Below are 51,101 nucleotides of genomic sequence, written 5' to 3' on the forward strand. Positions count from 1 at the left end.
TAATGTGACGGTGACAAGGATGACTTGTCCTAGTTGCTGGATTTACCAGTAGATCCGGTCTGTGTTGAATGGTGATGTAAGGTTCTAATATCATCTCCTGTACCAATGGGAACCATGGTTGGGTAGGCCAATCGGGTACTATTAAGATACCAGACGCAGAGTCTTGTCTTATCTTACTTAGTACCCGACTGATGAGGCAGAAGGGAGGGAATGCATAAAAGAACAATTTCCCCCAATGCAGCGAAAAAGCATCTGTAGCTGCTGCCCCAGGGTCTGGTTCCCATGATACATATTTTGGCACTTGGTGGTTAAGCCTGGATGCGAATAGATCGACATCTGGTGCTCCGTATCGTGCTGTAATTTCAGCAAAAACTTTTTTGTCCAACATCCATTCGATGTTCTCATTGAATTTGCGTGACCTGGTGTCTGCCACTAAGTTTTGTCTACCTGGTAAGTAGGTAGCTGATATCCAAATTCCTCGGTGGATACACCATTGCCAGATCTTGTTTGCCAGATTGTCACATGATGTCGATTTGTTTCCACCCATGTGGTTGATGAATGCTACCACAGTGGTGTTATCAATTTGTAATCTTATATGCTGGTGAGATAACCCTAAGCAATATGACTTAAGGCCGTGAAAAGCTCCCAACATTTCTAAGTAATTTATGCCCAAAGTGTGTAGCAATGATGACTCCTGTTCATTCCATCTCCCACTACAGCTGGTGATGGAATCCATGGCACCCCATCCGAGAGCACTAGCATCCGTTTGTAGTGTGATAGACGGATTGCTGATAATGATTGGATTGGAACAATGCCTAATGTTTTCTTTCCACCATTGTAGTTCTAGTATGGCTTCTTTTGGTAGTTCCATAGGTCTATCAAAATGACCTCCATTGTATTTTAGAGCTCTTATTTTTGCCCTTTGTAAATTCTGATAATACAAGGGTCCGAATTGTGCAGCTGGAAAGGCTGCTATTATCTTGCCAATCATTCTCGCCACCTGTCTAATAGATGGTTTTCTTGTGTCAATGATTTTGCCGCAATCCTCCTCGAAGGCTATTGCTTTGTCTTGTGGCAAAGCCACTGACATAAGAACTGAGTTAATGGTAAATCCCAAGAAATCCATTGTTGTTGAAGGTTTCAATTTTGATTTAATTGGATGGATAATGAATCCTAGGCTTTCAAATAATTGTTTAGTGGCTGTTATTGTTAATTCTGCTTGTTTTACCCTTTTGCCCAATATCAGTATATCATCCAAGTAAGCCATCACAATGTGTTTATGTTCACGTAGGAAAGCTAAGGCTGGTTTTAATATTTTGGTAAATAACCTAGGTGCAGAAGTAAGACCATTTGGTAGTGCTCTGTATTGCCAGTGTTGATCCATCCAATTAAATTTCAAATAACGTCTGTGGTCACCTGTTATGGGTACTGAATAGTAAGCATCTTTTAAATCAATGCTTGCCATATAGTAACCTTTGGAGATTAATAGTTTAGCAGTAGCAAAGGTTTCCATTTTGAAATGAATATATTTTACAAAATCATTCAAAATACTCAAATCTATGATGATGCGGCAACCACCATCTTTCTTATGTTTAATAAAAATGTTGGACACGAATTCTAAAGGTTCGTGTTGGGTTTGTTCAATTATCCCCAATTTATGTAGTCTCTGCAGTTCAGCATGTGCTTTTGCTTCGCCGTTAAGCCTGAACACTCTGTTCGGTACATGCTGGACTGGAGGATTACGTGGTTGTAAGAACTCTATCGTATATCCCTGGATACTGCTTAGGATATAAGTATCTGATGTCAACTTATACCATGCATCCAGAAAAAAGTGTAATCTGCCACCAACACCCATGCTATCGTTAATAAGTAAGGGACCAGACCCACCTACCTCTATGGTTACCAGTGGTCTTATTTCTTCCCTTGTCCCCGAGGACGTTGAGGCCCCGGTGTCTTGATTTGTGTTGTAGATGGGTGCATCTTCCACGAGGGCCGGCCTGGGCCATGTCCTAAAAAAGACCGCTGTTGAATTGGTCTTGCCCTCGACTGTTCTCCGGAGTAGTCCTTGCGACCCATGAGTGCATAGGGGTGGTACTTCTGGGAGTAGCGTTTGGTAGCTTTTATAATTCCCAGGGCTTTGGATTCTTCGTCCAAATCTTTTACCTGTTTTGGTAGGTCCCCTCCAAACAGGTAAGTCTTTTCGGTGGTTGTTTCTGTTCTGCATAATCCCGCAAATTTTGGGTCTAGTACCGGCTGTATACTCTTCTTTCTGATATTATTCAGTTCATATTGGGTATTGCAGAAGAGGGCGAGGGCATCTTTCTGGTGTTGACTCATATCTTCCTCATCCAGGGTTCGTGTGAATGCCGTTATCCCTGCGGTGAGGGTTTTCAGTACTTTTTGTAGTAAGACATCCCTGGTCCTGATGCTTGCTCCTACATGCTTCCAAATACATGCGTTCACGGTTGGGACATTAAGGGATTTACAGTTTCCAGGTTGCAAGTGACGCCCCATGGTGTCAATTAGGGCTTGTCCCTGTAGCTGGTTCAGGGACATGCAATTAACACTTGCCGCTAACCTGGCTGGTAAATCATACCCTGTGAGTTCTGGCTTCGCGAACTGAGCCACCATTTCAAGTAAGTTGCCACTTACCCCTTGTACTGAGTTGTCCATCAGTTCCTGTTCAGGGTCAGTCCAAATCTGCCCCGCTATGCTGTCCTGGGAGGCAATAGACGCTGGATACAGCCCTGAATAAGGTACTGCAGAGGGGCTGAATGTCTGCCCAGTAGAGCCAGACCCCCTCTGGAGTATTGCCTCCATCAGCCGCTCCATTTTCGTCCAGTGCTCTCGGGCACCTGGCTCTTGCGGCTTGTCCTGGACCAGCTGCCGCTCCAACGCGGTACAGAGCTTTCGAGCGCTGCCCGCTCGCGGTCGCTGGTCCCGCAGCTCAAACGCGTTCCAGTGATCTCGGTCACTGGTCGCTTGCTGCTCCTCCAATTCCTTCAGCCCCACAGGCCCCTGAGCGTAGGTGGCGTGGGGCTGTTCGAAATCCGAGTCGTCCGAAAGAACGGCTCGGTCGGTTTTGCGTTTAGCCTTTCCACCCACCGGTGGTGAGGCTAACTTCGGCACAGGTGCTCCCGACAATGGAGACAGCCCTGCCGTCTGCCGCCGCTGGCTGCCCGTTCCTGCACGGCTCTCCCCCGCCAGCTTTTTTGCAGCTTTGGTCCATCTTCTGTCCATCCTAGAGGTAAGAAAAACGTAGATCTCTTACCTGTCTTCGCTGGTTGTATACACCAGCCCTTTAGGAGGAACGTCCTTCCTCCATCGAAATGACTCGTGCAATGCGTGTAGCGTAATGACACGCATGCGTCCTAGCGGGGCTTCTTCACGTAGTCACTCACGTGACTCCGAAGTAAAATCTAAGTTTGGGTTCTATTACCACAGTCTAAGGTCCCAAGAGAAGTCAATGGATGAAAGAGCCAGTCAACCTTCTCCATTCAATAGTCATTGCTAAATTTATATTATAGTTACAAACCCATCTAAGATAGTGAATCTCTGGGATTGTCTGCTCAAGAGGATGGTCATCGCCGGATCGTTAGGTAAGTTTAAATTGGAGCCAGATACATATTTGAAAGATCCAAGGAATTGCAAGTCACGGGAACAGGCACAAAAGAGGCGTTGAGATTGCATAGATCCGCCAAGATTGAATGATCAGGCAGGCTTGCATTGCCTGATGACCAATTCCTGCGGACCAGTTTATTGTGTTCTAGGGACGACAGATGGCACAATGGGCTAAGTGTTCGGGCTGGCAACCGGAAGGTAGCCGGTTCGAATCCCGCTTGGAGTGCATACTGTCGTTGTCGTTGTGTCCTTGGGCAAGACACTTCACCCACCTTTGCCTGTGTGTGAATGTGTGTGAATGTGTGTGAGTGATTGGTGGTGGTCGGAGGGGCCGTAGGCGCAGATTGGCTGCCACGCTTCCGTCAGTCTGCCCCAGGGCAGCTGTGGCTACAGAAGTAGCTTACCACCACCGGGTGTGACTGAGGAGTGAATGAATAATGCGATGTAAAGCGCCTTGAGTATTAGAAAGGCGCTATATAAATCCCATCCATTATTATTATTATTAGTGTTCATGGAGCCAGTACTAAAATAATAAGACTTTAGAGATACAGTGCGGAAATAGGCCGAAAGGCCCACCAATTCCACACCGACCAATGATCATCCCGTACAATTTAATTTTTTTCCCAAAGCCAATTAACCTACAAACCTGCACGTCTTTGTAGTGTGGGAGGAAACGGGAGCACCCGGAGAAAACCCACGCTGTCACAGGGTGAACGTACAAACTCTGTACAGACAGCACCCGTAGTCAGGAACGAACCCGTATCTCTGGCGCTGTAAGCAGCAACTCAACTGCTGTGGCACTGCGCCGCACTTTACAGGTGTATAGTTCCCCGAAAGTGGCAGTTCAGATGTACAAGGTGGTTTAGTTTAGGTTAGAAATGCAGCGCGGAAACAGGCCCTTCAGGTCACTGAGTCCGCACTGACCAGCGATCCCCGCATATTAACACTATCCTACACACACTAGGGACAATTTTTACATTTACCAAGCCAATTAACCTACATACCTGTACGCCTTTCGAGTGTGTGAGAAAACCAAAGATCGCAGAGAAAATCTAGGCATGTCACGGGGAGAACGTACAAACTCCGTGCAGACAACACCCGTAGTCGGGATCGAACCCGGGTTTCCGGCGCTGCATTCGCTGTAAGGCAACAACCATACCGATGCGTCACCGCGCCACCCTGATGAAGGCACTTAACTAATTTGCTTTTATTGGGAAGGGCATTGGGAAGGGCATCGTTTCCCAGCCCCGCACATCCGTTTTTTTCCTTCTCCCCAAAATTGACAAACACAACTGCCCTGGCAGACCAATTGTTTCTGCCTGCTCCTGTCCCACGGGAATCATTTCCACGTACCTCAACTCCATCCTATCCCCACTGGTCCAATCTCTCCTGATCTATGTCCAAGATACCTCGCATGCACTTCATCTCTTCAATGACTTCCGCTTTCCGAGCCCCCACTCCCTCATCTTGACTATCAACATTCAGTCACTCAACACCTACGTCCCCCACAAGGAATGCCTTAAAGCCCTCCAATTCTTCCTCGACCGCAGAACAATCTAATTTCCCTCTACTAGCACTCTACCCCGCCTAGCGGAGCTGGCCCTCACCCTGAACAACTTCCCCTTCAACTCCTCCCACTTCTTCCAAGTCCAAGGCATAGCCATGGGTACCCGCATGGGCCCCAGCTATGCCTGCCCCTTTGTAGGGAAGTTAAACAATCCCTGTTCAGGGCAAACGGCCCAATCCCCAAACTCTATCCCCGTTACATTGATGACTGCATCGGTGCTACCTCCTGCACCCATGCAGAACTCATGGACTTCAACTTCACCACCAATTTTCATCCTGCACTCAAATTTACTTGGACCATCTCCGACACCTCCCTCCCATTTTCTGATCCCACAGTCTCCATCACAAGAAATAGACTATTGACTGACGTCTATTACAATTCCACTGACTCCAACAACTATCTCGACTACACTTCTTCCCACCCTGCTTCTTGCAAAGACTCTATCCCCTACTCCCAATTCCTTCATCTACGCCGCATCTGCACACAAGATGAGGTGTTCCATACTAGAACATCCAAGATGTCCTCATAGATTAGGGAACAGGGGTTCCCGTCTCCCATCATAGATGAAGCACTCACTAATGTCTCCTCGGTACCCCGCAGCTCCGCCCTTGCTCCCCCTTCCCCTAGTCACAACAGAGACAGAGTCCCCCTAGTCCTTACCTTCCACCCTATCAGCCGTCGCATACAACACATAACCCTCCGAAATTTCCGCCACCTCCAATGGGACCACTAGCCACGTGTTCCCATCTGCACCCCTTTCCGTCTTCCACAGAGACTATTCCCTCCGCAACTCACTGGTTAACTCATTCCTTCCCACCCAAACCACCCCCTCCCCAGGTACCTTCCCCTGCAACTACAAAAGATGCAACACCTGCCACTATACCTCCTCTGTCGACACTGTCCAGGGACAGTCCTTTCAGGTTAGTCAGAAGTTCATTTGCACCTCCTCCAACCTCATCTACTGTATCCGTTGTTCAAGATTTGGACTCATATATCGGCAAGCTCAAACGCAGACTGGGCGATCGTTTCGCGGAACACCTTCGCTCAGCCCGCGTGAACCAACCTGATCTCCCGGTTGCTGGACACTTTAATTCTCCTTCCCATTCCTACGCAGACCTTTCTGTCCTCGGTCTCATCCATTATCAGAGTGAGGCTAAACGCTAAACGCAAATTGGAGGGACAGCATCTCTTATTTTGCTTGGGCAGCTTACAGCGAGTGGTATGAATTTTGATTTCTCTCACTTCAGGTAGCCCCGGCATTCCCTCTCTCGTTATCCCTCCCCCACCCAAGTCGCACTAGCTTCTCATTTTCACCCTACAAACAGCTAACAATGGCCTGTTTCCTTTATCATTGTTACTTTTTTGCATACCTTTCATTCATTGTTCTTTATCTCTCCACATCACCGTCTATTTCTCTTATTTCCCTTATCCCTAACCAGTCTGAAGAAGGGTCTCGACCGAAACGTCATCCATTCCTTCTCTCCAGAGATGCTGCCTGTCCCGCGAGTTACTCCAGCTTACTGTGTCTATCATTGAATACAAAAGTTGGGACATCATGAAATAACTGGTCAAATTGTTGGTGAGACCACACTTGGAGTACTGAGTGCAGTTCTGCTCTGTTTTTGTGCTGCATTACTCTATAATTCCATCTCTGTTGGAAAAGATGCAGAAGAGGCTCACTAAGGTGTTACTGGGACTTTAGGACTTGAGTTATTATTTTTATTAGTCTTAAAAAATTCTTGTATTTGTCATGATTCCATTTCTTAAAAAATATTTATCTTATAAAAATTAAATGTTTCCATTCCAAACCTTAACCATACTGATCCATCGTCGTTCTGTCGCTAAAAATTTATTTTATCCTTAACTGACATATAGTTGATTTGTTTATTTTCTATCTCCCCATTTTATCTCCCCATACAGTTAATATCAGCTTTTCTTGATCGAATGGCTTTTTATCAATCTATATTTTGTCTTTCATTCAGTCTTGTTTTTCAGACTATTTTTACACAACCTTAATTGTGCCATGCTTATTGCTTCTCAATTGGTCTACTTTGTCTACCTAATTATCTGAACCAGATCATCTAGTGTATAGGAAAGAACTGGTTTACACCGAAGAATGACACAAAATGCTGGAGTAACTCAGCGGGACAGGCAGCATCTCTGGAGAAAATGAATGGGCAAATGTTCGGGTCGAGACCCTTCGTCAGACCACTACCCTATTCCTCATTCAAGGTGAAACATTTCAACAGAGAAAGCATTCTTAGATTCATTGCAAAAACACATTTCATTTTGCACTACACACAGTTGTCCCAACTTGTTCTTCTCCATGAACAGCTGTATTCAACTCTTTATAACAAGGTCTGTGCGTCTAATTATGTTTTTTTGGTTGTCCTTCCACTAACTGGCTCTATCAGAAGAAGACCAGGAAATGTTAATCAGCAAAGAAAAGATAAGTCTCAGATGACCCACTTGTGTTAGAGCTAATGTGTAACTTTGATCTTCCACAGCATTCATGATATCTACATTATATCAGCACAAACCAATGGAGACCAAATCCATGTGATGAAATGAATTGCAGAATACTGGTATATACTGAAGATAGACACAAAGTGCTGGAGTAACTCTGTGGGCCAGGCAGCATCTCTGGAGAAAAAGGATGGGTGACATTTCAGGTCGGGACCCTTCTTCAGATGTTACCCATCCATTTTCTCCAGAGATGCTGCCTGACCCGCTTAGTGTCACCAGCACTTTATGTTGATCTTCAAGAGCAAATCCTTAATGACCAAACAAAATGTAAAACATTTCCAGTGTGTGATTGTGGTCAGATTCATGGAGGATATATCAATTATGTTCCTAATATTGAAATGTGATATGGAGTCACAAGAGACTCCAGATGTAGGAATCTTGAAGAGGAATTCAATGGGTTAGGCAGCATCTGTGGGGGGAAATGGACAAACAACATTTCGATAAGGAGCATCTGATGAGGTATTCCATCCCAAAATATCATCTGTCCGTTTCCCTCCAAAGATGCTACCTGACCTGTTAGTTCTGCCAGCAGTTCATTTTTTTACTTATCACGCTAATATACTCCATTGCTTTGATGTACTAATCTACTAACTAAATATACTAACTAACCAAACACTAACCAACTAACTAAATATATTTTTAGTATTATCCATACAAAAGAAGGAATATAATATGCTCTCAGTAATATAGCCAATAGCTCACTTATGTTAACGTTATTTTTTTATTTAAATCCTCTTTCTAATTTCTTTGGAGCACAAAGATTATAAGGTCATAAGTAATAGAAGCAGAATTAGGCCATTCGAGTCTATTCTGCCATTCAATCATGGCTGATCTATCTCTCCCTCCTAACCCCATTCTCCTGCCTTCTCCCCATAACTCCTGTCACCCGTAATAATCAATAATCTATCTATCTCTGCCTTACACATATCCATTGACTTGGCCTCCACAGCCAAGTTCCCACCAAAACCTCTACCATATTACGGACATCTAAAGTGTTTCTGAATTATTTGCCCATCTGATGCTGATGCATTTGGATTCTTAGAGTTCACTTTTAACCTTTATACTGATAGAATGAACCAGCTAGCTTGGGCTATCAATGGTGAATGGACTGCCAAGGTTATATTGATCTAACTACATTTAGATCAAACCAATCAGCACCGGACACCAACATGGACTTTTGAATGCCGATTACCTGGTTAATATTGGCCAATATTGTGCTGTGCCAGTCAGCAACTTGTTCCATTTGAGGGGATCATATTCATGCAGGAGATAATTTTCAGTGCAGGAAAGTACCCAGAAGATGTGCTGCCTTATAATTGTCCGGTCTAGGCGTATGCTATCGAGTTGAGTCCTTTCAGTTTATTTTAGTTTAGTTCAGAGATACAGAGTGGAAACAAGTCCTTCGTTCCACTGAGTCCAAACCAACCAGCAATCACCCCGTACACTAGTTCTATCCTACAAAACAGGGAACATTTACAGAAGTCAATTAATCTACAACCCTGTACATTGAAACATGGAAGCATTAAATAAAAATAAATTTAAAATATTGAAAATAAAATTAAAATTAAAGTTAAATTAAATATTTGGGACCAATTTCGATTCTTTGCTGACCAATTAATGGTGACAGCCAGAGATTGGGAACAAGTGCCTTGAACCATTAATGATTATTGACAACCCTTATTTATGACAGATATGTTATAGTCTAAATATTTAATAAAATTCGTCACCGACAAACAGCAATAATTCCTATCTCTGCGCATCGTGCCTCACTATTGCTTGGCAGTAAGTAAAAGCACATATCTGGACTGAATTGCATCTTCCTTCTGCAGAACCCTTTCTCAGCGATTCATGAGATTCTGAATACATCACGCATCTCATGAATAAATGCCCAGCCGTCACCCAACAATCTTGCTTTCTAACAAAATTTCAATCATGAAATAAACAGCATCCCCAGCAAGTCGAGTCTTTACTGGCATTTGTATTATTTCTTAAGTGTACATTTTGCAGCTTATTGAATAATTGAGTAATGTTGTCTGCAGAACGGTTTTATCACTTACTGAGACCTGTTAACTAAATTCCTGACCTTTCATGCCCAAATAAGATTGTTCATGGCCATTAACAATTTATCCTGGACACACTAGGGTAATTCAGGGCGTAAAATGAAATGTTTGCCTTTAGAATTGCTGCCATCCTCTTAAATCATGGAATAATTGATAGAGTTTACAGTGAAGAGAAAGACAGCAATGATTAATTACAAAACCACTGAGACATGTTCAGCTTCAGAAATGCAAGGATATGAATTGGAGCTTTGAAACAAATGCAACCATGCCAGATAATAAAACGTCACTTTGTTCAAAAGCTAATGACGACAGAAATTGGGATATTTTATGTATTTGTGTTTTATTTTAATATATTATTTGTTGCAGAGTAACTTTTCTTTGAAACGCTAACACATTGAAGAAATAAATTGTTATTGCACTTCACCTAATGTATTTTGGATGGGACATCTGCCCTGGTGGAAGGATGAAAATAATCCCACATGGTGGTTTTACAATAGACCAAAGGAATTCTCCTGCTCTGCTGGCTAACATTTATCTCTCAACCCACATCATCAAAACACGGTGTTTTACTACGCTCTCATTGTAACTGCAATGTTTTCGACATTACTACAGTGGCAACGATTCAATAATTCCTCATTCAGTGTGAAGCTACTTTGGCTGCCCTGAAGTTGCGAGACTACAAGAATGCAGGGGCAGCGGCAGTGTTGCTGCCCTAAAGCACCAAAGACCCGGTTTCGATCCTGAATATGAATGCTGACTTTAGCATTCAGGCATTCTCCCTGTGACCACGTGGGTTTTCTCCGGGTACTCCGCTTTCCTCCCACATTCCAAAGAAATACAGATTTGTAGATTAATTGGCTTTGGTGAGTTGTAAAATTGTCCCTAGTATGTGTAGGTTAGTGAATGGGTGATCGCTGGTCAGTGCAGACTCGGTGGGCCGAAGTACCTGTTTCCCTGTTATATCTCTAAAGCCTATAGTCTAAAGTCTAAAATCCAAGTCCTTACTTCCCTTTTGTTAATGCTTTGTTATTAAGTGAAAATTAAGAAAATGTGAGCCGAGGTGTAGATTGGATCTGTCATCTCATGTGCTGCAATTGGTATCAGGACTCCTGGGTAAGGAAGTGGGAAGAGAGCCAAGTTTTCCTTCTCCCGATTACGGTTTATTGACTGCTGTCAGAGCATGTGCATTTACAGGTGAGGAAAGAAGTAGACCCAGCTGTGGGGCCTCCACCCTTGTAGTCAAGGCATTCTGTTGAACTCGGGCAGCCCAAAGGAAGGAAATTGAAAAGCAGCCGCCAGATGTGGATTTACACTGTATGAGTCAGCTGCAGAGGCAGGAAGTTTTAAGGAAAGAGTTAAGCAGAAATTAGACAATAATATACCGTTCTCTTCAGAGACCCTCCTATATAACACAAGAATGCGTCTTGTTGGAGATTTAAACTGTTCTGTACAAGATGGAATCTAAGAACTGAGCATATAAAAATAAATATCTGCAAAAAAACTGTGATCTCAAATTTCTCTGTTAATCATAAATGGGAGGGCTGTCTGAATGTCTTAAGAGCACACAACTTTCACTTGAGTAGTTATTAATTTTCAGTTGTGATTCAGAAAGCGGTTTTTTCAACAGCCCAATTAATGGGCAAAAAGCCTGTCAGTATTCTTATTTTCCACTAAAGTTACAATGCCCTGCCTGCCTCAATAGTTATCCTGCAATTGAAAATAGACACAAAAAGCTGGAGTAAGCTGGAGCGGGACAGGCAGCATCTCTGGAGAGAAGGAATGGGTGATATTTTGGGTCGAGACCCTTCCACAGTCTGAGTTACTCCAGCTTTCTGTATCCACCTTCAGTTTAAACCAGCATCTGCAGTTCCTTTCCTCATCTGGACATGTACATCTGTTTGGTGCCAAAGCGTAGATCAATGCAACTATACTTTAGAAGCTTTTGATTAATGGCATATCAAGTCAAGTTGAGTTTATTGTCGCATGCAATAAAAATCTTCCTTGCAGCTGCATGACAGTTCTGTAGACTGTGAGTTTCCAATCTGAAGAAAGGTTCTGACCTGAAACGTCACCTATTCCCTTTCTCCAGAGATGCTGCCTGACCCAGGCCGGCACGGTGGCACAACGGAAGAGTTGCTGCCGTACAGCGCCAGAGACCCGGGTTCGACCTTGAATACGGGTGCTGTCTATATGGAGTTTGTACTTTCTCTTGTGACCGCGTTGGTTTTACCCAAGTGCTTCGGTTTCCTCCCACATTCCTAAGATGCACGTTTGTAAGTTAATTGGTTTTGATAAAGATTGTAATTGTCCCTAGTATGTAGGATAGTCCTAGTGTGCGGGGAATGCTGGTTGGCGTGGATTTTGTGGGCTGAAGTGCCTGTTTCCATCCTGTATTTCTAAACTAAAATTGGTCAAATCTCTCTCTCTCTCTCCCCATCTCTCTCTCCCCCCTCTCCCTCCCCCCTCTCCCTTTCCCCCCTCTCTCTTTCCTACCTCTCTCTCTCCCCCCCCCCCCACCTCTCTCCTCTACCTCCCTCTCTCTCTCCCCCCCTCTTTCTCTCCGTCTCTCCTGTTAATACCATGAATTATAATGATAGCATTGCAGATGTTTTGAGTTCTGCAGTGCCATTGTGTATAACTCAATTGATTCATGCTTCTACCCATCATTTTCGAAGACGATTTTGTCCGATGCAGACTCAAAGTTTTCCTCGCCGAGAAAGCAGTGCTACTTCAATGTCCATTGAAAGGAAAATAGTCAAAAAAGGTAATTGATGGTTGAGGAAAGACTTACTTGCATGCTTCATATGGTGTTCTTTGCCATGGTCTGCAGCCTACATATGACATTGAGCTGCTAATCACCTGAATTACATTCTCTCTCACTGCCCAAGGAGACACAGCTGGTGTATTGGCCACCACAGACACTTTCATTTGGAGATTTAACTGCTAATTTACTTTGATTTATTGGATGTGAAGTGCAATTAAGAGTATTACTACTGGCAAAACATAGGTATTAAATGAGATATTTGGGTAGATTCCATTGTTGGCTAAATTTCACGTGGTTATTTATTGGATGGAAATCTGGAATGGTAAATAACATGTTAATAAGGTCATAAAGAATAGGAGTAGAATTAGGCCATTTGGCCCATTAATAGTGTGCTGATCATTCTAGTTCATCTTACTGATATGTTTATTCAATGTTCCAACTGCATCTTAAACCAGGTGAAGAAGAGCAAAGAATGGGATTTTAAAATCATGAAGTAAGTTCAATTACAAACTTCATTGGGGTATTTAAAGGGAAGTTGCTACTTAAGGAGAAAAATACCTTCGAACCTTAACAAAATAGTTCACCTCTGAACATGACCTTTGATCAATTTGTAAGGGGAAGGGCGCCAGGCAAAAAGATAACAGCGTTTCCATTCTAATATATTGTTCACTTCCAAATCGCAAAGTAAAACGTGCTCAAGGAGCTTCAATTGAAGGAAAGGAGACTGAGGCTTATCAAGATATATCAAGGCAAACAACCAAACATTTAGTTAAAAGATAGGTTTATGGTGTCTTAAAGGGGGGGAGGCAGATCGAGAGGCAGAAAGGTTTGGGGAAATAATTCCAGAGCTTGGGCGTGGCAGCTGATGGCATGGCTGTCAGTGAAGATGTGGTTACATTCAGTGATCCACAGGAGTCCAGAATTGAGGGTTTGCAGATATCTGCAGGATTAAATGGCTGGAAAAGATTACAAAATTAGATAAGGAAGCCTTAAAAGGGCTGAGTAATCAATGAGGAGTTCTGGTAAAGAGCGGTGATGGAGCAGAGTGTGTCTGACTCTTTGTGGACCACCCCACCTTAGGTGGTCATGTATTGTCTTTCCTCTGACTGGATAGGGCACAACACAAGCTTTTCACTGTACCTCGGTGCACGTAACTATAAACTAAATTAAGCTGAGGTGGACCCTACTTGGGTGGAGTAGATGTGGGTAGGTTTATCATTGTCTGTCATTTCCCACCTCCAAAATATTAGATAGCCATCAGAAGTGAATTAGTTTAGAGATATAGCGTGGAAACAAGCCCTTTGGCCACAGAGTCTGTGCCGACCAGCAATTACCCATACACTAGTTCTATCCTACAAACAAGCCATTTAACCTACAAACCTGCTCGTCTTTGGAATGTGAGAGGGAAAGGGAGCATACGGTGAAAACCCAGGTGGTCACAGGGAGAACATGCAGATTCAACACAAACACCCATAGTCAGGATCGAACCTGGGTCTGCTGTGAAACATCAACTTAATTACTGCACCACTGTGCTTCCCTTTGATATCAGACGTGAAATATCTTGTTCAGGTTTCAAAGCGTTTGGCTTTTAAGACCACCTGCCAAATGCACTACGCGAATAAAGTGCCTGAAATATAAAATCAAAGCTGAAGAGACGTTCCCTGCTAATTGATTATATTGTTTGCTGTTGTCCAGATAAGCCTCAGACTGCAGCAGTTGGTGTAACTCTGTTCTTGCAGTACCAGCTGAATTAGATTCCACTTACATGTTGTTGTTGGCTTAGTGCCAGTTAACCATGATGGCCCTAGACTGAAGAAGGGTCTTGACCCAAAACGTCACCGATTCCTTCTCTCCAGAGATGCTGCCTGTCCTGCTGAGTTACTCCAGTATTGAGTATAGAAGTTGGGAGGTCATTTTGCAGTTGTATAAGACGTTGGTGAGACTGCATTTAGAGTATTGTGTTCAGTTCTGGGCACCATGTTATAGGAGAGATATTGTCATGCTTGAAAGGGTTCAGAGAAGATTTACGAGGATGTTGCCAGGACTAGAGGGTCTGAGCTATAGGGAGAGGTTGAGTGGGCTGGGTCTCTATTCCTTGATTCGCAGGAGGAAGAGGGGTGATCTTATAGAGGTGTATAAAATCATGAGAGGAATAAACCGGGTAGATGCACAGAATCTTGCCCAGAGTAGGGGAATCGAGGACCACAGGACTTAGGTTTAAGGTGAAGGGGAAAAAGATTTAATAGGAATCTGAGAGGTAACTTTCACACAAAGGGTGGTGGGTGTATGGAACAAGCTGCCAGAGGCTGTGACTATCCCAACGTTTAAGAAACAGTTAGACAGGTACATGGATAAGACAGGTTTGGAGGGATATGGACCAAACACAGGCAGGTGGGACTAGTCTAGCCAGGACATGTTGGGCGATGTGGGCAAGTTGGGCCAAAGGGCCTGTTTCCACACTGTATTTCTCTGTGCCTCTATGACTCTATGGCTCCAGCGTTTTGTGTCTATGGCCATGTCACACATATCCATTGTCCATGGGAATGGACAGGAACCTGAGTGGACCCATTGTACATCATCTACCAAACCTTGTCAATTCTTAATTAATTGAAATGAATCAAAACACAAAGCTTTGCCAGAAAACACATAAATTAAGATAATATTTTGCATGCAAGCACATTTTGTATGAATTGGTCTTATGCTTGGAAGCTGAGAAACCAGCCAAACATTTTTTAATGCAAGTCAAGGGTTTATGACATAGTAGTGATGGCCAAGTGATAAATTATTTGTCTTATCTTATTGAAGTGTTGCTCATATGTCAGACTGAGAGTCTGAAGAAGGGCCTCGACCTGAAATGTCACCTATTCCTATTCCTGCCGCATTTTGTGTCTATCCTCGGTGTAAATCTACATCTGCAGTTCCTTCCTACACATAACCGTAATCTACTTTAATTTTAATAATTTTTAGACATTAGATTTTACTCATAGAAATTATTATTAGTCATTCTAAATTATTATATTAATATGCCAGCAGGTATGGTGTATTAACAGTTGTACGTCAGGGCTAAGAATATTTTATGCTTAAGGGCCTAACAGGACCAGGATGTCATGCCCTTTTTATGTCATTCATTCTTTGTTTAAAAAAAATCTTGTTGGCATATTGACAAGTTTTAAGGGCAGCAGAGTACAGCCTGTCCCTGACACAACCATGCAAGGAGGTTGCTCAGTGACATTTGGCTATAAATGATTTTATACTTCAATGCTGGGACTAGTAATGCCATTATATCTTTGCAACAGAAGAAGAGCACATCAGTTTGCATTCATTCTGCTTGAGCTTGAGAAGATTGGAAGATACAGTCTGCCCTCGTTATTACGAACCACTTTATAACAGATTTCAGTCACAGCGGATGGAGTGCCCACAGCAATCAGATACTGTATTTTTAACTCAGGTTGCTAGTCACACTGCGGGAGGTCATTGAAATTGACAAGCGATTGCTTCGATTGACAATTAGTAATAGAGTGATACAGCATGGAAACAGGCCCCTTGGTCCAACTTGCACACGCCGATCATCATGCCCCATCTACACTAGTCACACCTGTCTGCTTTTGGCCCATATCCCTCTCAACCTATCCTATTCATGTACATGTCTAAATGTTTCTTAAACGTTGCGATAGTCCCTGTCTCAACTACCTCCTCTGGCAGCTTCTTCCATACATCCACACCATTAGTGTAAAAAAGTTACCCCTCAGATTCCCATTAAATCTTTCCCCCCTCACCTTAAAACTATGTTCTCAGGTTTCTTGATTCCCCTACTCTGGGCAAAAGACTGTGCGTTTACCCAGTCTATTCCTCCCATGATTTTGTACACCTATATAAGGTCCTCCCTCATCCTCCTGCGCTCCAAGGAATAGAGTCCCAGCCCACTCAACCTCTCCCTATAGCCCAGTCCCTCAACTCCTGGCAACATCCTGGTAAATCTTCTCTGAACCTTTTGAAGCGACATTATCTTTTCTATAACATAGTGGCCAAAACTGTATCAATACGCTAAATGTGGTCTCACCAATATCTTGTATAACTGCAAAATGACCTCCCAACTTCTATACTCATAAACACTCAATTCTATACTTGTGCAATGATACTCTATTAAACAGCCATTAGTATTTTTAACTTTCAGTAACAAGAATACCTTTTTAGCTGTTGAAAATAACTTTGTATTTGCAAACTACTCATTTACTCACGATGTGGCAACAAGATGGTTGGAGTGAATCCCTTACTCAGTTATTGTGGACAATCGGCAGCAACAGACACCATTTCCTCCCCAAACCCACCTCCCCATGGTGTGTTATAACAAGGGTCATGTCAAGATGAAGATAACGATTCATTCTTGATCTATAGTTTCTTCATTTGCTGTAGCAGTTTGCATGTGAGTTGGGAAAAAACAATCAATGGATTACCTCATTGAACTAGCTATTCAAATTCCATTTAAACATGGCTTCACTTTGATGTCACCATCTTATCTTTCGAGCAGGTCTAAAGCATCTCACACGCAATGAATTGCTTCACGATGCTGCTGAAATACACAGGAAAAAATCCAAAATGCATCATGGAATGAATGACCAGTTAGACACAATTAAGAATAATAGAATGACACAGCACAGAAGGAGGCTGCTCAACATAGTACTGGGTCATTGAAAGAAGCATCCCATTAATAACATGTCCCTGTTCTTTCCTCATTGCCTTTCAAATCTGCCATAATAATTCTATCTCTAATTCCCTTATGAAATCAACTCCACTTCTCCTTCCACCGAGGCTTGTGACAATGCTTTATAGAGCATAAAAACTCTCTTCATTTTGGATCATAAAAACTCTCTTCATTTATCCTATTACTTTTGGTAACTGATCACTCTGCCACTGTAATCTATTTCCATTCGATAGACACAAAAAGCTGTAGTAACTCAGCGGGACAGGCAGCATCTCTGTAGAGAAGGAATGGGTAACGTTTCGGGTCGAGACCCTCTTCAGACCTAATCAGAAACTGTTTCCATTTATGCCCTTGACTAATTTGAACAACCTTATTAAAGCTTAGCTTAACCTCCTCGCCTTAACTTAAGTTCTTTTTACCTTTTCTGTCTTTCCATGTGACCTTTACCATGTTAATAACCTTCGCTAAAAAGCAGCCCTTCTTCCTAAAGTGTAGTGCCTTAGGCCAGGGTAATACTTCTGAAAGTGCTCCTGTGACAACAGATCTGGGAAAGGGTTGAGAAGAAGCTTCTATTTGCAGAGGATGTCTTTCTGACTTCATTCTAATTTCCAGCCAGGAGCAATTACACCTTTTATGAGGAAGGTAAGATAGGAGAGGGAGTATTGATCGGTTAACAGGTAGAAAACAAAATGCAGTTATAAATAGGTTAGGCTGTGACTAGAGGGTTATTGGGGATCAGCACTTAGGCCCCTGTAGTTCCAGATCAATATGAATTATTTCATTGGGGAAACCAAATGTAGCATTTCTAAATTTGCTGATGGCATACAACTAATTTGGACTGGGAGCAGTGATGAAGATGCAAAGAGGTGTCAAAGGAGATGGGATAACTAAGTAAGCGGGCAACAAAGAGTGAAGTGCATTACAACTTGACAAATATGCAGTTGTCCCACTTTGGTGGAGAGAGAAAATAAATACTCAGTATGCTTTAAAAAACATTGGAAAAGTGGTGATGTTCAAAGGGGTGTGGGGCATGTGTGTGCCTGAATCATTGAAAGCAAACATGCATGGAGAGCAGGGAATTAGGAAGACTTGTTATGTGTTTCTTGCTGGACTTCTACAGATGACTTACCACGTGTGTACTGAGTCTCGATAATACCACTCCTTACATAAAGTAAACTATAGAGGGAGTGTTGAAAAGGCTCACCAGATTAGTCATCTAGTACCAAAGCATTAAAATAATACTCTATCATCTAAAAAAAACTTTTGACATTGAATTAGAAGACAAGCCATGATTTAGATAAATACAGAACAGTTTTGAAGCGAGTACTCCTGCAAAGGAAAGACACAAAATGAACAGGAATAGGCGACGTTTCAGGTCGGAACCCATACTAATCTCACCTTTATGCGGCATCAATGGCATTTTTAAAATACTTTTAAATTCCACCTCTGAGAGAGGAAGATATCTTTTATATAACCAAGGTATTTAATTTACCTTTTATTCTGTTAAGTAAATGGCATTATCTGTGGTTGCTGTAATAAGTAGGGGAACAGTTTCCAGAAATTGAAAAGCTTTATTTTATCAACAGTTTTAAAAATTAGACATCTAAAGAAGAGTATTTAAAAAAATGTTTTAGCACTATTTGATTATTGAGTTTATTTATTTGTATTTAATTCATGTTATGCTAATGAAACTGTTTCTGAAATTGGAAACATTTTGTGACTGTATATTAACGTGTCAGTGATATAAACTCAAACTTTCTAAAAATTGGCTGGGCAAATAACTCAAGAATTTCGACACACTTATTGGCAATCTGACGGTTAAATGTTTCCCAAAGATTCTTGATCCTGAAAGCTGCATTTTCTTGACAGTTGAGAACGGCAGACTGCATTTACTTTGACTAAATATGTGACTCATTTATTTTTGAAGGAGGGATGCTTGAAATAAAACAAATAGGAAAAAGCTAATGCATCGCGAGTGATGTTTCAATGTAATTACCACTGTCGTAGCTGTACCTCCATAACGGGGACCAACAAACTGCATTAACCCAGCCTGCCATCCACTTGTACATCAATTCAAGTCATTAACAATTGGAAATTGCTCCCTAATGCAAACACCTCAGCCATGTCGAAGACTCTGTTAATATGGAAGCGGTGCTGGAATCGGAGCATACAAACAAAGTAAAAGCTCCTCTAACATGCAGGAGCAGGTCAGGTAGCAGCAGGTTGCTGGAACTTGTCAAATGTATTTGTTCGATTAGCTACAGTTCCCAGAATTGTGCAAACAATCGTAGACCTGAGGATGAAAGCGTTACATCATTTTGATTTGTGATTTGTATTAAATTTGCGGAGAAAAAAGTTAGCATATGCTTTCACTTTACAACCAAAAGGAGTTCTTCTCCAATTTAATCAGCACAGTTCAGACGGGGTCTGGCCAGAACTTTGCACAAATGAACCAACATTTCCTCACTTTTGTATTTCTATTTGCTTGAGATCAAGGGAATGCACTGAACTACAGCAGAGGGGTGTCAGCTTGCGGAAGCATGAGGTTATCTGCCCTGGATCCAACAAAAACAATTTGGAATATGTTCTTAACAAAGGGATTTGTGGAACAGCAAAAGCATTTATTTCTCCATCTGGCCAATCACTAAAACACAGGAAAACCTGGCCTTTATCACAGAGGGGCGAGAATACACAATGAGGAAAAGATGCTTCAGCTGAATAGAGTTAAGGGCCGATCACGTCTGATATATGGCAGTAATTTCAGGCCACATCTCCTGTCGAGCATACATTGGCCTTGGAGAGGACAGAGTATGACATTTTGAGCCTGGCAGCATTAAATTATCAGGGCACATTACATAAAATTGTTTTTTATTCACAGAAATTTGCGTGGTTGAAGCAAAATTAATGAGGAGTTTAAATAGTAAAGAATTTTAATAGCCAGACTGCAGAAAAATAATTTATTCTGCTCGTGAATCTAAACCGAATGAGCATAATCTTAAAAACAGGGCTAAAGAGTGAAACCAGGAATAATTTTCTTTGCACAATGCCGAGAATACATTTGTAACCCTCTTCCTTGAAAGGCTGTGAATGGGTCAGTTGGAATTTCCAAAAAAACGGGATTAGTGGATTTTTGTTTTGTGTTGGGTGTGCATGAAGGAGCGACTTCTGTGTCTTAATTGGGTTGCTTCCTGCTTTTTGTGGCTACCTCATTGAGGGCCTGAAATTCCAGGATTATTACGGGCAGCTGGGAGTGAGTTCTGGATGCGGAGTGAGGCCAAACACAAACTGGAGGAACGGCACCTCATATTCCACTTGGGTAGCTTACAACCCAGCCGTTTGAACATTGAATTCTCCAGTTTTAAATAACTAACCCACAAACAGCCCCCTTCCCCTTCTGGTAGAACACCCCTTCTTTCTTCCCCTCCCCACACCCTTTCCCTGAACCCTGGCTGACCTCGCATGTTTCTCACTTCCCACTTCCCTCCCTCTCCCCCTCCCCCTCCCCCTCCCCCTCCCCCCCCTCCCCCTCCCCCTCCCCCTCCCTCTCCCCCACCTCCACCACCACCTTCGGGTTTCAGATTTTGTATATCTTCTTTCTTTCGGGCTCACACCTGTCTTTTTATCTCTGGTTATCTGCTTATCAGAAAACCCTCTCGCCTGTGTTCACCTATTGCCTGCTCTGTCCTGCACCTCCTCCTTTCCAGCCTTCTGCCCCCCCCCCCCCACTCACACACACACATACACACAGAATGAAGAAGGGTCCTGACCCTTAACGTCACCAATTTGTGTTCTCCAGGGATACTGCCTGCCCCGCTGAGTTACTACGGCATTTTGTGTATTTAGTTTAGTTTTGAGATAAAGCACAGAAACAAGGCCCTTCTGTCCACTGAATGTGCACCGACTAGTGATCCCTGCACACTAGAGAAAATTTACATTTATACCAAGCCAATTAACCTACAAACCTGTATGTCTTTGGAGTGTGGGAGGAGATCTTGGAGAAAACCTATGCAGGTTACGGGCTGAACGTACAAACTCCATACAGACAGTACTCGTAATCAGATCGAACCTGGGTCTCTGGCGTTGTAAGGCAGAAGCTCAACTGCTATGCCCCCGTGCCGCCCTTAGGTATTTCGTAGGCATAAACCAGCATCTGCAATTCCGTGTTGTTACATTTCCAAGGGCTTGATCACTTCACCTGACCACAGAGTCAGAGAGCAGCCCAGAATAGAAACGGGACCTTCAGCCCACCAAGTCCACGCTGAACATTACCCATCCATAACCCCCTTCCCTTGATTTCTGGCCAAGCTGGGGAATGAGGTGGCATTAATAACTCGGTTGGGGTGGAAGATTGCAACCTTCACATGGTCAACCCTGTTTTTTGACAAAGGCAATCAACCTGGCGTGCACAATCAAATAAGATCAAATAGAATAGAACAAGTTGGCCTACAACTTTAGGCTGTGCACGCCATGCGCAAGAAGAAGAATAACTCGGTTTCAAAATGAAAGCCAAAGTTAAATTAACTTTTTAATCTCAAAGTTAAAGATTCAGAGACAATTTCTTCCTTGCTGTTATCAGGGAACTGAACCATTGTATCACCAACTGGACAGCGGTCCTGACCTAACATTTACCTCATTGGAGACCCTCGGACTATCTTTACTCAGACTTTACTGGACGTTAGATTGCACCAGACTATCTGTACATCCTGTATCTGTACACTGTGGATGGCTCAATCATGCCTGCATAGCACACAACAAAAATGCTTTTCACTGTAACTTGGTACATGTGACAATAAACTAAACTAAACTAACCTAACCTAACCTAAACTAAATTGTGCTCCAGTCTCCAGAGTGGACTTAGGACCTTGCCCATAACATGTTCCACCCCACTTCCTCATTCCGCACTCTGCCTGCTGTAAATTCCCTCTTGCATGTGGTTGAGTGTTAGAATCTGAGCCTTTTGCTGGGAATGTGGGATCCAACCACGCCTGCTGATCCCGAGTTAGTTGTACTGCAGTCCATAAAAGAATATGCTCTGCTGAGGAAACAAAACTGAAAAGATACTTCAATTAAAATCTTGACTACAGGAAGAGGAAATGTATAAACTGACAAAGCATTAAATAAATGGTCACTTACGACTGCTAATTGAGCTACTTCCCTTTAGTTTTATTAATAATGTTTCCTTCCTAATAGGTCTGCACATTGGCGTAAAAAGTCACCGGCCTTCTGTCTCCCTCCCCCTCCATGAAAAGTCGCTGCCTTTCATATTAGCTCCATCCAAGACCACAAGAAATTGCAGAGAATTGTAGACGCAGCCCAGATCATCACACAAACCAACCTCCCTTCCATTGACTCTATCTACACTTCATGCTGCCTTGGAAAGGCAACCAGCATATTATAGACAATAGACAGTAGGTGCAGGAGTAGGCCATTCAGCCCTACAAGCCAGCACCACCATTCAATGTGTTCATGGCTGATCATCCACAATCTGTCTGTTAACCCACTACCACCCACTTATTTACGCCTTGCCCTTGTGTCCTGATGTTCTCGTGTTCCTTCACAGAAAGACAGCAGAATTTACCTTTAATAATGTATAGCAGTATTTGAGGGTATTGTCAGAACTCAAGTGTTTTTATTTCAAAAATAAACTTAATTCAATTTTTTTTAAATATACACAAAACAAAAACTGTGCAAAAACTCCTCATACATTCTCAGTGTCTATACATTTAATACAGTAATACCCAGTATTGTTCACACCTATATTTACACAAATATATGTGGCCCCCTGGGGTGGTATCCTTTCTCTTGTTGGAGGTACCGGACTCTACTCCTCCACATCCAGGGACAGTTTCTTCCTAGTTGTTATCAGGCAACTGAACCATCCTACCAACAACTAAAGAGCAGTGTTGAGCAGTCTCATTGGAGACCCTCGGACTATCTTTGATTGGACTTTACTGGACTTTATCTTGCAGTAAACGTTATTCACATTGTTCCCTTTATCGTGTATCTGTACACTGTGGGTGGCTCGATTGTAATCATGCATAGTCTTTCCGCTGACTGATTAGCATGCAGCAAAAGCCTTTTCACTGTACTTTGGTACACATGGCAATAAACTAAACTAAACTAAACTAAGTCTAGCAGCAGAAGGACCCTAGACTGTGGTCCCCCCCGAGCAACACAAAGTCCCTCATTATGTACACCTGCAGTCTGGAATGAACCATGAGCAGCTCGGGATGAACCATGACATGGACTCTTGCATCACTCTCCACACCCTCTTCACAAATCCACACTCTGCAACAAGGTGGACAATCATCTCCTCTCCATTGCAGATGTCCCAAGGGCAGTGTGACTAAGTGTAAGACTCTATCAGTAAAGGAAAGATCGGACTGGGAGAGGCCCTCTCACCACAAGTGGCAAGGCAAACGTGTCATCAACACACTTCCTCATCAACAGACCAATGTGTTCGAATTGGCAGCAACACTTCTTCCTCGATAACCATCAGCACAGTTGCACCACAAGGCTGGGTGCTCAACTCCTGCTCTACTCACTCTATACTCACAGACATAGTCCAAACTCCGTCCTCAAGTTCGTCGACAACGCCACTGTTCTTGGACGAATTACAGATGGTGATGAGTCAGAGTATAGAAAGGAGATCAATTTACTGACCAAATGGTGCCAGCACAACAATCTGGCTCTTAATGTCAGTAAGACGAAGGAACTAATTGTGGACTTTCGAAGAGGAAGGATAAGTTACACTGATGCAGTTATAAAGAAAACCCATCAATGCGTCTACTTCCTGAGAAGATTAAAGAGATTCGGTGTGTCAGGAAGTATTGCCTTGAACTTCTACGGTAGAGAGTATATTGACTGGTTGCATTAAGGCCTGGTTTGGCAACTTGAACGCCCAGGAACGAAGAAGACTGCAAAAAGTGGTGAACGCTGCCCAGTCCATCATGGGTTCTGACCTCCCCATCATCGAAGGGATTTACACGAGTCGCTGCCCCAAAACGGCAGCTGGCAGCATCAGAGATCCACACCACCCTGGCCACACACTTACAGTATTTCACTCCTGCCATCGGGAAGATATAGGAGCCTGAAAATTGTAACATCCATGTCCAGGAACAGCTTCTTGCCTACAACATCAGGCTATTAAACACTGCAATGTTCTAATAATCTCTGCAGTACATAGACTTGGGGGCATTGGTTTTGTCTTTTGCATTATTATTGTTTGTTTTTATGTTTTATGTGTATGTAAGCATGTATGTATATACTAAACTTATTTTCATTTATTATATTGTTTACAGAGTACAATGTTTACATATTCTGTTGTGCTGCTGCAGGTAAGAATGTCATTGTTCTGTTTGAGACATATGAGAATAAAACACTCTTGACTCTTGACTCAAGTTGGATTGTCAGAGCACAACGTGACAGAATGAGCACGTATTAGTTGATCCTAATATCCTTGTGGGCTTGGAGGGACAGTCCTATCCCACAATGCCCCCTGAGCCCTACCCCGCACCCGTCCCCGCATCACCAGCACTTCCTGTCATACCAGAGTCATTCCCATGACTCTCTGTAGCATCCTCTAGCTGTTGGGAGGCTGTCACTTAATGCTTCCCAGCATGTTCCCACAAATGCAAAGACATTTGAACTGTCTGTAAGGGGTTTGTACGTTCTCCCCGTGACCGCTTGGATTTTCCCCAGGTGCTCCGGTTTCCTCCCACACTCCAAAGACGTACAGGTTTGTAGGTTAATTAGCTTTGGTAAAAATTGTAAACTATCCCTCGTGTGTAGGATAGTGTTAGTGTATGGAGATCACCAGTCGACAGGCCGAATGGCCTGTTTCCTCGCCAATCTCTAAGCCGAGTTAAACATGAGAACTAGGGCTTCCAGCTGATGTAAATATGTGACACGTCTGCCTGATCTACACACTGTGTACTTTGTGCGCTGAATAAATAACCTGGCACATATTCTCGCAGTTGAATGCATCTCCTTATGTTTTCTGCATGTTGCCTGTAATGACCACAGTTAGAAAGATAGAATATCTGCATGCACACTGCAGGAATTACAATCTATAAGACCTGCTACCTTGTGATTCATTCCCTATACTGCACTTTCATCCTCTTCTTGGGTAAAATTAACACTCCTGTATCTATCTGTGTCTTGATTTCTTTATTCAAAACAGTTCTGTGTACCCTAAAGAGTTAAATCAGTTTTTAATATATTCCGGCCAAATCAGGCTCGGTGGTGTGTTCAGCAGAGGCAACGTAAGCCCATTCTGGGTGATTCAATGAAAACTTGACCTCATGTTCTGGCTCTTGCCTTGTACTGCTTTAGCAACAACAAAGGATGAGGCACGGCAGGGGGAGGGGAGTGCAGTGAGCACAGAACAGGGCAAAAAAACCTCTTGAAAGATGATTAACTCACTCTGCACAGAAATAATGCCAGCACTGGGATTCTAAGTGAAAGCTGCATTGAACACTGAAGCTACTTTGTCACTGAACAGCAAACCATGGCAGCAATGCTGACTCAGTGTGAAACATGGGTTCCCTTCACGGTAGCACAGGCTCCCAAGTCTGAAGAAGGGTCCCGTCCTGAAATATCACCTATCAATTTTTTCCAGAGATGCGGCTTGGCGCACTGGGTTACTCTAGAACTTTGTGTCTTTTTTTCCCCCCCAAGAAATAAGGTTCAGCAATGACAGAATTTATCACTGCCCTGTTCACTATTACCATCAGCAAAGTCACTTCTCGCTGCCTAGCCCTGGACCATTAAATATAGTAAAACCCACGGGACTCCATTTTAAGCTGAAAAGTGCTCGGATTTGGCTCATACCCTTTGGTCTGAAGAAGGGGCTCGACCCAAAAGTCGCCTATCCTTCGCTCCATAGATGCTGCCTCACCCGCTGAGTTTCTCCAGCTTTTTTATCTACCTAGGATTTGGCTCAGGTCAGTGATCTTAATATTGCACCGGGAGCCCGCGGGTCCCTGGAGGGAGACCGCTTTTCAGGGCTCCCACAACGGCGACTTCTCCCGCCCAAGTTGCGGGGTTGAAGAGCTCCTGGAGCGGGGCCTTACACCATCGCCCCGCGCGGCTTGCAATGGCTGCGGGACTCTGCGAGCGCACGCCAGGGGCTCTAACACCAAGAACCCGGTGTGCGACCTTGCATCACCCGGCGTGGCTTTAATGGCCGCGGGACAATTCGCCATCGCCCGCCGGGGGCTTTGACTTTGACTCTGACATCGGGGGGGAGAGTGCAGTGGAGAGATAAGTTTTTTTGGCCTTCCATCACAGCAATGTGATGGATGTTTATGTAAATTATGTTGTGTCTTGGGTCTATTTGTTTGTAATGTATGGCTGCAGAAACGACATTTCGTTTGGACCTCAAGGGGTCCAAATGACAAATAAATTGTATCGTATCGTATCGTATCGTATATTGAGAGGGAAGTGGTAGTGTTTAAAATCCTGAGTCCCAGCCCAACGTATCTCAGCCAGCCTAATGCCAGGATAAGGGAAAGGAAACCAAAATCCAGTCAGAGAAGGCGGGCTGGCCATTGAAAGCTGCAGCTTGTTGAGGAAGGCAGGCGTGAACAGCTTTGGGAAAGAGCTATGGTAAGTACCTTTACAGTGAGCTGTCCATTAGCTGCCGCCACACATGCACTAACAATGCATTTGACTAAATCTTCATGAAAGGCATCAAGTGATTGCACTGCAAAGATAGTTCTATGGCCTCCACACATGAAAATTGGCCATGGTCACTAGAATGAAGTTCTAAAACGGTCTGTGAGTTGAAGGAAATGTTGGAGGAAATACTCATGCACAAATAAACACAGTAGAGCTTCACATTTAGTGACAGCATTTCCTCTGAACCAAAGTGGGTTGGCTGTCAACAAGATTTTCAAATCAAAACATAAGTAATAGCCAAGTTGGCCAAGAATTTAGAATTAAGCACAAGAACAGGGCCTTCATCCTGCAATGTCCATGCCGAACAGAATGCCAAGATAAACTAATCTCGTCAGCCCACATATGATCCATATCCCTCCGTTCCCTGCATATCCATGTGCTTATCCATCAGCCTATGAAATGCCTCTTTCGTTTTTGCTCCATCATCAACACTGGAAGCGCATTCCAGGTCCCCACCACCCTGTGTGTAGAACACATTTCCTTTAAACTTTGGTCATCTCACTTTAAAGTTTGTCTTTGACATTTCCAATATGGGAATATGGTTCTGACTGTCGGCCTTATCCATGCCTCTCTTAATTGCATATACTTTATTTTTCGGCAAATAGGCAAAGAAAGTTTTAAACATGAAAAATGTGATTAGAGTAATAAAACCATTAAAATGCTGATAAGAATAAACTTTTTACTATCAAAACATTTTTGTTGTGGTAACAGTTAAACATCAAGACAATGATATCTATATAACTAAAAGTGTCATCTTGACCACTTCCTGTCTGCGCTGTATATTGATTTTAGTAAAATCGCTACCATATATCGCTATGATTTTTTGGCATCCTACTCACAGTCCTCTTTCGCTGAGGCAGCCTCGAGGATTTTTCCAATCGATTAAAAATAAAAATGTTATGAATGCTTAAAAAATCTTGTGATCAGCTGATTGGTCATCTCGCCTGTCAATCACCATGATGAAGGTAACATCCCTTCCGGGGGGGGCAAGACTATAAAACCCTGGACATGAGTCAGTCACTCTGGAAGATCGCGAGGGAGAGACCACAACTCTGATTCTGCTGTGAGTCTACTGAACTGTGAGTCTAATCTTTATGTGATTTATGGGGTTATGTGCTTTATGCTGTTAACCCTTCATGTGCTTGCAATATATGATTTGTTAGCCAGCAATGTGCTTGCAATGAATGATGATTTGTTAACCCTTAATGTGCTTGCAATAAATGATTTGTTAGCCAGCAATGTGCTTGCAATGAATGATGATTTGTTGACCCTTAATGTGCTTGCAATAAATGATTTGTTAGCCAGTAATGTGCTTGCAATGAATGAACATTTGTTAACCCTTAATGTGCTTGCAATTAAATGATTTGTTAGCCAGCAATGTGCTTGCAATGAATGATGATTTGTTAACCCTTAATGTGCTTGCAATAAATGATTTGGTAGCCCTTAATGAAATAAAATGAGTTGTTTGGCCTGCCCTGTGCTTGAAATTGAACTGGAAATGGAAATTAAATGAAATAAGTTGTTTGGCCTGCCCTGTGCTTTTGCTTTTCCTTTGCCTTTGCTTTGCTTGAGCTCACCTGAAATGAAAGCAAATGGATTGTATTGTTGGCTGGCCCCGCCTGCCCTGTGCTTTTGCTTTGCCTTTGCCTTTGCTTTGCTTGACCTCACCTGAAATGAAAGCAAATGGATTGTATTGTTGGCTGGCCCCACCTGCCCTGTGCTTGACTTGACTTGACTTGAAATGGATTGACTTGACATTAAATGGATTGAAGTGGATTGTTAGCCCTGCACTCACTGTGCTTGACTTGACCCACAACACCCATGCTAGCGCTCCAGAACCCCCCCTCCCCCCACTGCCCACCAATATTGGAATTGGTGGAGAGGTGGAATATTGCCATGGGGGACCAGCCATCCCGTGTGAACCTGGGACCCAACGGGTCCCACTTAGTCTAGTTTCTTTATAATTGTGGACTAGTTAACTCCTGGACCCATTCTAGATTAGAACAGGTGTCAAAGATTATGGAGAGAAGGCATGGAAATGGGATGAGGCACAGATCAGCCATGATTGAATGGTGGAGTAGACTTGATGGGCAGAATGGCCTAATTCTACTCCTATAATTTGTGAATGTGATAAAAAGGATAAAAGAGGTGCAATCAAAGTAGGCAGGGGAGGATGAACAAGATCTATTGTGTGCAAACAGACATGGAGAGCCATCCAGTATTTTTTATAACATTAAGTATAATTTAACTGTGTTTTAGTGACACAAGGAATGGCAGGTGCAGGTTTACAAAAATAACCCAAAGTTGCTGGTGTCAGAAGAAGGGTCTTGATCCAAAACATCACCTATCCATGTCCTCCAGAGATATGTCTGATCCACTGAGCCATCTAGCACTTTGTATTTGGTTTTAACTGTAGTTTTGTGAACTATTAAAGTTGTACTGAGGCCGACACAAGAGGGACAAAGTAGTATGATTTAAGTACATACACAAGGTCACATGTACCAGAGACTTGAAAAGGGTGGCACATTTTCTGCCACAGTATTTACAGGATACGGTGAATTTTACAGTAGAGACTTGTACCTTTGCCTCAGTATGCAACTGCAGTGGTGTTGTGAAAGATTTCCCAGTGATTTTTTTGACTGCTGAAGAAATGGTTAGCTCATATATAATGAATAATGGAGATGATAAAACTATCAAGAAATATTCAGGAAAGCAAAGAAATGTCCTTGTAATCTAAGAGGATAAAAATGCTGATAGGACGAAAGGATATTAATTGCAGTGAACTTTAGTCATCCAGGCCTTTCATCTGAAGTAATAGTTTCTGGGAAATGATCTTGAATCAGTATCACAGAGTAAACTGAATCTATATGAGAGCAATTCCAGTAAACTGGTCAATAATGGATGAGCGCATTTATGAAAATTCTGTAACATGAAGGGATCAATAACAAAAGTTGGCTATGACTATACTCAATGTTTCAATAGTATTAGTGCCAATTCAGCCATTTACCTGGTTTTATATTGATTTATCCTTTTAACTGTAGTCAATAGAACATCACAATCCATACAAAACAATGATCACAACCGAAGATAGACACAAAAAGCTGGAGTAACTCAGCAGGACAGGCAGCATCTCTGGAGAGAAGGAATGGGTGATGTTTCAGGTGGAGACCCTCCCGCTGAGTTCCTACAGCTTTTTGTGTCTATCTTCGGTTTGAACCAGCAACTGCAGTCCCTTCTTAAACAATGGTCAGCCCATTTGACTTGAATTGCACCTATAAAGTGAAAACATAATTTCCTACTTTAGCTTTTCAGATTGCTAAAATTTGCTATTGTTGTTTCTGGTCACAATGTATTTATATTGTTAAAATTCAGAGCTTTCAAAGTACTTATACATTACAATAGTTATAGTCTCTGTCTAACATTCTTAACATAATCAGTTTTAACAAACTTGTTCTGGTGGGAATATGAACATCAAAAGGCTATTAATAGGCCCAAAATGTACAAATTAACAATGAGCATCGATAATGAGGCAAAATAAATTAGCTCTTCCACTTCATTACATTAAACAGGCCTAATCTATGAGAAGATAGACACAAAATGCTGGAATAACTCAGCGCAACAAACAGCGGCTGAATAAAATGAATTCCTTCTATCCAGAGATGCTGCCTGTCCCACAGAGTTAATCCTGCATTTTGTGTCTATCTTTGGTGTAAACCAGCATCTGCAGTTCTTTCCTACACTAATCTATGAGAAACCACTTATCCACCATTCACACAACCTCATGTTCCCTACCATTGTCAATCTGGCATTCTGAGATGATTTTAAAAATGCTATTTATGGCTTTCCAAATGGATCAGCATCTTTTAGGGGTCAAGGAAAGAGCGTTCACGTCGTGGCCCTGTTTCCACCAATCTTTCTACCACCACGCACAAGAAGCGCAAAAAGCGCAAGACGCCATTGTATGCAAATGTCGAGAAGTGCGTTCAGCTCTGGCTGAACAATTTCTAATCTTGTCACGTGGACAATAAGAAGAAGCATATTTTTAGTACAAAGGTAAGTGTCAACATATATAAATGGTATATATAAATATTACCATTAGATAGATAGATAGATAGATAGATAGATAGATAGATAGATAGATAGATAGATAGATAGATAGATAGATAGATAGATAGATAGATAGATAGATAGATAGATAGATAGATAGATAGATAGATAGATTAGGTATGTTGCAAAGCCTACCTGAAGCATTGTTGAAAATCTGCCGCTGCGGGAGTGCGCGATTTTGGCGCCGTTTAGAGGGGGGCGGGTTTAAAACGCGATTTTCTCTAGGCTGTTCAAATCGAAGATGTTCAGCCTAGTTAATTATTAACGAAAAATCGCTGGAAGACCCCGTCGCAAAAGCTATTATTAGTTTTAAAGGCCTCGTATAATAGTTATAGTAGTTTAAAAATCCATCTCTAAACCCGCGACCGCCAGCAACCGCCAGCAACCGCAGGGTCTCATAAAGCAAATAACTGAAGTTAGACTGTATTTTTTTACATTAAAAAGGGCTTCTAAAGATCCCTTTATACAAAGTTTAATATTGCGAGGAGCTCATTTTGGGCCCATTATATCCCGCAGTATTTTTCTGGGCATTTGGGGCACAAATCTACCGCAATGTGAACGTTCTAAACCAGCGCGTTCCACGGGGACCCACTGGAAAGCTGATTTGAATGGGCATTTATTTACAGCAATTGAACACTGAATTCCTTCCATTTGGTCTATAAATTAATGTAAATGAGATTTAAAAATCATGTTTTATTGTGAATTATTTGTGAATATTATTTGGACATTTAGGCTATTTAAAAATGTTAATCATTTATTAAGAAATGGATAGATGTTTAGATCTAGTAATTGAAGTCTGAAATTAGCTACAATTAGGTAACTAACTAATTATATGCTTTAATTTCAGGTCATCCAAGTAAGATTATTTTATATTTGTTTCAGAATGCTTCAATCTATGATAACTGACAATTTCATTCAGTTCTCTTAATTTTTAAGAAAGTTATGGGCTTTTGACTGTTCACGATCACAGCTTTTTTGTTATGTCCATAGAAAATCAATAGGGAACAAGATGCTCATTTCCGAGTATGAAAATGGCCATAAATTTTTAAATACTTGAGATATGAAAGTGAATTAGGTGTCAAATTAAACTTATTTTTATGCTTTATCTGATGGGATAAATTACAGATTTGATTTTTAAAATCTCAAAATTTTGTAACATTGCTAGATAGATAGATAGATAGATAGATTTATAGATTTATAGATATATTATAGATATATTATAGATATATTATAGATATATAGATATATTATAGATATATAGATATAGATAAAGATATATATAGATAAAGATAAAGATATATATATATATGTATATATAAAGATAAATATTTATATAGAGATATAAATGGTTCATCTATATAAATGGCACTTCAGCCATCTCTTCCAATGATGAGTCACGCTGACTATCGTGCACAGTAGGTAATGTGTAGATCTCGAATTGACTAACTAACCAAGTGCAATTTCATTAGTTAATTGGTTGCAATGACTTTTTTTGTGGCTTCACATTTTAACGCCAACACTGTAAAATAAGGTTTTTTTTTCACTCTGAATTTGAATTAAAGAAATTAAGGTGGTTAAATTTAAATACTTTTTTACACCAGAGAGAATTGACAACAGAAAAACTAATTAGTTGATATAATTTCTCCAGATACCTTACAGAGAATGATTGTGTTTAAAAAAAACTGCAAGAGATATTTCAGTCTTGCCATCACTCCGAAAACGGCTTGAAAGTGCCCATGAATAATTAAAACAGGGTCGAGTAGGTCAAGAAAAACTGACTTAACTTCAAGAACATAATGCAGCTCAACATTTATTTTATGGTGAAGAGGTTGCTAAACAGGCTTGAGAGGCTGTTTCTGTTTCTATGCCTGATCTCTACTCTAAACATTGAAACAACGTGTTTTTTAACTCTTCTTTTTACTATTGTCCCATATTTATTAAAGGGACATATACAGCAGGTGGGGTAATGTTTATTTTATAACAATAATGTAAACAAGACATCTTAATCTGTATATTTATTTTACTAAAATTATTCTGGTGGTAGCTTTTTAATATATTTTATAATTATGCTTCATAGCTTCCACTTAATTTTATTGACCTGTAAATCACGAAACACTTCAGTTATATTGTAACTTGATTATTTTGTTATGATTTTATCTTATTGAATAAATTCATTCTTGTCTATGTTGCCATCTATTCTTCGTGTTATTATCCTTCCAGTTACCCCATGAAGCAAGATAATGTTAACCAAAACTGTGAATGACATTCTCTGTTGTGCTACTGTGGCTGATTTTCCCTTCCCAGTCTCCAGTGTCCACATGCACTCTGTCCTCATGATGACACTTCTGTGGGAAAGATAAACAGGCAGGGGCTCTTTTCCCGACAAGAAAGCTAAGGATGAGCTAATATTGAGCTTTAAATTTACGAATGTGATTGACATTGTAACCAAAGAGATGTTTCCTATTATAGGGAGTCCAAAATAAGACACTACGATCACAAGGCAATCGCCAATAGATTCAGTCTGATATTCAGGAAAACATTTTTTGGTCAGAGAGTGATGAGAATGTGGAACTTGTTGTACAGGCAGAGATAAAGATGAACATTGTAAGGTATTTAAGGAACCACTGGATAAGTACAGGAGAAATAAATGGAGCTGTTTCCACAAAGTTGCTCTCTGATCAACACTGTATGTTCCTTATTCCCCATTTTAACATTTCTGGAGAATAACCCGAAGTAAACTGTGATGAGGCTATTGTGGAGCATACGGAAGAAAAGCCTGTATTTCACAGTTTAAGGATAAGGGGGAAATCTTTTAGGACCGAGATGAGAAAAACTTTTTCACACAGAGAGTGGTGAATCTCTGGAATTCTCTGCCACAGAAGGTAGTTGAGGCCAGTTCATTAGCTATATTTAAGAGGGAGTTAGATGTGGCCCTTGTGGCTAAAGGGCTCAGGGGGTATGGAGAGAAGGCAGGTACGGGATACTGAGTTGGATGATCAGCCATGATCATATTGAATGGCGGTGCAGGTTCGAAGGGCTGAATGGCCTACTCCTGCACCTAATTTCTATGTTTCTCTAACATCTTTTGCAGACCATTCTGGTTGTTCCAAATGCAATTGTGAGTATAGTGACAGTTGGCATGTAGAAAATGCAGCAGGCAGTTTGTAAACAACAACATGAAAAGGAACAGAGTTTTTAATAAAGACAGAAACAAAAAGAAACTGCAGATGCTAAGCATCCTAAGTAAATCACAAAGTGCACGAGGAACTCAATGGGTCATGTAGCATCTGGGGAAGGAATGGACAGGTGACGTTCTGTTCAAGACCCTTCTTCAGACTGATTAGAAACTTTTTTGGTTGGGACCCTTCTTCAGAGTTTTTAATTATGTTGATGGAGGTTTAGATATTGGCAAGGATTATCAGGATAATTGCACTCCTCAGCATTGAGCATTAACTGTAGAAAGCATTTTATCGGGATGCATCACAGGATGGTTTGGGCACAGATCCAACCAAGACTGCAAGTAATTGCAGAGAATTGTGGACGCAGCCTAAACCATAACACAGACCAACCTCCCTTCAATTTACTCTATTTACACTTCACGCTGCCTCTGCAAGGCCACCAACATAATCAAAGGCGAGTCTCACCCCATCGCCCCCTCTTCTCCCTTCTCCCTTCTCCCATCACTCAAGAAGTACAGAAGTGTGAAAACGCAAGATTCAGGGACAGTTTCTTCCCAGCTATTATCAGGCAACTGAACTATCCCATCACCAACTAGGGAGTGGTCCTGGCCTACCCTCTACCTCATTGGAGACAATCAAACTATTTTAAATCAGACTTTACTAGATTTTATCTTGCACTAAACGGTATTCCCTTTATCATTCATCTGTATACTGTCGAAGGCTTGATTGTAATCATGTATAGTCTTTCCGCTGATTGGTTAGCATGTAACAAAAGCTTTCACTGTTGCTCGGTACAGGTGACAATGAACTAATTAACTTACATTTTTGCCATCCAGTCAACTTGAAAGTGAGAATGCTACCTACTTATGTCATGTATTCACAAGCTGATAAACATTTGGCGTGAACGAGATGGGTCCAAAGGCCTATTCCTATGTGTTGTAAAATTAATTGTGATAAGGGAATTATGTGGTTGGCCACTGCTAATTTTGGATGGCCTTTATCATGCAACCACCCTGCCCCCCACCACCCCTCCCCCCCCAACACCCCCCCCCCCCCCCCCCTCCAATATTCCAGCAGGGAAATATCGGGCCCCACCGCCTGTCATCTTTGCACACACATGAACTGGGAGGCTGGCCAGAACTTTGCCCGTTAGTTCCATAGTACTATTTGGAATACTGATGTTGCAGCTTACAGTGTACAATGGGAAGTGTTTAACAGCATCAGATCAACATGCTCCATGCGCTCATTTCATGAGGGAGGCATTTTGTGGCAAGCAACCCTGTTCACACAGACATGCCTCCCTTCCGATTAAACTGAGGGTCCTTGTGTTATATGAAAGAAGAGAGTGCCAGAGGGATGGTGAGTGCATTAAAAAAAGCCTTTCACCCTCATTGACATTCTGCACCGAACACAGGAATCTGAAAGTCCTTTTCGATGGGATTAGTGTGTGTGCCATTGTTGGCAGGATTGCATCATCCATATCCTGGACTATCCCCAAAATTAATGGCCTCCATCCTTTCTATAAACTCTCAGTCTTACATAAGAATCAAGTTATTGTCATACTGTATGTCCCAAACAGAACAACAAAACCCTTATTTGCAGCAGCACAACAGAATATGTCAACATAATAATCTGTAAACAATATAATAAACATAAAGAGGTTCACTGTGTGTGTGTGTGTGTGTGTGTGTGTGTGTGTGTGTGTGTGTGTGTGTGTGTGTGTGTGTGTGTGTGTGTGTGTGTGTGTGTGTGTGTGTGTGTGTGTGTGTGTGTGTGTGTGTGTGTGTGTGTGTGTGTGTGTGTGTGTGTGTGTGTGTGTGTGTGTGTGTGTGTGTGTGTGTGTGTGTGTGTGTGTGTGTGTGTGTGTGTGTGTGTGTGTGTGTGTGTGTGTGTGTGTTTATATGTCCACACACATGTAAAACAAACAAACAAACGCTATAGTGCAAAAAGACAACACTAATGCCCCTAAGTCTTTGTAGTTCAGAGCATATTTGAAACCTGTAATGTTTAATAGTCTAATGGCTGTCGGGAGGAAGCTGTTCCTGAATCTGGACATTGCAGTTTTCAGGCTCCTATGTCTTCTTCCTGATGGCAGGGGTGAAATCAGTGAATGGGCCCAGTAATAGTCCACTGATTGTGAACCACTATCTTGATTTATGCTGTGCTGTAGGTTTAAAGTGAGGAACACTATACTTTCTACTTTGTGTAGTCACAATCAGAATAGGATCAGGTCTGAAGTACTTTTCATTGAATAAATCTCACATATGCTCTCCTCCTTCAGTTTCTGAACAGGACCAAAGAGACACAAAGTGCTGGAGTAACTCATTGGGTCAGGCAGCATCTCTGGAGAAGATGGATATGTGACATCTTGGGTCAGAACAATTCTTCAGACTTTTGTCCTCTGTGAAAACCAGCATCTGCAGTTCCTTGTTTCCACATCTGAACAGGACCACTCCATTTTCCCACTCCCACTATCAGAACCTCTGCATTTTACACATCTGTTTACTCTCTGGGCTCTCAAGGTTCTCCACAATGCCAATTCAGGCTGGACCAATGCCAGAGAAATTATGTCGTTTTAAAGGCTGGATTAGTTTTCAGCTGAGCAATGTTCATGTTTCAACTAGAAGGACCTTTGAATTCATCTATTCCAGAAATATTGATCTTGGTGTTTACAGGGAGTGAATAAGGGACCATGTTTGGAGTGACCTGGAAATCTGAATTAAACAGCAGGTGCTCAATAATTATTTCAATACCATCTCCCACACGCAAGCTAGTCAGGTTGATGGGACAGCCAGCAACCGGGAAGGAAGATCGAGGAAGAAGCTGCAGTCAGGCACCTTTGTGAACTGTTCCCAGTAATCAAAAAAGAACACTTCCATCATTTTTCTTTTTGAGTTTGGTTTCTTTCTTTAAACAGCTTATTCGCAAGAAAGCTGACAAGAACTGGATCATTTGCAAGACTTCATCCAAACAGGAAGAAATTAAAGAGGGTGACCATAAAAAGAGCTTGCACAATACTAACTTTCACCACCTCCACTACTATATGCATTTATATGTGGATCTTAAACACTGCAGAGCATCTCAAAGTCCTGCATGATGAGGAAGTGAGGGATTGAATGGATCAAAAACATGAGCAAATGGAAGTGAAAGAGAGAAACAAAGAAAACAAACTAAAAGCAGGACCATAGGGAAGAGTTTTGAGATGCAGAAAGCAGGTGGCAAAATGGAGAAAAGCTAGGGATGAGAATTCTTGAAGGTTCCAGAAAAGTGGCAAGATGATCAAATGCACAGAATAGACAAACCTTCCATACAAGGAGTCCTGTGACTTATTTTATTCAGTGACGGGATGTGAAATAGCTGACAAGGCAATAGTTCATCTCGAATTGCCCATTGAATATGGCTTTCTCGGCTATTTTAAAGAACAATTGACATCAACTTTAATGCAAAGGGTCTGAAGTCACGCATAGGATCTACTAGGACTAGATGGCAGATTTCCTCTCCAGAAGGATATTAGTTACCCTGCTGCAATTTTCCCCACATTCTTGTACATTAATCATCAACATTTCTGATATTAGGTGTTTGTACCAGATTTATATAATTACTTGAATTATTGTTTGCCAGCTCCCCTGTCAGGGGACACCAGTTTAGTTTAGTTTAGCTTGGTTTAGTTTAGTTTAGCGATACAGCATGGAAACAGGGCCTTCGGCCCACCGAGTCCATGCCGACCAACGATCACCCGTACACTAGTTCTATCCTACACACTAGGGACAATTTACAGAAGCTAATTAACCTCCAAACCTGCTTGTCTTTGGAATATGGGCGGAAATTGGAGCACATGGAGAAAACCCACATGGTCACAGGAAGAACATGCAAACTCCGCACAGACAGCATCTGCAGTCAGGATCGAACTTGGGTCTCAGATGCTGTAAGCAGCAAACTTACTGCTGTGCCACTGTGCTGCCCATATGTGCACTGTGGCAGAGCAATGCACAGAAATGAGGGGCTATTCCATAAAATCTCATGTTTGAAGCTTCAGATATGAGAGTACCATTAAGAATTTGCAAGCACCAAAAGTGGACACCCCACAACAGTCATTAATCGTTTAATGTCACCAACCTTTTCTGCTGCATCAACCATGATCGCTTAGCGATATATGATCACCTGCAATGAAGGTAGGTGGTTCTTCAGCAGTTTTATGCGTTAAGCTTATTGAAGATGTAGACATGAAAAGCCTGCAAAATAGAAGTTCAAGTTCAAGAGTTCAAGAGAGTTTATTGTCATGTGTCCCTGACAATGAAATTCTTGCTTTGCTTCAGCACACCAGAACATAGTAGGCATGAATACAGAACAGATCAGTGTGTCCATATACCGTTATATAAATATATACACACATGAATAAATAAACTGATAAAGTGCAAATAAACAGATAATGGGCTATTAATGTTCAGAGTTTTGTCCGAGCTGGGTTTAATAGCCTGATGGCTGTGGGGAAGTAACTATTCCTGAACCTGGTCATTGCTGTCTTCAGGCTCCTGTACCTTCTACCTGAAGGTAGCGGGGAGATGAGTGTGTGGCCAGGATGGTGTGGGTCCTTGATGATGCTGCCAGCCTTTTTGAGACAGCAACTGTGATAGATCCCCTCGATGGAAGGTAGGTCAGAGCCGATGATGGACTGGGCAGTGTTTACTACTTTTTGTAGCCTTTTCCGCTCCAGGGCGCTCACGTTGCCACGATGCAACCAGTCATCATGCTCTCAACTGTGCACCTATAGAAGTTAGGGAGAGTCCTCCTTGACATACCGACTCTCCGTAATCTTCTCAGGAAGTAGAGGCGCTGATGTGCTTTTTTTATAATTGCATCAGTGATCTCGGACCAGGAAAGATCTTCAGAGATATGCACGCCCAGAAGCCCTTGACCTTTTCCACCATCGACCCGTTGATATAAACGGGACTGTGTGTCCCCATTCTACCCTTTCCAAAGTCCACAATCAGTTCCTTGGTTTTGCTGGTGTTGCTGGTGTTGAGGGCCAAGTTATTGTGCTGGCACCATTTGGTCAGTCGGTCGATCTCACTTCTATACTCTGACTCGTCCCCATCAGTTATATGTCCCATAACAGTGGTGTCGTCAACAAACTTGATGATGTTGTTCGCACTATGACCGGCTACACAGTCATGAGTATAGAGTGAGTACAGCAGGGGGCTGTGCACGCAGCCTTGAGGTGCTCAGGTCCTGATTGTCATCAATCCAAGCATTGTAGGCAGCATGGGATCCCTGGAGAACAAGGATGGGTGATATTTCAGGCCGGGGCTTCGGAAAGCAGGGCCCAGAACATCACATTAATTGCAGGAGGTTTGACTGTTGGCCTTTAAATGCATGATTTTAGGGGGGGAAAACTAATTTTGTGAAGGTTCGGTTTGGTTCGGTTCAGTTCAGTTCAGTGATTCAGCGCGGAAACAGACCCTTCGGACATCTCAGTCTGCGCTGACCAGTGATCCCCGTACACTAGCACTATCCTGCACACCAAGGACAATTTACAATCTTTATCGAAACCAATCAACCTACAAACCTGCATGTCTTGCCAATGTGGGAGGAATCCTGAGCACCCGGGTAAAACCCACACGATCACAGGGATAACGCACAAACTCCATACAGACAGCACCCGTAGTCAGGATCGAACCCGGGTCTCTGCCGCTGTAAGGCAACAACTCTACCGCTACGCCACAATGCCCTGCCTCTGGGTAAATTAGAACTGATATTTTTTACATCAGTCAAAGTTCAAAATCATCTTGCAGATCAATTTGTGTAGACATCATTTGAGCTATTTTACACTGGACAAATAGAAATTCTGTTGAAAACCCGAGGAGTTGAATAACCCAGTGGTTCCTACAAGATACCAAGAAATGTGTGCTCTACCACTGTTTTCTTTGGAGTTGTGCAGACAAAATTTAAAGCCAAGGAGATATCACATGGATTCATTTTAGTTGTTTAGATTGGGTAAACACCCAAATGAATCACAGGAAAAGAGACAGAACACAAAGCTCTTGGGCTAAAATGGCAGATTTTGCCAAATTACTTGATCTCAACCAGATGGCAATTCACCCTCGTGCTTCTCATTTAGAGAAAATAAATAGTGATGTCACCTACAACATATGATTCTCCAGTGACCACTGTGAACATTATATAACTTACAGTGACATTTTCAGCCATGGAATCATAGAGCATAGAAACAGGCCCTTCGGCCAAACATGCCCAGGCCGACCAATAAGACCCATCTACACCACTCCTACTTTCCCGCACTTAACCGATAACCCTCTAGACCTATCCTATCCATGTACCTGTCCAAATGTCTATTAAATGTTATGATAGGTCTCCCTCGACTACCTCCTCCTGCAGGTCGTTCCATATATCCACCACCCTTTGTGTAAAAAAGTTACTCCTCCTATTCAATTGTTCCCCCCTCACCTTTTTTTGTATTTATGTACAGGATGTGGGTATTGTTAGTTAGACCAACACTCACTGGCATCATTAACTGACCTCCAGAGAGTGGTAGTGATCTATCACCTTCAACTGTTGCAGTCCTTCTGGTGAATGTACTCCCACAATTCTAATGGCGGGGAATTACAGGATGAAGGAATGCTCAAGTCAAATCAAGTTGAATTCATTGTTATGTACACAAGTACACTGAGGATCTTGCTTGCAGTAACAGCACAGGCACATACACTCAAACATACAAAAACTGATAATGCATAATTTAAGCATCAATTACACATGCAATTTCTGTGCAAAAAATAATACAAGACAGTAATGCAAAACACAATTAGAAAATAAAATAGTCCATGATAGTGCAGGAGGTAGATTGTAATGGTCTGTTGTGAGGCAGGATTAACATTGGGCAGATTGGCCCAAGAACCTGGTAGATCTGCAGATGCTGGTTTACCAAGGAAAGACACAAAATGCTGGAGGAACTCAGCGGGTCAGGCAGCATCTCGAGAGCACAAGGTGATGTTTTGGGTCGGGATTTTGGGTCTCAGTAGTTGAAATGCAGGTTTAGAGGGAGTCGAGGAAGACTTCATATCAGTGTTCTTCAACGTACCCAAAGCAGCCACAATGGGAGTTCATGTATAGGGTTGTAGATGAAATATATAACGTAGGAAATAGCACTTTTTCTAACTATGAGGATAAATTTCACGAGGAAAAGTTAAATCATTTTTTTACTTTATGTGTTAATTCATAACCAATTAAAAGCAATCATCTTTTACACACTGGTTCAGTACCAATTGCAGAAGATTAACTGAAATGTCTCTGGCATTTGTTAGTTTTACATCTTTTTTGAAAGATCCGATGGATTATAAAGGATTCTTCATGAACTGTAACTCTAGCAATAGCAATAATTTTGTCTATGAGCAGAATATAAGCAGAAAGAGAGAGAAGGCCTGGGTAAATTGGATGTGGAGAGGATGTTTCCACTGGAGGGAGAGTCTAGGACCAGAGGTCATAGCCTCAGAAATAAAGGATGTTCCTTTTGGAAGAAGTAGAGGAGGAATTTCTTTAGTCAGAGGGTGGAAAATTTGTGGAATTCATTGCCACAGAAGGCTGTGGAGGCCAAGGCAATGAATATTTTGAAGGCAAGGATAGAAACATTGCTGATTAGTATGGGTGTCAGGGGTTATGGGGAGAATGCAGGAGAATGGGGTTAGAAGGGAGAGATGGAACAGCCATGATTGGATGGTGGAGTAGACTTGATGGGCCAAATGACCTAATTCTGCTCCTATCACTTATGAACATGAATTAACAGTTGGTTTTCAATGGAGACATCAATTGTTCAATGGTTTTTTATTATCACATATATAAACCAAGGTACAGTAAAAATAGTTTTTGCATACAGTTCAGTAAAATTGTTACCATACGTAAATACAATCCCAGATTACATACAGAATGCATAGAAACAGCCCACTGAGACCATATGTAAGAGGCACCAGGTTTTGGCTCCATTTCAAAGTCACAGCTGCAGGTGACCATAAAGGCCCATTGCAGCCGTCGCCATGATCCAGATCATCTAGCGAACCGTCGTTCCTCTCCTCGCCCGGCCACCTTCAGCCTTTGTGCACCTCCAACAGCCGACCTTGGTGGCATGGCAGGTAAGACCCCGGTTCTTCTTATCGTCCCTTTGTTCTAGCATCCCCCGCCATCATCCTCCCTCAACCCTCCTCTCTGGTTCTCCAGTCCTCAGAGTTGACCAGGGGCCGGGCTCAGCGGCTTCCAGGCGGGTTCTCGGTTCTGCTAGCAGGGTATGGCCCTTCAGAATCATCTACCGTTGGGCTTGTCGAGATCACGCATTGATAGAAAAAGTGAAAGGGGACATCACCCCATTTCATGAATAACTTCTATCCATATGCTAACTTTTAACGAGTAATGTGTAAGTCATGACATGGGCGGCACAGTGGTGGATCTGGTAGAGCTGCTGCCTCACAGCGCCAGATACCAGGGTTCAATCCTAACCTCGGGTGCTATTAGTGTGGAGTTTGCACGTTCTCCCTGTGAATGCATGGATTTTCTCAGGGTGATCCTATTTCCTCCCACATCCCCAAAATATGTGGGATTGTAGGTTAATTGGCTTCTAGTTTTTTTTTTAATGTCCCCAGTGTGCAGGGATTGAATGATAAAGTGGGATAACACATAACTAGTGAGAATGAGTGATCGATGGTCGGCATGGACTCAGTGGTCTGAAGGGATGGTTTCCATGCTGGATCAGTAAACTAAACAAATAGTATTATCATATCTGTATAAATGTTGAGAAAATATTATTGACTATGAATGGGAAGACAAGATATAGAAAGATCTTAGAAGGTTACAAATTCAAGTCAATCTCCTTTGCTGACCGGGCATTTTCATTGGCTCATTGGGGGAAAAAAACATAAGCACGAGTTTTCAGAACCAAGGAAAACCGACCGGTAATGTTAAATGCCCGCTAAACTTCACAGCTGTGTATCTCTGGATTCTTAAAAGTTGTCTGGCTTCTTAAAAGTGTTTCCACTCCTTCTCTCCCCCCCCCTCCTCTTCTCCCCCCTTTCCCCCCCCATCCCCCCCCCTCCACTCTTTTAAAGGACTTACCGTACACTGTGCTAGCCGTCTTTAACCTTCCTGTTCATCATGGAGTATGTCAATATCACCTTTGCTTTGCACCGTGTGAATTTCAGACAGCGCTCCCCCGCCTTCCCTGGCCCCCGCCTTTGCAATGTGTTTGTGTGTGTGTGTGTGTTCCACTCTGACGATCGCCATTCCAGTTCGCGGTTTTTCAGGCGAGTGCCTCGAGCTTGAAGGTCGCAGGCAGTCCGCTGAAACGTTGCCTAACTAAAACTACCAACGGCTGCCTCGACTACCTACAACGACATGGCGACCCCACTACCACTGCACCTATGACTGCATGTTGAAAAATTTGCTGCGACCATACTGAGGCCGCGTGAACTCCTCACGACCATGAAGGAGACTCACCAGCGAACATGTAACGACCATGTGGCGAGCGCAGAGTCTCCTACACTTGCCTAAAAAGTCGCCTGTGGGCCTTTAGGCTGAGCTTTGACACTTGAAATTCACCCACAATGGCAGAGTAAAAGTAAAACCATCATATCATATCCAACCAAACTTACAAAATTCTTAAGGGGTTGGGCAGGCTAGATGCAGGAAGATTGCTCCCGATGTTGGGGAAGTCCAGGACAAGGGGTCACAGCTTAAGGATAAGGGGGAAATCCTTTAAAACCGAGATGAGAAGAGCTTTTTTCACACAGAGAGTGGTGAATCTCTGGAACTCCCTGCCACAGAGGGTAGTCGAGGCCAGTTCATTAGCTATATTTAAGAGGGAGTTAGATGTGGCCCTTGTGGCTAAGGGGATCAGAGGGTATGGAGAGAAGGCAGGTACGGGATACTGAGTTGGATGATCAGCCATGATCATATTGAATGGCGGTGCAGGCTCGAAGGGCCGAATGGCCTACTCCTGCACCTAATTTCTATGTTTCTATGTTTCTATTATAAAGGTGAAGATATCTTCTTATTTTAGTTATTTTTCTTCTTTTTTTCTTTTTCTTTCTCTATCTCTCAGGCTTTCCCTATATCTGTCAAGATATGTTGTTCAATGGTCAAAGAACACGACTTTGGTGGAGTGCGGTCCCATTTTGCAATACACAGTTTCTGCATCCACGTTGGTAGAACAGTTGCTTGTCCACCAATCTAGCAATGTATGCAATATAAACTATCATATGTAAAATCCCCTTAATTGCATTTAGCCAGTAACATTCAAAACAACATTTAATTTACCACATGTACTCAATAGCCTGTTTCCTAATGTGCTACTGTACGATTTATTGTTCCATTTCAGGACCCGCAAAATTAAAGTGACACTAATAAAATTTTGAAAAGGTCAGAAAACAAACTATTGTAACTTGGGTACTGTGTCTTGTCAAAATATTTGTGTCTTGTTTATGAGAATGTCTTCATAAATATGAATTATTTGTTTAACATGAATTTAACTTTAATTTAAGTACGGGGGGGGGGGGGGGGGGGGGTGGGGGGGGGCATTGGATTGTGTGCTGTCTTTTGTATTTGTCATTTGCTGAAGTAGCACAAAGCTTCTGATTTAATATACTTACAATAACTAAAGATTAATTGACGGTCATTTTAATTTTATCTCTGATGAATACTGATGGTGACTATTCACACTGCTTTTTGAAGGTGAATAAGATGACAAAAACATTTGTTAAAATAGGGATAATTTCCTTGATAATCTGAATGTTGTTCCATTTGTAAATTGACCTCTTCTGTAAGCAGCCTCCATGAATAGCGTTATTAATCAGTGAATACTGGTAATTTTCATTTTTTTTGTGAAATCAAAAGGACTAGTTCATGGGATAGGTCAAAGTCAGCATGGATTTATGGATCGGTCAAAGTCAGCATGGATTTATGGATCGGTCAAAGTCAGCATGGATTTATGGATCGGCCAAAGTCAGCATGGATTTATGGATCGGCCAAAGTCAGCATGGATTTATGGATCGGCCAAAGTCAGCATGGATTTATGAAGGGGAATCTTCTGCAATTCTTTGGAGGATGTAACAAGTAAAATGGATAAGGGGGGTCCCAGTGGATGTAGTGTATCTGGACTTTCAAAAAGCCATTGACAAGGTCCCACACAAGAGGTTAGTGCTGGGACCCCAGTTATTGACAATATATATTACAGATTTAGACGAGGGAATTAAATATGACATTTCCAGGTTTGTGGATGACACAAAGCTGGGTGGCAGTGTGAGCTGTGAGGAGGATGCTATGAGTGCAGGATGACTTGGATAGGTTGGGTGAGTAGGCAGATGCATGGCAGATGCAGTATAATGTGGATAAATGTGAGATTATCCATTTTGGTGGCAAGAACAGGAAGGCAGATTATTATTTGAATTGCATCAGATTAGGAAAAGGGGAGGTGCAACGAGACCTGGGTGTGCTTGTACATCAGTTACTGAAAGTAAGTATGCAGGTGCAGCAGGCAGTGAAGAAAGCAGGCCTTCATTGTGAGAGGATTTGAGTTTAGGAGCAAGGAGGTCCTACTGCAGTTGTACAGGTCCCTGGTGAGACTGCACCTGAGGTATTGTGTGCAATTTTGGTCTCCTAATTTGAAGAAGGCCATTATTGCTATTGAGGGAGTGCAGCGTAGGTTCACCAGGTTAATTCCCGGGATGGGGGGACTGAGATGATGAAAGAATAGGTCGACTGGGCCTGTATTCACTGGAATTTAGGATGAGAGGGGATCTTACAGAAACATATAGAATTCTTAAAGGATTGGACAGGCTAGATGCAGGAAAAATGTTCCCCATGTTGGAGGAGTCCAGAACCAGGGGTCATAGTTTAAGAATAAGGGGTAGGCCATTTACGACTGAGATGAGGAAGAACATTTTCACCCAGAGAATTGTGAATCTGGGGAATTCTGCCACAGAAGGCAGTAGAGGCCGATTCACTGGATGTTTTCCAGAGAGAGTTAGATTTAGCTCTTAGGGCTAAAGGAATCAAGGGATATGGGTGAAAAGCAGGAACGGGGTACTGATTTTAAATGATCAGCCATGATCATATTGAATGGTGTTGCTGGCTCAAAGGGCCGAATGGTCTACTCCTGCACCTATTTTTCTATGTTTCTATGTTTTTATGGATGAGAGTCATACAGCATAGAAACAGGCATTCCAGCCCAATTCCTCCATGCTGACCAAGAAGCTAGTCCCATTTGCCCACATTTAGACCATATCCCTCTAAACCTTTCCTATCCATGTACCTGTCCAAGTATCAGTTAAATGTTGTTACAGTATCTGCCTCAACTACCTCCTCTGGCAGTTCATTCCATAATTCCACCAGGTAAATGAAAAGTTTCCCCTCAGGTGTGTATATAAAATCTTGTCCCTCTCACCTCAAACATATGTCCTCTTGTTTTTGATTCACTTACCCTGGGTAAAAGACTGCACCACCCTCTCTATTCCCCTCATGTACCCCCAAGTATAGATTGCATAAGACTGGCCTATAGTCACCAAAGTTTAGAAATAAATGAAAGGTAATGTCATCTAAACATTTGAGATTTTGAAAATAATTAATAAGGTAAATGCTAAAAAACTGTTTTCTTTAGCAATAAAGTGCAGAGTTGGGGGCTTTCCAAGATCAGGTTTAAGTCATTCAGGAATAAAGAGATAGGGCATTTTTGTAATTAGAATTCTCCACATTAGAGGACTCTAGATGCTCGTTTGTTATAAAGTGATTGAGTGTGAAAACAGTTCCTTCAGCCCAACTTACCCATGCTGGTCAACATGGCCCAGTTACACAAGTCCCAACTGTCCGAGTTTGGTCCATATCACTCCAACTCTGTCCTATCCATGTACCTGTCTAACTGTTTCTAAAATGTTGGGATAGTGCCTGCCTCAACTACCTCCTAGATACATAGATACATAGAAAATAAGTGCAGGAGGAGGCCATTCGGCCCTTCGAGCCTGCACTGCCATTCAATATGATCATGGCTGATCATCCAACTCAGTATCCCGTACCTGCCTTCTCTCCATACCCCCTGATCCCTTTAACCACAAGGGCCACATCTAACTCCCTCTTAAATATAGCCAATGAACTGGCCTCAACTACCTTCTGTGGCAGAGTGTTCCAGAGATTCACCACTCTCTGTGTGAAAAATGTTTTTCTCATCTCGGTCTTAAAGGATTTCCCCTCTATCCTTAAGCTGTGACCCCTTGTCCTGGACTTCCCCAACATCGGGAACAATCTTCCTGCATCTAGCCTGCCCAACCCCTTAAGAATTTTGTAAGTTCCCATAAGATCCCCCCTCAATCTCCTAAATTCTAGCGAGTACAAGCCGAGTCTATCCAGTCTTTCTTCATATGAAAGTCCTGACATCCCAGGAATCAGTCTGGTGAACCTTCTCTGCACTCCCTCTATGGCAATAATGTCCTTCCTCAGATTTGGAGACCAAAACTGTACGCAATACTCCAGGTGTAGTCTCACCAAGACCCTGTACAACTGCAGTAGAACCTCCCTGCTCCTATACTCAAATCCTTTTGCAGCTTGTTCCATACACCCACCACCTTTTGCGTGAAAAACTTATCCCTCAGATTCCTATTAAATCTTTTTCCCTTCGCCTTAAACCTATGTCCCCTGGTCCTACTTTGATTCACCTACTCTAGGCAAGAGACTCTGTGCATCTATGCATCTATATTCATTGTTGAGTGTATTCACATCTGAGATTGATAGAGTTTATGACATTCATTAAAGGAATTAAGAGGAATTGGGCAGGAAACTGATCAGCCTTCAAGATTAGCCATGAATTCACGGAGTGGTGGAGAAGGCTCAAGAGCTCTTATTGTCTGCTCCTGCTATATGTTCTTTTCCATACTTTAGTGGATGCCCAAACCATTGACATAATGGAACTGGAGCCCACTTCTGCTATTCAAACCACTTGGGGTGACTTCAAATACACTCTGTGGCCAAAGGAACAAGATGGGGTTCAAAGCTCAAGGTCTGAAACCAAAATCTTACTGAATTAATCTTCTGCAATCTGCCAGTGATACAGCACAGCAAATGTTCAACCCATCTCTCCCTATATAATACATAGGGGCCAATGTTTATGCCCAGTATAAATTGCCTCATGCTAACCAGGGTAGAACATTACGTTAAATAAAATTCTCATTTCATGGATTATGGAAATGTCCAGCTTCATTTTTAATCTGATGGCATTGCACACAAGTCTTTGAACAGATATTGTAGGATTCTAGATATTTTAAGGTTATTTGTGTTTCTGGTAACATGGCTGATATGATTTCTACGATAGTAAATTAAATGAACATCAAAATGGTCCAGTTCTGAAAGATCGCTCTTCCACAAATTATATCATAAACTGAAATGGTTGAATATATATTCATATCCTTCTCCAGACCTTGAATATACTACTTGTATAACACTTCCATTAAAGTGGAATTTACGATCCTATTTCTCAAATGTCCACCTCTGTACTTTTTGTACTGTTTTCGCTGGTAGTGCAGTGAATATGTAAACAATCACAAACCAAGGAGGGTAGAATTGCAAGTCATATTAACCTTCGCTTGCATATATCCAAAAGACTGATTAAGCAGCTGCACTGACAGAGATTTAAGTATTTGAACAAACACTGTGCAATTAAACATAGAAACATAGACATAGAAAATAGGTGCAGGAGTAGGCCATTCGGCCCTTTGAGCCTGCACCGCCATTCGATATGATCATGGCTGATCATCCAACTCAGTATCCCATCCCTGCCTTCTCTCCATACCCCCTGATCCCTTTAGCCACAAGGGCCGCATCTAACTCCCTCTTAAATATAGCCAATGAACTGGCCTCAACTACCTTCTGTGGCAGAGAATTCCACAGATTCACTACTCTCTGTGTAAAAAATGATTTTCTCATCTCGGTCCTAAAAGACTTCCCTCTTATCCTTAAGCTGTGACCCCTAGTTCTGGACTTCCCCAAACTTCGGGAATAATCTTCCTGCATCTAGCCTGTCCAACCCCTTAAGAATTTTGTAAGTTTCTATAAGATCCCCCCTCAATCTCCTAAATTCTAGCGTGTACAAACCGAGTCTATCCAGTCTTTCTTCATATGAAAGTCCTGCCATCCCAGGAATCAGTCTGGTGAACCTTCTCTATACTCCCTCTAAGGCAAGAATGTCTTTCCTCAGATTAGGTGACCAAAACTGTACGCAATACTCCAGGTGTGGTCTCACCAAGACCCTGTACAACTGCAGTAGAACCTCCCTGCTCTTATACTCAAACTTAATTCCATACTTAAACTGTAATTCCAAGTCCTGGCCAGTTCACCAGAACTTTGCGCAGAAAGTAATTTGTCTCAGGTTGTTAATCAGATTTAGTAATCAAAGATCCAATGCTCTGGACGAGTAGCCCATTTCCCAAAAATAGTGAATCCCTGTAAGGAGTTTGCACGTTCTCCCTGGGTTTCCTCCGGATGCTCCGGTTTACTCCCACATCCCAAAGACAAGTAGGTTAAAGACCTATGTAAATTGCCCCAAGTGCGTAGGGAGTGGACGTAGCCCACAAGCAAACCAACCTCCCTTCCATGGACGCCATCTGCTCTTCATGCTGCCTTGGCAAGACCACTTGCATAATCAAGGACAAGCCTCATCCTGGTCACTCCCTCATCTCCTCTTTCCCATCAAGCAAAAGATACAGAAATTTGAAAACAGCGACGTCCAGGTTCAGGGACAGTTTCTTCCCAGTTATTATCAGCAAACTTAACTGTCCTCTCAGCAGCTAGAGTGCAGTCCTGACCTCCCATCTACCTCAATGGGGACCTTTAAACTAACTTTAATCTGACTTCATCTTGCACTAAATGATATACCCTTGATCATGCATCTGTACACTGTGGACGGTCTGATTGTAATCTTGCATTGTTTTCTCATTGACTGGAGAGATGCAACAAAAACAAAATCAATGTAGCTCTGTATATTTGACAATAATTAACTAAACTAATAGTGCACTAAACTAAATATCCCTTGATTTCGCTAATGTTGAGAAAATTATTCATCTTTATTTTGCATAGATAGACTCTTGATAAGCAAGGGGATGATGCGTTCACGGGTAGACGGGAATGTGGAGTTGAGGTCACAGATAGATTAGTCATGATCTTATTAAATGGCAGAAGAGCCTTGAGGGCTCCCACACGCCAAATGTGTACAGGTTTGTAGGTTAATTGGCTTCGTAGAAATGTATAAATGTAAAACTGTCCCTGGAGTGTGTAGGATAGTGTAAATGTGCGGGAATCGCTGGTTGGCCTGGACTCGGTGGGGCGGAGGGACTGTTTCTGCACAGTATCTCTGAACTAATCTAAAATTAAATATAGTTTGAAGAGTATGATTTATTAATTATGACACTCCTGGTACACTTCATCCAAACCTATGTTTCTCAATAGACAATAGACAATAGGTGCAGGAGTCGGCCGTTCGGCCCTTCGAGCCAGCACCGCCATTCAATGTGATCATGGCTGATCATCCACAATCAGTACCCCATTCCTGCCTTCTCCCCATATCCCCTGACTCCGCTATCTTTAAGAGCCCTATCAAGCTCTCTATTGAAAGTATCCAGAGAACCAGCCTCCACCAGAGGCAGAGAATTCCATAGACTCACAGCTCGGTGCAAAAAAGTCTCTGATGTTTTGCTTCATTCAGAATGTTATCCATTTAACTTCCTTGATGGATCGGCCAATCAATTTGTACTTACCACCTGCAGTTACAGGAAACAAATCTACTTCTTCCTTTAACAGACACGATGAGGCAATCAGTCAGAGGTTATGCCTCAATCTGTCAACCGTGAACCTTCCACAATAT

General features: G+C 42.3%; 1 long non-coding RNA gene across 1 annotated transcript; it reads right to left on the bottom strand.

The window, feature by feature from the left end:
• Positions 1-34,322: 34,322 nt before the first annotated feature.
• On the bottom strand, positions 34,323-36,605 carry LOC116982934. Its single transcript, XR_004414561.1, has 3 exons — positions 36,512-36,605; positions 34,462-34,463; positions 34,323-34,342 (listed from the first exon to the last, which is right to left on the bottom strand). It is a non-coding gene; the product is annotated as an uncharacterized LOC116982934 (long non-coding RNA).
• Positions 36,606-51,101: the final 14,496 nt, after the last annotated feature.

Source organism: Amblyraja radiata, chromosome 17 (assembly GCF_010909765.2).
Source record: "Amblyraja radiata isolate CabotCenter1 chromosome 17, sAmbRad1.1.pri, whole genome shotgun sequence".
Classification (NCBI taxonomy): Eukaryota; Metazoa; Chordata; class Chondrichthyes; order Rajiformes; family Rajidae; genus Amblyraja; species Amblyraja radiata.